Source organism: Cryptomeria japonica, chromosome 4 (assembly GCF_030272615.1).
Source record: "Cryptomeria japonica chromosome 4, Sugi_1.0, whole genome shotgun sequence".
Taxonomy (NCBI): Eukaryota; Viridiplantae; Streptophyta; class Pinopsida; order Cupressales; family Cupressaceae; genus Cryptomeria; species Cryptomeria japonica.
This window is the reverse complement of record NC_081408.1, coordinates 420,553,626-420,625,714: the sequence shown is the minus strand read 5'-3', so window position 1 is coordinate 420,625,714 and position 72,089 is coordinate 420,553,626.

The window sequence follows — 72,089 nt, the reverse complement described above, 5'->3', positions numbered from 1 at the left end:
TATGCGCTAGCCAAACACCGCTATGTGCTACCAATTTTACCCTCTGTGCTAGACTTTTCCTATGTGCTATCCTATTCCACATACGCACTGCCAACTTTACCCTACGCGCTACCCTTTTCTCCCATTGTGCTACCCTACTAACCCTATGCGCTAGGTTTGACCTACTCGCTACCCTTTCCCCGCTCTGCGATAGCATGTTCGCCATATGCACTATTCCTACCTAATGCACTAGCCTAAACCTACAATGCGCTATGAAACCTCCCCCAATGATACCCTAATTCAAAAACTTGACGCGCTAGGGATTTTATCGTATGCACTACGAAACATACCCTACGCAAATCTGACACAAAAGATAAAAAACATGCTCAAAATTGGCAAAACAAAAAGCAGAAAGGGCCAAAATTAGATGACTTATAGGTGGACCATACGTGGCGAACCTCCGGTATCGACGAATGTGCTTGAATTAGTGAGAAGCATAGGGAACCAACATTTTGTCTCTCTCTTCAAATGTCACTTTCTCCAAAGTTAACAAGCACAAATGATACAAATGAAATCACTTTTTACCTTTTTATAAGGTAAAAGGCAATTAAGGTTCGTAGGTGGGGCATGTATTTTGCTCATGCTCTCGCTTGTAACCCTAACAAGCATCATTATCAGGAGATGAATCAATTGGCGTGCATCAAACAAAAATGAAATTTTAAAATGCGCTAAAAAATACAACAATTATCAACAACAACCAAATTTTCAATTTTTTTGATTCATCTCCCGAGGGGGCATTATCAATACCATTTATCAAATCTGGGGCATGACATTGACATCTCGATACATGACATCATGCTCATCAAATTTTGATGACACATCAATTTTCTTTGAATCAACATGTGCACACACGTCACTTCAAAGAGGGGCAAAACGTAGACATATAAAAATGACCACATTCCTAAATGAATATTTAATATTCACTTTATTCTGATTCCTCTATTTAGTTAAATCTAATTTAATTAAATCATCCACATTTCTCTATTTGATTAAATAAATTATTCAATTTATTTATTTAAATTCACCTAAGCCTTTCATGTCATTTAATTGAATAAATCATTTTATTTAATTAAATCCCTTCTCTCTCCTTTTAATAAAATTAACATTTAATTAAATTATTCACTCCAAATAAATAAATCTAATTTATTTATGTCCTCCACTTGCAAACCACAATTGAAATAAAGTAATTTATTTTAATTAAATTCTATTTTCCCCACCCACTTGCAAAATCCTACATCTCCCACTTGTCTCCTAAACCCCCTTTCTAAATTCTTCTAGAACCCATCTTATCCTAATCAATTAGCCTAAAACATCTCAATTATCCCCTTTCCCTAAATTTGAGGATGTCACTTCTCAAATTTGGAGTAAAGTCTTCCAAAGGCATTAAAGCCTTTATGCCTTCAACAATCTAACTTGTTGAATACCCCCAAATTTGAAAAGACTCTTACAAATTTGTCCCCAAAGTCTTCCAAACCATTAATGGTTAACTAACCTTTTGTGGCATAGTTAGAGACTTTTCTCTAACTCAACCCTCATCTAACCATACGGTCTCATCAATCATTCATTGCTTTGACCATGGTTATTCCTTTAACCCTTGCATAAGAGTTTATCCTTTGGGTAAAAGCTTTATCCAATGGGTAATCTTAACCTAACCTTAACCCTTACCTCCTAAGGTAACCATGAGGTCTTATCAAGCATTTAATGCTTCTTACATCTCCTCTCAAGCATTCTTATGTTGACAATTGTCACCATTTCATTGGTGAGAATTGTAAACATGGATTGATAACTTTCAATCCGAACCCTTGATAAGCTCATCCAATCTTAACCATCCATTGCCCTATTTTTCCTATAAATAGAGCCCTCATTTTCTCATTCTCATCATCCAAGTATTTGGCATCTCACTTATACTCATTTTTAGCAAGCATTTAATCTCTCTTTGAAATAGAAATAGTCTAATAAACATTTTTGAAGCATTTCTATCATCATAATTAATCATATAAACTAGTATATCATGTTAGGATAGTCTTTTACTAATCTCTTCATCTTATCATCACTATTTTAGTTCATATTTGTTAAAATCATGCATAGTTAGGATTGCATTCAAGTTAGATTGATCAAAAACATCCCTCATTCTCATGATTGTCATCCCTAAGTCACTTTTCTCAGTGATCTGAGAGAAAAGGCATTGGCTTGAGGGGTCTTGTGAGATAGAGAACAATGGAACACCTCTTGGAAAGTTGAGCTATTCCTTATAGCTCCATAACTTGCACCAAGAGTCCCATTGTAATTTCCATTTCATTGCACCGGTTTTCTCGCATACAAAAACAATTTGCATCACTTTTTCTTCTATTGCTTCAATCTCTTCATGTACCTCCTCTATAATTAGATTGTCTATTGTCACCAGGATAACTTTGTTGTTAATTATTTAACATGCAGTAGGAATTTTGGTTATCTCGTGAGTGTGGGATTTAGTATCCAACATTTCTTTTCTTATCCACATCATAGTTGTGATTATGACAATATTGATTTCCTCCATTTTAGATTGGAGGTTTTTCTTCAAACAATCTTCTATTAGATATATATTTCATTCTTGATAAATAACATAGCACATAGAATTGGGTCATACTAATTTCATTGTAGCTAGTGTCTCCTTTGTTCTGTCCTTGGGGTATTTGTTTTGTATATGCCCTTACCTATTACAGTATGTATACCAAATTTTCTTAGGCTTTTTAGGTTGATCAATCTTGTTTACTTGTTGTACTACTAATTTATGTACTTTTAGTTGTAAATATTCAAGGATTTTAGCATTACTATATTTCTTCAGTCTTCTCCATGTTTGAGCTTCAATCTGGTATGCCATGGCAATCAAATAAGCATATTTGTTAGGTACTTCCATCCAATATTGCTCAAATATCTCTATGTAATACATGTATGAACTATTCTATTTTCTATCTTTCACTTAAAGGTTCCTCTAGTTTTCTATATACTTCCTTAAATTTCTTGTTATACCCTTTAATTGATTAATTGTCTCCTTTTGTTAAGTTTTGCATCCTACTAACACTTTCAGTTAGAATTTCTAGGGTGCCAAAGTTTGCTAAAAATTCTCTTTTTTTACTACATCCCAAGTGACTGAGTGTTGAGGATAGTTCTTCATGTACCACTCCAATTCTTTTTTTCTCAATTACCTAATGAAGTCCAATGGTCTATTGTTATTTGCATATTTGCCCAATCTCTCTCATATAAACTCCAAAAGAAATACATTCTCTAAATCTTCAGTAGTATCGAATCAAGATATGAAAAAGAAGAAATCATTCATGAGGTACAGAGTGCAGAGCTCTTAAGGATAGTAAGAAGCAATAAGGATCATGCAAATCAAAACTTTAGAGCAAGAATAGGTTAAAAAATGTGAAATTTTACCTCAGTTTGTACTAAGGATCTCGATAAAACAATCTCGATAGGAGAGAAGGATGAGTATGAGCAATACAACAAATGGAGGTACATAGCTGGCACTGTAGAAAGATTATGCACATATTGTAAGAAGATATCGAGGACAATATTCAATTGAGAGGAATCAGACTAGTCTGATCAATTCCAGAATTGCAGCCCAATAGTTTCATGATTGATCATTATAAAAAGGCCATTGTGTTTGTAGAGAGGAGGCATGCAATATTAAACTAAGTCTCACAGAAGTGGTTCATCATTTCGGTCTGAGTTGCATGTGTAGAGAGGAAAGTTTTTAAATGTAGTGTAGGAGGTTGTTTTATACTGATGATAGGGCAAGAGATGCAGTATGGAGATTGGTGACCTCCATCTTGGGCGGTGGTAGATATTGGTGTGATGGTTTTGTCTACAAATTCATGCTCTACCCAATGGTCGATGTTCTATATTGAAAGGAGGCATGTATCCAAAAGATAGATGGGTTTATTCACTCTGTGGATGGGCAGGTCATTGATAACAAAATCTTGAACCTGGATTTAAGCAGCTTGGTAGGCCTATTGGGTCTATATTTCAACTCAAGCATTTACATCTCATCAGATTCAGAAGAGGACCAGGACGATGAGGAAGAGGAGCACATCCAAAAAAAGGTGGAGAAGGAAATAAAGAAAACCCTAATAGAAGATGCATGGGAGGTGTACTGAATTGGGATCATCAACATAAATTTAGCCCCCTTCCAAAGGATTCTAGATGCGGAAGATGGCTGGCTCTCAGCGGCTTCTATGGTGAAAGTAGTAGAAATTGGCATTTATGTGGCTATCATTCTTGAAGCACTTGCGAATGAATGCTATATTTTAGAGGAATTATGCATGCTAGTATGTCTATTAGGTCTAATATACTGATGATGGGAATGTAAGGAAAGAGGTCCTTTTTAGGATTATTCTTGATATGATGTGTGGGAGCTTCAACAAGACTTAAGGGTTTTCTTCAACATTCTATTGTTAAGGTTCAACTTCCATATTTTGTTAGCATGATCAAGGTTAATCTAGCTGACGATAATCATGATCTTCATAGATAATCTAGTTGTCGATAGCATGGCATAAAGCTCCTTTGTAGTAGGTCCAAAATTCATATGCAAAATTCAATATTATCAATGTTAAATTGATAATGTGCAACCCCAAAATGAAAATTCATATGAAGTAGAGGGCCCTAACCTTTTAGTTGTTAAATTGTGTGAAATATTGTCAAAGTTGGAATGTGCCACCATAGTGAAGCTCGAATGTTGGGCTCAGTGGGAGTGATAGAGCTCTTCTTTTCATAGGAAGTTAGATTGATTTAGGGTTGGGTGGAGGAGATCACACACAGGGAGTGATAGAGCTCAACTGCTTGTGCGAGATTGCAGCTTTGGGTTAAAATGAATTGCGATGTTTCTTTTTTTTGAAGTAATGCTCGTTGTCATTAAAATTTTGACAAAGGTGGTTACTTTTAAAATAAAATAAAAAATCAATCATAATACCTTCTCTGTTGAAACCAAATGTGAAATTATCGTCGGAATTCTGACAAATTCGGGCATTTTTATCAAAAAAAAAATCAAATTTGGTCACAATATACCTTCTCCATCGGAATTCTAGACCAAATGTATTAGTGAATGAGTTAGCATATAATGTCACAATTTCTAAGTTGTGAATACAATTGCTAGGCATGTCTTCTCAAATGATGTATAGTTAAATTCAGAGCCTACAAGTGTTCTACTGATGTAATACACTGCGCTTTCTTTCCCTTATTCATCATGATGTGCTAAGAGAGCTCCTAGTGATACATTTGTTGTTGAGATGTAAAGTAACAATGGTTTCCCTTTGATTGGTGATATAAGGACTAGAGGGTTCATCAAATATTCTTTGATTTTCATAAAAGATTCTTCACACTTCTGATCCCATTTGAATGGAGCAGTCTTGTGTAAAAGATGAGTGAATGGATGAAATCTATCTGCTAATTGAGAGACAAATCTTTTGATTGATTGCAATCTCCCTTGTAGAGAATGCAATTGACTTATGTTCCTAGGAGACTCCATTTCCATGATGGCTTTGACCTTTTATGGATCTACTTTAATTCCACGAGCCGATATAATGTACCCAAGAAGTTTTCTAGAAGTTACTCCAAATGCACATTTTTTTGGATTCAATCTTAACTGATATTGTTCAAGCCTACCAAAGATCTTGCCCAAGATTTTTAAATTTTCTTTCCTTGTATGATATTTTGCAAGTATGTCATCTACATAATCTTCCATAAATGTATGCATCATATCATGGAAAATTGTTGTCATGGCTCTTTGATCATTCGCTCCTGCATTCTTAAGCCCAAATGGCATAACATTCCAGCAGTAAGTACCCCATGCACAGGTGAATGTTGTCTTTTCTTGATCTTTAGGGTTGACTCTTAATTGATTGTACCCTGAGAATCCATCCATTAATAAAAACATCTCATGTCTTGTTGATAAGTCTATAATTGTATCAATGTTGGGTAGTGGGAAATCATCTTTAGGACATACTTTGTTCAAATCCCTAAAGTCGATGCAAACTCTTATACTTTTATCTGACTTTGACACTGGCATAATACTTGAGACCCATTCTGGATAGGCAACAGGTCTTATGAAACCCCACATCTAATAGCTTCTTTAGCTCAACTTTTACAAGGAGAGCGATGTGTGGATGCATCTTCCTTAGCTTTTGTTTAACTGGTTTTTCTTTTGGATCCACATTGAGATTATGCATGATAAGATTTGGATCATGTTCAACCCAATAATAAGAATAATAACTCTAATTGAAGTCTCAACCCGAAGTTTGGGCATTCACTCTGTGAAGTTACTATCTCCATAGCTGGTGTTCATTTGATTGTCAACCTAGGGACATGATACTTGAAATGGGTCTACATTATATATGCACTATGTCTTGCGATAGCTACCCTATACTAATGCAAGAACTAACATCTATGCGGGAAAGGTAGTAAGAATTGAAGCAATTGAAAGGCTACAAGAAAAACCCTGCATTAACATAAATTCATTCAAGAAATACTAGCTAAGTCCAATGCTACCAAACATGAATTACTCTATTTGATTTGGCTATAGGAACAGTCAATGGATCTATTTCCAATGGCTGCAAGAACAGTCAATGCAAGAACGTCTACTGTAGCTAAAGAAGAAAGCTAAGTCTAACATAGGCACAGGAACACTCACCAAGTGGGCCCCCTTGGATGAGTGCTTCTAGGCTTCCAAAACCATTCTAAGTGCTCAGAATAACATATCTTTATTCATTGTTCCTCAAAAGTCATTAGATGATTCAAAATCAAAATAAAATCAAAACACTTGTAACTTTATTTCTATCCTTTGCTCTGTTTTCTCTCCTTTCTTTTCTAACCTACAAAAAGAGATAAAGACCCTTATTTAAAAGAAAACAACTACTTCCTACAACATAGATCATGTCGATGAGAAGAGGTGGATAATTATTCAAGAAAGGAAATAGCCAGATTTAAGTCACTGATAATGTGGATCTAAACCGAACCACAGTCATAACATAACATGGCGGTATTTACAACACTAATGCCCACTTGAGTAAGACATCATTAAGTATTGTACGCCTTTTTTCCCTTTGTCATCCCTTATGCTCATCAACTTTTTCACTGATTCGATCTTTCAGTCACCTCCTTGAATATCTCTTTCTGCAATTGGCGTGACAGGAGAGCTTTCACAGTGGCATCACTTTTATTCCTGCAATACAAAAGAAAGAACATACAAGCACATACACATCTATTTTAATTAATTAAAACATCTATTAATTTCACACATGATATTTCCTAAGACAATCCACATGGCAACATGAATGAATAACATGGCTGCAGGAACAACTGGCAATGACAAAACATGATTTAATAGGTTCAGGTTAACATCTAAAATGCACATAGTCAACTTTTAATACATCATCACTATCCCATCATATAAATCAAAATATGAGAAAAACTTAAGTGTTATGGGGATTAAATATGCTAATGTATCAACTCATCATGCCCCCCAACTTAAGGTCTTGTTGATCCTCCAGCAAGAGGAAAATTCCTGATTCTGGCACTAACCCTTAAGTCACCAACGGTTCCTTGACCTGTTCCTCCTGAAGCTAAACTCCAATAAAATCCCTTCATCTTTTCTAGCCTAGACCATCTAGTCTCTTTTGTAACTACTTCATAGGGCTTATTTGTAACCATACATCCCAATAATGGCCACATAAGGATAGGGGGATGAAAGATCAAAGGTAATTAGTTATTGTTTTTCATCCTACCGAGTTGGATATATTTAGGGACTCTTTGCATAGCTGCATGAAAATTTGGCAGTGAATGAGGTTCTCCCTATTTTAATTCCTCTGGAAAATTGTTCCAATACTAAATTAGGCAGTCAATTACAGTTGTACTCTCATTCTGAATTAAGTATTCATATGCTTGAAATATTAATTCCCTCATTGGAAATACTTATCCCCTTACATCTGGTCTTGCCAATAGCTTCTGCCAATCATAATAAAGAACCCTTGGGTCTTTTGCTTCCTTCCTCAGTGATAATGGACAATCAAATTCAATATTCTTATGATTTTTGTCCTATGTTCCCATGTTGATCTCATTCTAAATCCATGACATTAAGGCTTTTATGTGGATATCACCAATGTATAGCAAGGGATTCCACTCATTGTTAGAAGTTACAACATAGTTATGGAAGTAAAATTCACAAAATAAATTTTTCACAGGTGTTGGGGAAGTCTGACAGGCATCATAAAATTCCTCAGGGGTTTCTAAAGAAGGGCTAAGGTCCCTGATAATGTTGTTTAATTTAAAATTTAAATATCGCTCCTCCAAATGCAGAGCATAAACTCTTGGCAGTGCCCTACATTGCATTAACTCAGGGACCATACTAGTGATTGTATCAACTTTGGCTTCTAATTATCCCTTTTATCTATTTCCCTTTGTTGCTTATCAATAATCCCCTATAATATAGCCCTCTCTTTCTCCCACTGCCTATAGAATGTTAATGCAATAGATAAATTGGTGAGAGATGATGGAGGTCTAATAGTTGTTACCTTAAGACGTGGGATTTCTTCAACTATTTCCTCAAGTTATTCCACCACATATGCTAGACTTGAAATTCTGCCAACATCATCCTCCTTCTAAATTTCAACATATGCTGGGCTCTCTTCTTTTGATGCTTCCATTGAAATAACCTCTGTTGCATCACTTGCTGGACAAAATTTTTGGGTACTACTCCGAGTCTTTCTTGCATAAACCTCTGGAGTGGTTGCAGGAAGGGTTTCTACCTGTGGCTTTGTTGCAGGGGTGTTTCTCTTCGGCCTACACCTCTTGGTTGCAGGGGAAACTTGAGTTGCCTACAGCTGAACCATAGGTTCATCGTCTGCATTAATTACTTCTAATTCTTTTCCTTTTCTTTTAGAAGATGTTGCTTCTCTTTGAAAATAAATGGAGGGCTACTCAATGTTTGTTTCTACTGTCTCTTCCTTTGTAATAGTCAAAGTTCCTTCGGCGATAAGAGATTCATTCCCTGCAGAGTTTATAGGAGAAGAGGGTTCTCCCTTATCCTCATTTTCAACTAATAACTCATCTACAATAGGAGCATCTTCAACCCTAAACTGCAGTATGTCTTCAAATACCCCCATTCCATCTGTGAAACATCCCTAAGAGAACTTTCTACTAGCAATTTTATCAAATCATGATGGCTGACAGAACAATTTCCATTCTTCTATGTTTCTTTGGCACTTGTGTAAATGAGGTGGTATAAAAAATTTGGAACATTCACCCTCCAGCCATGTCGTAAATGACTAAGAAATTTGAAGTGGGCTGAATGTAAATTTGAATACCTCCCATCACAGGTAATATACTTCATTATATACAAGGCCACCTGGGGCCATTCTGCTGGAAGGGATACACTTCTAGTTCCCTTCTTGTCCACTATTAGAGGTCCATCTGTGGGGCGTGTAAATTCTTCTCTGGTGCTTCTAGCATCCTTTGATTCAAGAAATAGTTTTCCCTCCTGCAGCAACCCTGTAACCTCAGCTATTTGCTGCTCTGTAGCAATGACCCTTAATCCTTTAATAGTAGCCTCCCCTTGGTTGAATGAATGCATAAAATCAGAGGCAATCTCTTCATTATAATCTGTTATTTTTAGAAAGTAGACAATCCAACTATGCAGCTGGAAATAATGCTCACAAAGAGCATCCTATAGCAACACATCATGGATTATTGGTTCATGGTGGATAGGATCTCCACCCATGTCTCACTCTATTAATGTAACAATTTTTGTAGCTGATAACAAAGAACTGAAATACTCTACAAACTGAAAAATATTTGATTGAAACTTCCTTAGCTACTTCCAGTTTTGGCGGCATAATTCATTACTTTCTTATGCCAAAGAATATCTCATTAAAAGAATGATGGCAGGCAATCAAATCAAGGTACCGAAAAGGATGAATAATTACTAATTTTGAAAATTGGACCATAAAACACCCCCTTAACTTATTTTGGCATGTGTCCACAAATGTAGAAGGGATTTAGGGAAGTGTACATGGATTGAGCAAAGGCAATAATAACAATAAAATCATAAATGCCTAATTAAAAAAAAATATGTACATACCTGCAGTCATGTGAAAAGAATGGCGAAATGAAATGATTTGACATGAATGAAATGATAGATAAAGAAATGAGATGGGAGGACGTGGATGGAAAAATTATTTATAGAGAATAATATTTCAATAAGACATGGAAATATCATTATGAAATGACATGTGGAGAATTATGAAGTGGTAGGTATGTTCGCTGTAGTGGCTGCAGGAACTGTACCCCGAATACTTTGTTCTATTGTAGTAGGAACTTGCCTAGTTGCTGTAGGAACCTGTGTTTGATCTTTCTTAGAGAATTGTTGTAGGAACTACTCTTTGGTAGTAGGCTTATGATAAAGATGCAATCTGTGACCATTTACTAAAAGCTTAAACCAAACTAGGTCAATTATGGTCAAACAAACAACTCCATTGTTGAAAACTTCCTCTATCTCATAGGGGCCTAAACATCTGGTTTGAAGCTTTCACATTGTATCTTTTTATCTTGAGTCATATAATAGTGCCTAGTCACCTACTTTGAACTTTTTGTCCTTGATGTATTTATCATGCTACTTGGCTCTCTAATTTTGAATCAATTCTGTTTGTTGGACAGCCATTTTTCTCCACTCATCAAAAGCATTCAATTATTGAATACAGTCTCTTTGTGCTTCAGAAAGTGTCATATTTAATTGTAAATTTCTCCTTAGATTTTTATGTTCAAACTCAATAGGCATCATTGTTTCTTTTCCATATACCATCTCAAAAGGTGTAACACCAATTGGTGTCTTCCAGGTTGTTCTACATGACCAAATTGCCTCTGAAAGTTTGTGAGACCAGTATTTTTTATGAACAGCTCCTGTCTTGGTAAGAATAGCCTCTAACTCTCTATTTGTGACCTCTACTTGTCCATTGTCTTGTGGATGATATGGGGTAGATTTTTTGTGCCTTACATTGTATTCATTGACCAAGGCTGCAATCAATGTAGAAGTAAATTGTGGTCCTTGGTCTGATACAATTTCCCTTGGTACTCCATATCTTGTAAATATCTCCTCATAAAGGAACTCAACCACCTTATTATCTCTTGCATGTGTCATGGCTCGAGCTTCCACCCATTTGGTTACATAATTAGTACAACTAGAATGTAATATTTTCCATTAGAAGGGGGATCAATTGGGCCAACAAAATCTAATCCCCATTTATCAAATGGTGCAACTAATTTTTGTGGGTATAATGGAATCTCATCATATTTAGTAGGTCTTTGCATGCACTGGCATCTGTCATATTTCCTTATATATTGTGCTACATCTTTATATAACATTGGCCAATAATATCTTGTGTTTAGTATTTTGAGTGTTGTTCTCTTAGCAGCAAAATGTCATCCACATGGTTCATCATGACATGCATGTGGGATATCATATGTTTCATCTTCTCTTACACATCTTCTCATGACCTAGTCAGGTCTAGCATAAAACAAATAATCAACAATCCATGAGAAGTTAAAGCTTTTCTCAACTACAAACCTTCTTTCTTTAGGAGAGAAATGAACTGGCATTTTAGCAGCAGCTAAATAATTGGCAATATCAACATACCAGCGAGTGTTTGCTTTTATAAGGAATAAATGTTCATCCAAAAAAGCATCATCTATAGCTATAGAATCTTCCTGTAATTGAAGCCTTGAAAGATAATCTACAACCACATTAGAATTTCCTAGTTTATCAATAATTGTGATATCAAATTCCTGCATCAACAGTAACCAACGAGCTAATCTACCAGTAATTGAAGGCTTATTCATGAGATATCTAATTGTAGTATGATTAGTGTGCACAAAAATGGGATATCCTATTATATAGTGCCTGAATTTGTTGAGTGCATATATAACTGCTAACATTTCTTTTTCAGTGACTATGTAATTTAACTTAGGCCCCTGCAAGTTCTTGCTGATATAATATATTCCACTCTCCAAGGTATCAGCCTTATATCCTAAGACTACTTCTATTGCATAATCAGATGCATCTGTATGAATTTTAAATAGAAAGGACCAATTCGGACCTTTAAGAATTGGTGCTTGGGTCAAAGCTTGCTTGAGCTTTAAGAAAGCTTCATTGCATGAAGAAGTCCATTTAAATTCCATATCCTTGGTCAGAAGAGAATATAAGGGACTTACAATTTTGTTGAAATCTTTGATAAACCTTCTATAATATCTAGTATAACCAAGAAAACTTCTGACATCTTTCTGCTTTACCGGTGCAGTGATATTTTGAATAACTTCATTTTTTGTTGGGTCAACCTATATTCCTTTTTTAGAGATATGATGACCAAGGCCTATTCCTTCCTGCATCATCATGAAGCAATTTTCACTATTCAATGACAAATTATAGTCTTCACACCGTTGCAAAACTTTCTTTAGGTTCTCTAATGCTTCTTCAAATTTTGAACCATAAGTTGTAAAATCATCCATATAAATTTCCATGTTGCCTTGGGAAATATCTGAAAAATATGCTTATCACTGCTCTTTGAAAAGTACCTGGAGCATTACATAATCCAAAAGGAAGAACAAAATATGCATATGTTCCCCAAGGACAAGTAAATGTAGTCTTTTCTTGATCCTTTGGGGCAATTTGAATCTGGTTGTAGCCACTGAATCCATCAAGAAATGAGAAGTATCTCTTGTTGGCCAAAGAGTCTAATACCTAATCCACAAATGGCAATGGAAAATGATCTTTTCTAGTTGCTAAGTTCAAGGCTCTGTAATCAACACATACCTTCAATTTTCCTCCTTTCTTAGGAACTATTACCAAAGGTGATACCCATTGACTGTCAAAAATAGGATAGATAAATCCAGCATTCAACAACTTCTACAATTCCTCCTTAACTATTTCTCTTAATGCAGGATTGATTCTTCTTTGTGGTTGTCTATGTAGTCTACAGTCTTCTTTTATGTAGATATAGTGGGTACAAATTGTTGTATCAATTCCATGCATATCCTTTTAATCCCATGAAAAAGCATGTTTATGACATTTGAGAAAATCCACAAGTGCCACTCTTTGAGCTTCAACAAGATTACTATTGATATTCAAATATTTATTTGAATCAAATTCTATTTTGACAATAAGGTCAATCTGAAATATATCAGAAAAATGAGAAGCACAGACTTCCTGCAGCAATAGAGTATGCAATATATTAGTGGTTGCAGGAAAGTCTGAATTTGCAGTATTTGGTACTAACTCTTGCAATTGTTGATCTTGTCTTAACTCATTTGTCAGAATTTTATAAAAAATTGAGTCTTCATCATGAAATTGCATGAATGGTCCTCTATTAATCATCATAAGGTGATTGATAGAGTCAATGCCTTCTTCAAATTCTTCTCCCAGATTAGGCCAAACGACCTGTTGTTGATCAAATTGGGGCTAAGTAGGAGAATAAAAAGCTAATATTTTGGTAGAGTTCCCCTCTGAAATAGTCATATCCCTTGATCAACATCCAATATATGCATCAACCGTAGCAAGTCAAGGTCTTCCTAAAATCACCAGATATCCTTCCAATGTGGCCTTTGGAGACAAGTTCATAAAATCTGCAGGGTATTCCCAAGAATCCAAAGCAACAACCACATCTTCAATCATACCATCATGTCGAACTGTAGAACTATCAGCAAGTTGTAGGACTATAGGTGTAGGTCTCAGACTAGTGATTTCAAGCCACTGCATTATTTCCCTTGTCATAACATTATTGGTTGCCCCTAAATCAACCAAAACATTCTTTATCTGAGTGCCATTAATGACTATATTCACAACAAGACTACCAGGATCAACATACTTAGGAATTGAAACTTTTCCTAGCATGATATCTGCCAGTTGACCCATTACATGCAATGTTTGCAAATATTTCTTCTTTTTGCCAAGATTTTTTAAACATGCTTCCCTAAGTGCCTTATTGCATATAGGAACTGTAGACGTATTTTTTAAAGGCAAGACACCAGCTTAGATATCTATCCTGGAATTATTGAAACTATCACCAAAGCACAAAGACATATTGGAGCAAGCACTATTGGAAACAAATGTACCTCAAAATCTAGATACAGACAGATTTCAAGCCATGGTCGCCCATATGATAGGACCTCATAACCTCACCTTCTCAGAGCATGACAATACTTCCTTGAGTCATCTGCATAATACTCCTCTCCATATTGAAGTCATTGTTTGCAACCACCGAGTAAAAAGAGTCTTAATAGATGGAGGAGCCGGACTTAATATATGTACTTTAAAGCTTATCCATGCATTAGGCTTCTTAGAAGAATCTATTGATCCTTGCAAGAAGATTACCATAAAAGCATATGATGATGAGGAAAGGTCCTCTAAAGGAACAATGATATTACCTATTCAAGTAGGACCAGTACAAAAGGATACTATATGTCAAGTCTTAGACATAGATCTAACCTACAATATCTTGTTAGGATGACCCTGGATACATGAAATGCAAGTAGTACCTTCTACGTATCACCAGTGCATCAAGTTTCCTTATGATGGACAAGAAATCTCCATATCAGCTGATCATAATCCATTTCAACATTGCAATGCAATGGGGGCAGCCCAAGACTTTTTGGTTCCTCATAAGAGAGAAAAGCAGCAATCCTTGACATCAGATCTACAAACAGCAAAATCCAACTCCTTATTGGGAGACTTCACGCAAAAGATGCAAATCAAAGCCCAGGGCATGGGAGAATACTCTTTGGAGCCTTTATGTTTGGCCAAATTGCCAACATCACCTAGATCACATGGTTTTCCTACTACATCAACACATCTGGCCACTCAGCCCATCACTAAATTTGATGGTACCTTCATCCAATTGGGTACTCTAGCACATGAATCAGAAGACAAGGACATTCTTAGCTAGTTATACAAAGATGAGGAAGAAGATCATAGAGCAGCCACTCTGGACATTGTTCTACCAACACACCTGTATGGAAAAGGCTACTTAATCATGAAGCAAATGGGATATGGTAGTAAAGGACCTATTGGGAAATGCAAAGAAGGAGTCACTGAACCTATAGATCTTCCTTCACAACCTAGTAGAAACAAAGTAGGATTGGGTTCTCAACTCACGTTCCTATTGAAACGGCCGCCACACACAACTACCAAACCTCAATGGAAGGTGAAGGAGAAGTACAAAGAAGAATCCTAGTAGGAAGCACTCTTTGAATCAGCAAAAACAATTCGCAAGGCATGAGAATGTCAAGATCAGAAGTTGCATCAGGGAAAGCTTCTAAGTCATAAGAAGGCCCTATCTGCAGCAGTAGCTCATATTCAAACACTAATGTCTCAAAAACAAATCATGTCATCTCCAGATACCCCTATTCCTCCACAAGGAAGCACAGTCTATGAACAAATTCAGAAAGTAGAAGACGGATCTGATACAGAATCAACAAAAACCATCAAAATGGTATCCATCATCAAAGATTTGTTTTCACCATACAACATACCTGTTTGCAGCATAGATAGAATCTGGGATGATGCCTATGAGACAGATTCCAATGAATATGAATGGGGTACCTGCTCCAATGCTACTACAAATGTCCTGGATGATACTGATTCTATATCATTTTCTCAAGAAGAACATAACACAGAGGATAGACCTCTTGAATTTGGACCACAAAATATCTATGATGCCAAGGAAAGCGAACAAGAACATTATGAACAAGTCTATGTAGAAGATAATACCATCGAAGACCTTGACAAAATCTTGAACTTCTTTAAAACCAAGAACAAACATGATGAAAACTCTGTCCTAACACTCACAGTAGCTGAACTTGATCCACCTAATGATTCCATACCGCTTGTCTTTCCTGACCTCATTGACTGGGATGAACCTAAAATCCATGATATACCAATCTTCCCAGATGATGAATCTATTATCCATTACCTATGTACTGTAAATCCGGAAACAGGCTCTACCAGTGAACCAAATAACGATGTCTACAAACCAAGGAGTGCCAAGTCTCTCAGTCACAAAAATGAACCAAATAAAGGATCTGATGCTGAAAACCAGTCAATGGCAGCTCTAGATCACAAAAAAGTAAAAATAAAGGATGCATCTAAAGGTGAAAACCTTTTTAAGGAAACTAATGATGGGAGACTTGACACTCTTCCTAAACACTTTCATGAGCGATCACCCATTTTGATTGAGCCCACTCAATCAATCAACATTGGTACCATAGAGGCAGCCATAAACATACACCTTGCAGAATCTCTGATAGAGGAAGAAAGATCAGCATTCATCATTTTTTTAAAAGAACAGCAAATTAACTTTGCTTGGTCATATGCTGATATGCCCAGAGTAGATCCACACTTAATCATGCATCACTTGTCCATTTCTACAGGAGTTAAGCCAATCAAGCAAAAGCAACGAAAGATGAATCCACAGGTGGCACTCATGGTCAAAACTGAACTGAGGAAACTATTAGATGTCGGATTCATCCGACCCATTGACTATGCGGAATGGATTTCCAACATCGTTCCAGTATCAAAACCAGATGGTAGTATCAGAATTTGCACTGACTTCAGAGACGTCAACAAAGCTTGTCCAAAAGATGACTTTCCTCTACCTAGTATCGACATAATTGTAGATCTTACAGCAGGTGATGCAATGCTCTCACTAATGGATGGTTTCTCAGGCTATAATCAAATCAAAATAGCCCCAAAAGATCAAGATAAAACTACGTTCACCTATCCTTGGGGAACATACTATTAGAATGTTATGCCTTTTGGCTTGAAGAATGCAGGGGCCACTTATCAAAGAGCAATGACAACAATATTCCATGACATGATGCACACATTTATGGAAGACTATGTGGATGATTTACTCGCTAAATCCTTCACTAGAGCAGAACATCTTAGCATCCTAACATAGATCTTTGATCGATTAGAGAAATTCCAAGTCAGGCTCAACCCTAAGAAGTGTGTCTTCGGGGTTACATCAGGCAAGTTACTAGGCTACATTGTCTCAGCTAAAGGTATTGAAGTAGATCCAGCAAAGGTACAAGCCATTATGGACATGCCACCACCAAAGAATATCAATCAACTTAGATCTCTACAAGGATGACTTCAATCCATCAGGCGATTCATCACTCAGCTAGCAGATAAAAGTCTACCATTTAACCATTTACTACACAAAAATGTACCATTCAAATGGGAGGCTAAGTGTGCCGAATCTTTTTACCAAATCAAATAGTACCTGATGAATCCACCTGTTCTGGTACCACCAGTCGTAGGAAAGCCTCTTATCTTATATATCTCAACAATAAATATATCGCTAGGGGCACTATTAGCACAAGAAGATCAACAAGGGAAGGAACATGCCATATATTACATTAGTAGGACATTGAATGGCTATGAACTCAACTATACATTCATTGAAAAGGCTTGCCTAACAGTGGTCTTCGCATCTCAGAAGTTCTGACATTATATGCTAGCACACACCATCAAACTAGTCGCAAAAATTGATCCTCTCAAATATCTACTCAGCAAGGCAGCTCTTACAGGCCGATTGGCTAAATGGGTCATGATTCTCAGTGAGTTTGACATCCAATACACAGAAAGACGAGCCATCAAGGGACAAGCAATTGCAGATCAGTTGGCTGAAGCACCACTACCAGGCAAACACATCATGGAGATTGAATTTCCAGACAGGGACGTTCTTGCTCTTTCTACCCAAAAATGGACCCTATACTTTGATGGATCCTATACACAACATGGTTCAGGGGCTAGCATTCTGTTCATCACTCCTAAAGGACACACTATACCAAGATCATATAGGCTTATGTTTCCATGCACAAATAATGTGGCTAAATATGAGGCATTGGTTATAGGCATCAAAATGGTCGTCGAATGGAAAATCACAGAGTTAAAAGTCTATGGGGACTCGCAACTGGTCATCCATCAAATCAACAATGACTATCAGACAAAGGATGACAAGTTACTACCCTACAAGCGAATGGTGGATGATTTCAAACAATATTTTGTGCACATCACCTTTGAACAAATACCAAGATTAAACAACAAAGCAGCTGATGCAATGGCTACTATCGCTTCACTACTACAAATTCCAAAGCAACAGAGTCGTTATGAGTTCCTGGTAGAGCAACTGTTCTCCCCCGCCTATGACCACTCTAAATCCTAGGTTATCTATGCCTTGACTGGTTCAGATTCTCCGTTATATGGACCAATATATGACTACCTCAAGCACAATATCTTACCAATTGACCAATCCCATAACCAAAAACGTAACTTTATCCGACAAGCTGCCCGTTACACCCTTACCGCTGATACTTTGTATTGTCGAGGTCTAGATGGTACTCTTCTTCGTTGTCTTGATCGTAATGATTTCGATTCTGCTTTACATGAGCTTCATGAAGGTATTTGTGGCACACATTCAAGTGGTACTACTCTTGCTAAAAAACTTCTAAGAATGGGATACTACTGGCCTACAATGGAGAAAGACTCATATCACTTCACTAAGAAATGTCCTAAATGCCAGATCCATGGTAATCTGATACATGCACCAGCACAGGAACTGCAGCCATTTACAACATCCTGGCCCTTTTGTTAGTGGGGACTAGACCTGGTTGGCAAAATCCATCCTTCATCTTCAAATGGACACAAGTTCATTATAACTACCATAGAATACTTTACCAAATGGATTGAAGCAGTTCCCATGACCACTGTGACTGGGAAACAAATTGTCTCTTTTATCCTAAATTATCTGATCTGCAGATATGGTATTCCAAGTTCAATCATCACAGATAATGGATGACCTTTCAAAAACCAAGATGTACAGGAACTATGTGAAAAATTCAAAATCCAACATCGGTTTTCTACACCATATTACCCATAGGGCAATGGTCAAGCAGAAGCATCTAACAAGACAATACTGAAAATCCTCAAGAAAATAGTAAATGATGCAGGCAAAGATTGGCACGTACAACTCAATCTAGCACTTTGGGCATACAGAACCAGCATCCGCACACCTACAGGAGCAACACCATACTCATTGGTATATGGATCAGAAGCCATTTTACCCCTGGAGGTAGAAATCCCATCTCTAAGAGTCTCTTTGAAAGGTTTAATCCCAGATGAAGAGTATCGAGTTAACCGACTACAAGAACTTGAACTATTAGATGAAAGACACCAACATTCTTATACTCATCTCAAAGCATATCAACAACGCATGTGCAGAAGCTACAATCACAAGGTCATTCCTAGAAACTTCAAAGTTGGCGACCTAGTCCTCAAAGAAAATCCAAGAAATCAACAAGATAGAGAAAAGAAAGGGAAATTTGAACCTAACTGGTTGGGTCCCTATGTTATCATATCAGTCTATGGATTAGGTGCCTATCAGCTAACAAATTCAGAAGGAGATGTGCTCGACGAACCAACTAACAACATCCATCTGAAGAAGTACTACACTTAAGTAGCCTAGTGCACGGAAAAAGCCAAAAAAAAAAAAATTCTAGAAAAAGCAAAAACAAAGTACAATAAAAACAAATGGTGAAAACCTGGTAAACAGGCGCTCTTGTGAAAGAATGGCTCCTCTATCTCCATGCCATTTTATCCATACAAACACTATCAGCCATCACCCAACACTTAGCACATATCCATTCAGGTCATAATTAGCGTAGTCACTATCCTGGTTTGTTTATACATATCCTCTTACCACTAATCCACCATGGCTTGGAAATCACTGTACATGATCATATCAAGAGGCACACTCAGCTAGGGGCATTAACTTGTTCAAAAACTTGCAAACATTCAAGACATCACAACTATTGCAAAACTCAGAAGCATGACATCCAACAAACAAAACTACGCTTCATCGCAAAAATCAAAATAAAACAATTCACAAAAATACCAAGAATGGATGATTTTTTGACGTACTGAATGTTGCATTCTTGCATAAAAATCTTGACTATTTTTGCATTTTGAGCTTTTTCAAAATTGGATTTTCTTTCTTATGTCACGAAATGCTTCAAAAGCTGGAGATCAAGGGGAACTTCCAATATTTTCTTAGTCTTCTGTCTGGGAGGCAATCACTTGTACTGTGTGAATACATGCCTCAAGACATGATACATCGAATATCACTGAAGGCCTGATTCCACTTCACGCATACAAATGATCTAATCTTGTCTGTTTATGCAATGCGCACTCAGGTCGTCTTGGTTCAATTATACCTTAACGCTTGTGCTATCTTGCAAAATCAAAAATCATGTAAATTTTTCTCAGGTCATTATGGTTCAATTATACCATAATGCTTGTAAAAATTTTCAACATATCCTAAATAAATCAATGCTCAATGATGATATCTACAAAGAAAGCAAACAAATGGCTATATCGGATGGCAAATACAGAACGAGGATGCTACCAAAAACATAGTTGCATATCATTTTACAATTAGTTGCATATCATTTTACAATTAATTGCATATCATTTTATATTAATTGCATATCATTTAACCATAGTTGAATATCAAATCATACATCTCATTTTCAAGATACATCTCACAGTATATAAAAGCATACATCCTGCATCATACATTATATCATCTATTTAAAAGCATTGCATCACATAAACTAAATAACCCAAATAAATGCATCCATATAAACACATCACATGATCAAAGCAAATGGTGCCGTATATATATATCTCAAAAATGATCCAAATGTACAAAATGTGTCAAAACTATGTCCAGTACAACAAATAACAATGATCCAAAACTACAATAGAGACCACATCTCTCAAGTATGACTATCCCTTGATGGAGATGGTCTAGCTCCAGATGTCCCTGGTCTTGGATCTCCAGGAGGGTCCTGTCTCGGTGGCCCCGTAACACCTCGACTCTCAGATCGTGACCTAGAAGCTCGAGATCGACTAGATCTCGACTGTGCAAAGCTCTATACTTGGCGATCCCTAGGTACTGCAGCCTCATAATGCCGCCGATAGTACTCTGCCTACTGAGCTCTCAACGCCAACTCTCTCAAGGTGTCTCTCATCGGACCACCCGTCGCTACTCTTTGCATACTCGACACCACCTCCTCTGCTCGCCCTCTCTGCTCTATCTCGGTGTCCCGCTCAGTGGTCAACTAAGAAATCTACTGCTGATAGGTCAAAATCTGCGCCTGCAACTGCTGAACAGTCACCTGTAGGGTCTGAATTTGTGCATCCTCAATATGACTTAGGATCTGAACCTGTAGCGGTACCTGTGCTGGGGAAACCCCTCCCACTCTGCCTGTCCTCAGTGCTAGAGGTGGAAGTACATCTATCCTCCTCCTCTGCACTGGTCGCCTCACCTCATCATCACCCCCTACCATAGCTAGCACCTCCCTCACTCTCCCCTCTCCACTAGCTCTGATAGTCAATCCACCTCTCCCCCTATCTATCCTCCCCTATCTCACCGCTCTATCCACACCTCTATCCCCTCTCCTCCCTCTATCTCCCCACCTCCCTCTGGCTCCTCTCCCTCGTCCTCCTCCTCCATCATCCCCATCATCTTCATCATCTCCCCCGTCTCCCTCCTCCTCATCAGAATCAAAAGCTGGCCTCATCTCATCAGGATCAGATATCTTGGCCACTGGCCACGCAGCAAACAATCGAGTAAACTCATCTGTCATGCCCACATCCTGAATCTCAAGGGCATAATCCCATATCTGCCCGGCCAACCCCACAAACTCCTCCACCGCCACTGCACTATCAATGTTCGGCCCCCAATCAGCCACATCTTGCCTCCGTCGTGCATACAGGCAAGCTCCCTACGGTATACCCTGCTGGCGCCCAAATTGCCTTAAAACTCGGGTCACCACAAACCTCTCAATCATGAACGGGGTCCTCCTGATTAGGTATCTGGTCATGAATACAAAGGGTATCTCCAGGCCATCATCGGCCCACACCTCACATCTTGTGTACGGTCGCCAAGTGACCGTATCTATATCATCCAGCACTCTCCTCCAATGCTCTAGTTTGCCTAGCTTACATTGGACAACTAGCCCCTATATCCATAGGCATATGCCGCACCTACAGGCCTGTCTCTATCTGCTAGTGGCCTCGCCGCTAGAATATGCTCCCAGCACCATACCTATAATAAAGTCACGCCAGCTGACAAACGACCGTAACCGAGGTATACTACCTCATGCAGACCCCTGTATAGATGGGCTAGCATAGCTGACCCCCATGAAAATCTCCAGCCCTGTGTAACCATCTCCTCCAAAACCAGCCCCCATCCCACCGAAAATCCCTTTGACTTGCGATCAGGACAAAGGAATCCACCAATGAACCCTGCTAGTACGGATGGTAGCAGTGCATAATCTAGGTCCAAAAACTCCTGCCATGGGATCTCATAACCGCAGACTGTATCATCCTGGAATATGTGGTGTAGTGCCTCTGTACCACCCTCCTCCGACTGCTCGTAGGGTAGTAGTGCACCTACTATAGGAATGCGCAAGATCCTGTAACAGTCCTCTGGTGTGACTTTCATCTCTCCAGTGGCAAAATGGAAGGTGTTGGTGTCGCTATGCCACCTCTCTGCCAAAGCTGTCAGTAGCCCCCGGTTCATAGTGAACCGAGGCATATCCAAGAGGGAAGTCAACCCACATCTCTCAATGATATCAAGATCGGCCTACGACAACCACGATATCAATGTCCATGGTCTCGAAAATCTCTCCCGCGACTGAACCACACCCAATCACTCCTGTCAAACAAGCAAAACAAATCCAATATCAGTTTCCACATCAAAACAATGATATCAAAATCAAACTTACATCAACAACATGAAACAATTTGCTCATCTACATCAAGTTCAAAATCCTATCATTTCATATCAACTTGTAAAACAACTCAAGTTCTCAAAAACCATATCAAAACTTGTAAAACAACTCAAGTTTCCCACCCATATCAGCTTGTAAAACAACTCAAGTTTCTAGCCCATATCAGCTTGTAACACAAATCAGGCTTCACACATTGAACTTGAAACACGGTAAGCAAAACAAATCATATTTTGATCAAAACACCACATTGATATCTATACATAACTTGACAAAATCTCAAATCAAAACAAGTTATACAGACACTCATATTGGACAAATCCCTAAAAATCATGACAAACAGGCACAACAAATTTACAAATCGGCTCATCTCGCAAAATTTTTTCCAGATGCGCTAAAACAGACTCCCGCTGCGCTAAAACTCCCCCATGCGCTAGGCTATTTTTCCTACGCGCTAATCTATTTACCCTATGCGCTAGCTTGACTCTACACATTAAAATATTTCCCCCATGTGCCACTTACCCCACCCCATGCGCTAAACCCTACCCACGCACTAACCTACACTTCCTAGGCGCTACCCGTTTGACCCTATGCGCTAGGTTAACCCTACTTGCTAAACCCCCTTTCCTATGCGAACCGCTATGACCTCTATGCACTAGGTCTACCCTACACGCTAACCTGTTGACCTGACACGCTACTCGATGGTTGCCCTACGCTATTCTACATATATGTGCTAACCTATTTCTTTTATGTGCTATCTTATCTATTTCGGATGTGATCCCTAATATTCGACTTGATGCACTACTTAAAACTTCGTATGCGCTAATTTATGCCCTATACGCGCTAAACCGTTAAACCCAAACTTTGAAAATCAAAAAATGACTAAAAATGACCAAATGAAAAGTCAAAAGAGGGTCAACAATGTTGACTTACTGGTGGTCCATACGCTGCAGGTCTCCGGTACCTCCAAACGTGCTCGAAATGATGTCTATGATAAGGAATAGGCATTTTCTCTGTAGACCAAATTCTCTTTCTCCAAAGTCAACAAAGCACAAATGAATCTAATTCAAGCCCTTTTCCCCTTTTATAGGAGGAAAATGAAATTAGGGTTTGCCGAATGGACCTGTAATATGGTCGCGGTCTCCCCTATACCATAACATTTGTAACTTATTGGGAGATGAATCAATTTCGCCACATTTCACATGAACGAAATCCTACACATCATACGCAACTCATCAAATTAAATCAAATTTTTTTTAAATATTGATTCATCTCCTGAGGGGGCATCACCATCAAATATCGAATTTGGGGCATCACACATCAAATCGAATCTGGGGCACAACTTGCAAATCAAAAGAGCAACACAAAAATTGCATTTGATCATAAATCACAAAAACACATCATTTTCTTTGAAATAACATGTGCATACACGCCACTTCAAAGAGGGGCAAAATGTAGACGTATAAAAATGACCATATTCCTAAATGAATATTTTATGTTCATTTCTCTATTTAATTAAATCCAATTTAATTAAATTATCCACATTCCTCTATTTAATTAAATAAATTACTCAATTTATTTAAATTAAATTCACTATACCCATTTAATGAATAAATCATTTTATTCAATTAAATTCCCCCTATCCACTTTTAATTAAATTCAAATTTAATTAAATAGTTATCCTAAATTGAATAAATCTAATTTATTTAATTGCAACCAAATTAAATGAAATTCCTTATTTCAATTAAATCCTATTATCCCTCCATCCACTTGCAAAATCCCAAACCCCTTTCTAATCCCTTCTAGAATCTTCTAATCGCTTCTAATTAACCTAACCCCTTCTCTAAACTTTGTCACATCCCTAAGCAAAGGGAAGTCACTTCTCAAAACCTCAAAGTCTTTGATAGCCATTAAAAACTTTCAACCTTCAACCACTTAATTCCTCAAAGTCTTTGATAACCATTAAAGCCTTCCAACCTTCAACCACTTAATCCCCCAAAGTCTCTAATAACCATTAATGGTTAACTCAAACCCTCCTACATGGTTAAAGAATTTGTTTTAACTCAACCTTCACCTAACCCAAAGGTCTCATCAGGCCTTTAATGCTTTGACCATGATTATCTCTTAATCATTTGCACAAAGGTTTATCCTTGGATTAACTCTTAATCCAATGGGTAATCTTAATTTAGACTTGACTCTTACCCTCTAGATAACCATAAGGTCTCCTTAGGCATTTAATGTCTCCAACCCCTTCTCTCAACCCAACCCTATGTTGACACTTGTCGCCATTTCATTGGTGCCAATTACAAACATGGATCCCCAACTTTCAAACTCAACCCTTGATCAACTCTTTCAATCCTGACCATCCATTGCCCTGTTTTTGCTATAAATAGAGCTCTCATTCCTCCATTTTGAATCATCCTCCAAATTTGTAGTATCACACTTATGCTCAAATACATTTAATCTCTCATATATCATTTTATGCTCATCATTTAGCCTCTCTTTAGAATAGAAATTAGTCTAAATATGCATGTTTAGAATACTTTATTTATCATTTAGATCAATCATAGACTAAATATATCATGTTAGGATAGTACTCATACTAACCTTGTCATCTTATCATCTAGTCTATTGTATTTCTAGAATCATACATAGCTTAACATACCTTTCATTCTCAAATCTATCAAAACATCCCTCATTCTTGCATTTGCCATCCCTAAACTATTTTGCTCAGTGATCTGAGAGCAAAAACATTGGTTTAAGGGACATTGTGAGATAGAGAACCATGGGACCAACCTTGGGAAGCTGAGTAATATTTCATTACTCCATAGCTTGCACCAAGAAGTCCTGTGTGTGTGTGTGGACTAGTATTTAGCAATATTTTCACATATTGAGTTTTATCAGCCCACTTTTCCCGCATACAGGAACATCCTTTAATTCTTGTAACAATGGGATTTTAATACATACGTGTTTCAATTGATCTATATCAAAACTTTGCTCTAGTTCTTTAAGAACCTCTTTTTCTTGCAATCTCTGGGGAAATGGGGGTAGTTGCTATCTTTGAGGTATTGTGACTATTGGACTAGAAATTTCTTTTTCTTTGGGTATTTCAGTTATAACTGGAGGGTATGGATTAGGCAGAGTTGTCCCAGATCTGAGGTGAATATCACTTATAGATAAATAATAGGTTGGGTATTGATTGGGATTAGTTGAATAAACTTATTGTTGTTGCTGAGATTTACTATTAGGATTTGGCATTGGCTGAGTGGGAAACTGTGTAGGTTTAGGTGGAACAATAGTGGCTGTAGGGGGGGCATTATTGCAGGCAGTTGTGGTTGTTGACTAGGCTGTTGATATCCAAAAGACTGATTAGTCCATGGTTGACACCCCCTCCATTGAGGAGCAGGTTGTCAATTTCCTTGAAATTTCTGCCATTGTGCCTAAGGTGGAGACCAATTTCTTTGTTGTTTCTGCCACTGTGGAGTTTCACTAGCAAAATGTTGGCCTTGGTCTTAAGGACCATACCAATTTGGATTACTACCAAAATTTTGAGCATATGGAGATTTCCATTGATTATTTGGTGCAAAAGAATTCCTACTATAACCAAAATTAGAAAGTGGATCCGGAGGCATACCTTGTCTTTGAAAATTTGGCCTTCTTTGAGCAACATAGAAAACTTGTTCATCATCACCTTGTATTGGCTTGAAGTTAGGAACCTCAAGATTTGCAACCATTTTACATGTGCAATCTCTTTTCCTTTGTCTACAATGAGGGCAGAATTCCACAAGAACTGCATCAACTTCTTAATGCTTCTTCTTAGCTAAGAGTGTATCTAATTGAGTAGCCATATTTTTTATGATATCCTCCTTTTAGTCCTTCAACAAATGGCTAAGTTTCATTCTAGAAACTCCAGTACTAGATGTTGATGAAGAAACTCCTAGCTTGAAATGTCTATTTTTTTTAGAAGTAGATCTGGAATACTTCTTACAAATTTGTCGTATGTCATTCCATGTGGATTGTGTAATATCACCTCCTCCCATAAGATCCAAAGCATTAGTGCATTCATCACTCATTCTCCCTAAAAATATAAGCTTAAGTGAATCTTCATTTAGAGCGATATGCTTGGACTTTCTAACACTAAACAAAAACCTTTCTAGATAATCTTCAAGACTCTCATCTTCTTTCTGTGTCATTCTAAAAATGTCATCCCCATGGTGATCAGTGCCTCTATAATAATCCTTTTAATTTGCAAGAAACAATCATTTCATCTCTTCCCATGTAGTAATTGTGCTACTCCCCAAGCTCATAAACCATCTTAAAGATGATTCTTTCAAAGTGGAAGGAAATATTTTGAGTCTATGGGCATCTGTAGTATAATCAAAACTCCTACAAAGAACATCAAACTCAAACAGGATTGTGTCCAGATCCTCTGTCACTAATCCATAGAATTTAAGGAGGGAAGAAGTCGAAATGTTCTTGAGATTAGCATTATCATGATGATCAAAGATAGGAAACTCAAATGTTGGATCCAAAGGTATGGGTGGATTTCCTTGCATTGGACTTGTAGGGGGGGTTACTAGATGAAATTCTTCTTCTGGAGATCCAAAAAGGAAATGGAGGCTATTCTCAGGAAATTCAAATTCAGGGTGGTTCAAATTCTCTGGGGTTTGATAAAGTTCAACAAAAGGATTTATACCTAGGGAATCAATTTTTGCATGATTAAGATGATTGGGTAGAAATCTACATAGAACATCTCTTCTTTGCCTATGCATGCAGGTTCGTAATTATTTTGTTTGAACAATCAGGTCTATCAAAAAGAACAATTAACTAAAAACTAAATAGATAATAACCATAACAAGTTCTTAGTTTGACACCATCCCCGACAACGGTGCCAAAAATGTTCAACCCAACAATAAAAATAATAACTCTAGTTGAAGTCTCAACCCGAAGTTTGTACATTCACTCTATGAATTTACTATCTCCACAGCTGGTGTTCATTTCATTGTCAACCCAAGGACATGATACTTGAAATGGGTCTGCACTATATATGCACTAAGTTCCTGCGATAGCTACCCTACACTAATGCAACAACTAACATCTATGCGGGAAAGTTAAGTAAGAATTGAAACAATTGAAAGGCTACAGGAAAAACTCTGCATTAACATTCATTCAAGAAATACTAGCTAAGTCTAATGCTACCAAACAAGAATTCCTCTGTTTGATTTGGCTACAGGAATAGTCAATGCAAGAACATCTACTGCAGCTAAAGAAGAAAGCTAAGTTTAACAAAGGAACATGAACACTCACCAAGTGAGCCCCCTTGGATGAGTGATTCCAGGCTTCCAAAACCATTCTAAGTGCTCAGAATAACATATCTTTATTCATTGTTCCTCAAAAGTCATTATATGATTCAGAATCAAAATAAACTCAAAACACTTGTAACTTTATTTCTAAAATCCTCTGCTCTATTTTCTCTCCTTTCTTTTCTAACCTACGAAAAGAAATAAAGACCCTTATTTAAAGAAAATAACTACTTCCTACAACACAGATCACGCCGATGAGAAGAGGCAGATAATTATTCAAGAAAAGAAATAGCTAGAGTTAAGTCACTGATAATGTGGATCTAAACCGAACTACAGTCATAACATAGTGTGGCGGTATTTACAACACTAATGCCCACTTGAGTAAGACATCAGTAAGTATTGCGCACCTAGTTTCCCTTTGCCCTTCCTTATGCTCATCAACTTTTCTGCTGATTCGATCTTTCAGTCACCTCCTTGAATATCTCTTTTTGCAATTGGCATGATAGGAGAGCTTTCACAGTGACATCACTTTTATTCTTGCAATACAAAAGAACTAACATACAAGCACATATACATCTATTTTAATTAATCAAAACATCTATTAATTTCACACATGATATTTCCTAAGACAATCCGCATGGCAATAGGAATGAATAACATGGCTGCAAGAACAACTGGCAACGACAAAACATGATTTAATAGGTTCAGGTTAACATCTGAAATGCACATAGTTAACTTTTAATACATCATCACTATCCCATCATATAAATCAAATTATGAGAAAAACTTAAGATTTCTGTGGATAAAAATATGCTAATGTCTCAACTAATCAGATCAAGTCCTGGCATGTCTGTATCGGACCAAGCAAAATTTATCTGTATTTGTTTGAAGAATTCTATGTATTATTTCCTCTCTTCATCTGATAATGGTGTAGCAGGATGAAGGACCTTGGGATCCTTTGTTGTGCCAATGTTTATTGCTTTCATTGGCTCTATTAAAGTAGCATATCTCTCTTGGAAATATGCAGGGATGATGTCAAAATTTCCATCTTCTGGCACCTCAAAGAGGTTTTCACCATCAGATACGTCCCCTTTTTTTCCTCTCGATTGATCTAGTGTTGCCATGAAATGGTTTTTAGCACTAGGTCTTTTTCCTTATTTTATTTCAATTTTGTGACTAGAAAGTTTGGCATTCTCCTGGCTGCAAGAAGTATTACTCGATTCTGCGGTGGAAGATATCTTAGGTGTTATGGGTTTGACAATATTAAGATATATGACTAAATCATGATCATTGGAAAAGACATCCAATTTAGGGTTTTTTAGTTTATCCTAATCAATCAATTCTGGATGAAGTAGGGGTAACTCATAGTCATCGTCATTGTTAGGTGTTTCAATATTCATGACATAATAGTCATAGTTTGGCGTAGAGTAGGTAATGTCATAGATAGAACTCTCTTGAGGATACTCTCTCCCAAGTTCTCTCCAATCAGCTCTAATGAAATTAGGATTGGTATTATGTGATTCACAATAAAGTGATTCATCATGTGACGTTTTTCCCTCAAATGAATGAATTATATCAACACATACATCTTTCATACTACAAGTTCCTTCTTGATTGATTTCAGTATCTTAAAGTTGGCATACTCGTGCACATGACATAGAGGATTATTTTGTTATCTTATGTCTTCTCTCGAACTTAGCTTCTTCTGGACTAATAGTCAGTCCTACTTGAATATCTATTAGTTCTTCCATGGTTCTTCCATATCTTGGTATTTCTTTCTCAATATTTGATAGAGATCCATTATTTTGTTGATCTTTTGATGATTGATCAATAACTATTTGTGTTTCTTGTGGTGTTACTTCTTGTTCTTTTTATTCCTCTTGTTCACAATTGACACTCATTGGAATCATATGTTGTCATTGATGGAAACAAGATCCTATTGAAGGCATATATTGGCATATACTAGCATTTGAAGGCATACACCGATGGATACCAGCATTGAGTATTCAGGGTCATCACCGACACCGACACCGGCATCCAGCACTTCAGTGAAGCTGACATCAGTCAAGATCCAAAAGGTTTTATTGTAAAATCATTTTGTAATTATTATATTGGGTCGAGATTGAATATCTTTTTTATTGAAAGCCGACATACTTGGCATATTGTCTGTAAAGGTATATAAGTTAGTCTATTAGGTCATTTTGATATAGGACAAGTGAAGAGGACAATGTATATGACATGGTAGTAGAACTATGTGATGTGAAGGATATGTATGTAGATCATTTGTATACGAATGTAATATCATGCTATGATCAGTAGATAGTTTATAAATCATTCTTGGAGGAAGAGGAGATACCGATAGAAGGCTCAGGGTTTATGAACAGGTACAAAACAAAGCTTTAACCAGAACGCTTTTAGGCATTGCAAATGCATTTTGTGAGTTCACCAGTACTATTTTATTTCAGTAGAAGCTTGTAGTCAATGAGACTCCTTTGTGTTGAGCAGTGTGCCTTCTGGCATGTGCAGGCCCCCATGCTATGTAATATCTTTCATATGGCCAGTAAATTGATATTTTGGGTCACAAATCGCACTATGGTTTTTCCTCTTTGAGGTTTTCCATGTATAAATTCTATGTGTTATGGTGGTCATTCATGTGGCCGGTTTATTTGGTTCATGTTATATGTTTCTTCATTTACCGGTTTATATGTGTATGTTATAAAAGGTTAAAATCTTTTTGTTCTTGGAAGAACACTAATTCACTCCCCCCTCTCAATGTTCTTGGGTTAATTGTATTCCAACAATTGGTATCAGAGCTTGGTACCTTGGAGGAATTTTAAGAGCTTGAGGAAGATTCTGAAACCGGAATCATTGAACATGGCTATGGAGAAGCAACTTGAGATGGCACTTGAGGACTATGATGCTGAAAGAATGAAGAACTTTAAATTGCAAGATGAATTGAATTCTACTAATGAATTCATTCTTATTTGAATTCTGCTAATGAATTCATTCTTATTTGAATTCTACTAATGAATTCATTCTTATTTGAAGCTAACATGCTCATTAAGAATGAAATGCAAGACCTGACTATGAGGTTATCAAAAGATATTGAGGACATAAAGAAGAAGGAAGAAAATCTTGTTATATCTTTGAAATGTTTTTTTGATGAATGTGGTAGATTGACTCATGAGAATAATCTGTTGAGAATTGATTTGGTACACTCTTGGAATAATGAACAAGAGATTGAAAGACAAATAACAACTCTGAGAGATGATCTTACTACTGCAAGTGAGTATACAAAAAAATTCAAGACTAGTGTTGCACAATTGATGACTTATTGAAAAGACAAAGGCATAGTGAAGATTCTATAGGACTTGGATTTGTACAAGGTGAAATCTCTGGTACTACAAATGAAGATCAGACAATCGGTATGCAAAAATCATTAGACTAGAGGAAACCACTAAGGAAATCTAATGCTTACAAATTCAATGCTAGATGTTTTGTTTGTAATAAATTTGGGCATATGGCTAGACAATGTAGAAATAGAGGAAATCAGAACTACAATTCAATTCTCGGTCAATGCACAAATTGCAAGAAATATGGTCATTAGTCAGAAGATTAAAGAATGAATGTCAAATGTCGTGCATGTGGAAAGTTTGGTCATTTGGCTAATCAATGTAGGTCAAGAAATGACATCAGATATGTCAAAGCAATTCAAAAGAACAATGTTACATGTTATGCATGCAACAAAATAAGTCATATTGCTAAGTATTGTAGAGGCAAGTCTACACTGGTTAGCAATGATAAAACAAATGAGAAAGGAAAGAAGAAGGTAGATGAAGTAAATAAGATCACACCAAGAGATGGGTTAGAAAATCTGAAGAACCATGTGGAGGTGCAACTATACTGGTAATTGCACCTATAACTCCACTGGTAGACTAGAGGATTCCTGCACTAGCAGGAAATTCAACTGGTAACTGAGGCATATGCCTTAGGGGTTGCAAAATTCATTGAAAATCTTGCATATTCCTTGGAAGAGATTTGGAGACTGGTATTGATCATTGATGGAGGTTCACCAGGCATAAAATTGTGAAACCGACATCTGGTGAGGCACATCGCTAAGCATTTATGACAGTGATGAATTAGGGTTTACTCGCTGATAAAAAGGGAAAATGGACTCATTTTCACTCACCCAAAACCTGAGCAAACCAAAGCGAAGCAAAGGCGAATCATAGGCAATCAAGAGCAAGTAAAGGCATTCCAAAGAGTTTCTAGCAGTCATCTGAGAAGTAATCAAAACCCTTCAACCGGTGACTATTATCCAGGTAGTTCTTTGAAATGGCATCTAGATCATCACCTTCTCCTACTTTCATTGCAAATCCCACTATTATTGAGGTCAAGGATAGGCTTAGGCTTGTTTTCAAGGAAGTTCCCCAAATTACTATGAAGGAAGATTCTACTGCCGCACTTTTGAGGGCTCTTGATGGCGTGGTTTATGTAGAAGATGTCAGGGTATATATTCATTGAACCTTGGAGGACTTAGGCACTGATAAAATCAAGGGGATGTATCAATCCGTGATACTAGGCATCTCTGGTACTATCAAACTAGAATATCAAATTATTGAGGGTCTAGTGTTAACCGAAATACTATACATTCCAGAATTCAAGGATGAAGTGATCAGATATGTTCTAAGAAGGGTCCACAATGAATTCATCTAGATGGACCGGCCCCACATGATTACCAAAGAAGATATTCAAGTGGTTACCGGCTTACCTAAAGTTGGACAAGAACTAGGAAAGAAGATTTCCACCACTTCGGTTGAGAAGCTCACCAACGCAACTCATGATGGAAGATCTATGAGGGTCAACACAATCAAAGACACTAATGTAAAATTTGCCAGCATGATAATCGGCTACAAGGTAACTCAATCAAGTTGATTGAACTTTGTTTCCAGTTCCTGCATCCATGCTTCTTATCAGATGATAAAGAATAATGAGAAGTATGATTTGTGTGAATGGTTGAGAAGCGAGTTAATGATAAATCTTGGCAAGATCAAAGGGGTTAAGAAAGGAACATTCAGGTTTGGCAATATTTTTGTTTGCTTGATGTCATACTTCATGAATGAGCTACCAGATTTGGGAAAGAAGTGTTGGGCACATGACATATTGGTAGGTATCCAGATCAAAGAAGCAATCACTGGTCTTGGTAGTAATAGGGATGAGAAGCTATGGGGCTATTTCAAAACTTTTTAGGAGAATATGAGACTGGGGGAAATAATTTCCAAGCACATTATGGAGAAATACTCCACTGATATTTGCTTTATAGTAAATACAGATGAGACACTAATGGAAGCAATGGAACCTAGAACTGTATGGATCACTGAATTAGGTTATGAGGTAGATGACAATATTTTGGAGTTATATGCTAAAATGTTGATTGATGCTACTTTGGATGATAAGGCTGAACACTTTGGCACTACACATGAGAAGGTTCTTGAGGTTAAGACTACTTTCAACCGAAAAAGAACATAAAAGAAGATAGACAAAATGTTTGAATTTGTTCAGGATGTAATGTACAGGATATATACAGAACTAGGTTTTGGATCTAAACTGGTAGATCAAATGTTAGCAGCTAGTGCTCTTAAGGTGAAGAAGCCTGAGACTTTCATTTCTTCTATCACTTTTGATTCTGATCTAAAGGATAATCAACCTCTTGAATTTAGAAGGGCATAGAGGAAGAAAGATGACAAGCCTCAGGTAGAGGAGAAGAAGGTGAAACCTAGGAGGAAGCTAGTTAGAAAAGTAACAACTACACCCCACCTCCGACAAAGAAGAGGCAGCCTACTCCATCCGCTCCTACAACCCCTAGAAAGAAGAAAAAGAGTGCAATTGATGAAACAATTGAATCTAGTAATGTTACCATCATACCCCCAATGACTTGTGCAAAATTGATTAATGAGATAACTAATTATGGAATATTGAAGAATGTGTCAAATTTCTATGAAGATTTGGAAGGTAATGAACAAGATGAAATAGAAGAAGAAAATTTGTTATATCTAGACATATATAAGAAGGATTTGGTAGAGATTTTGAAGGAATTCCTTTATCAATGTACAATAAGTTAGATGCAAGAAGATTAGATGCAATTAGGAGGGATAGAGAGATCAAAGAAGTTGAACTTTTGAATATGTGTGGCTCTATAAATAATAAGGAAATGAAAAGATGTATAGATTTTGCTAATAGAACAGTCTTTAGTAGCAAAACCCAACAAATAGGCCTAATGATGGGTAGAGTCAATGAGATAGTAAATGAGACTAGAGATGGTTAGACTAGATTCTTCCAAAAGAATCCTGATTTTCTCACCTCTCAAGAATAATTTGCTAAGGCAACTTCTCCCACCATTTGGGACAAATCTAAAGGGAAAAGGAAATTTGGAAAGTTCAGTTCAAATTTTTAGTGAACCGACAATTAAACCCAAAACTAATGAGAGTGTACAGACTAAACTGGCAGAGACTACATTTGTATAGTCTGGGCAAGATAATATAGATAATGTACAGGTTACAGATAATATTGTGGATAATACTCCACCAATAGTAACTGATACTACACCAAGTGGTGAAGCCACCAGTACATTAGAGGAGGAGAAAAGAGATTCACTGACAGAGGATAAGGAGGATGAACCGACAGTAGTTTCCCTAGCAAAACCTTTGTCAATTGACACTTCTCAAGTTGAGAAGAAATCAATTACAGAGATGAGTCCCACAGAGCTAATGATGATGGCCACTCAAAAGCTAATGAAGGAGGGATCTATAGACAAAGGAATAATAGATCAATCAATAATAGTTTTGCATAGATTGATTCCTAATTGTATGATTGAAAATGAAGCAAGCCCTTCCAGAAAGCTTAAGGTATTAACAGAACACATATCTAAAAAATTTCATTCATAATAGCAAATTTTAGAGAAGAGGGCACTTGAAATATTTACTCTAGCTAAGAAAGAAACTTTTGACCAGATTATTGAGATAGAGAAGAGGAAGGTTGAAGAGAAACTTGTACTCATTGAAAATTATTTGAAATGGTGTACTAACATCTACAAGGTTGGTTGTAATATACAAATTCTTATAGCTAATGTAGATCCAAGGTTAAAGGAATTACATGAAAAGATAGCTAATATTGTTAATTATCTTGATGGACTAACTTCACTTACAACTTCCATAGATGGGAAATTTTTTACTTTGGAGAACCAAGTTTTTTCTTTTGAAAAGGAAAGAAACAAAATCATTTGGAGAGCAAGGAGTCTTAGAGGATTGGTGAGTCCAAGATTGGATTCACTTGGTGTACATAAGAGGGAATGTATGGATATGCTTGCAAAACCCACATCGACAAAAGTCACTAAGAAAGAAACACTAGAACATTTAATGAGTGGACTTGTATCCATATATGAAACATTCAAAACCAGTTGGGATACCTATGTACGGTTGCTAGAGAAAGTTGACTCGAAAATTTTGAGATTGGTCAAGCTCCGATAATCTATAATTATTCTTTAATTCTTTCACCAATCTTTGGAATTGATGCCAAAGAGGGAGTATATATTATGTAAAAAATATATATTTAATCCTAAGGGGAGAGTAGGCAAAGTATATTGTTGACAGGGTCAATCAACTTAGGGGGAGCATAATTCATTTTTCAGTTGAATCGACAAGGAATCCATTTTTCACATGAGTGTTGCCATCAATGCCAAAGGGGGAGATTGTTGGAAATTAACACTCATTGGAATCATATGTTGTCATTGATGAAAACAACATCCTATTGAAGGCATATACTAGCATATACTAGAATTTGGAGGCATACACCGACGGATACCGACATTGAGTATTCAGGGTCATCACTGACATCGGCACCGACATCCAACACTTCAGTGAAGTCAAAATCAATCTGGATCCAAAAGGTTTTATTTTAAAATCATTTTGTAATTGGCCAACATTGAATATCTTTTGTATTGTAAGATGACATAAGTCTTATTGTTTGTAAGGGTATATAAGTCAATCTGTTAGGTCATTTTGATATAGGACAGGTGAAGAGGACAATGTATATGACATGGTAGCAACACTGTGTGATGCGAAGGGTATGTATGCAGATCATTTGTATGTGAATGTAATATCATTCTATGATCAATACATAATTTATAAATCATTCTTGGAGGAAGAGGAGATACCGATAGAAGGTTTGGGGTTTACAAACTCATACAGAATAGAGCTTTAACCAGAACTCTTTTAGGCATTGCAGATGCATTTTGTGAGTTCACGAGTACTATTTTATTTCAGCAGAATCTTGTTTTCAGTGAGACTCCTTTGTGTTGAGAAGTGTGCTCTAGGCAGTGTGCCTTCTTGCATGTGTAGGCCCCCATGCTATGTAATATCTTTCATATGGCTAGTGAATTGATATTATGGGTCACAAATCCCACCATGGTTTTTCCTCTTTGAGGTTTTCCATGTATAAAGTTTGTGTTATGGTGTTCATTCATGTGGCTAGTTTATTTGGTTCATCTTATATGTTTCTTCATTTATCGGTTTATATGTGTATGTTATAAAAGGTTAAAATATTGTGTTACTAACAGAACACTGATTCACCCCCCACTCTCAGTGTTCTTAGGTTAATTATATTCCAACACCTCTTTCTTTTGTCATTTTGCATATGCCTCTTTCATTTGAATTCTGATTTCTTCTTGTCTTCTTTCGAATTCTATTCTTTGTTTTGTGAAAGATGAGTCTTCATTTGTAATAGTTGCATGTTCTTCATCCTTCTCTTTACTTGATACACCGGATGATAGATTTGGACCGCATTCATATTCATTTGAATCTATCTTTGAACCATTGTCTAGAATTACACCACTATATCTAACACGAATATTATATGGCGAGAAAAGTTCTCTAATTTAGGCCATCTATTCTTTCACTGCTTCTGGAATATCTTGATCAGGTTCAACACTTGTTTGTATTCTTTGAATTTTTTTACAAGATTATTCTTCTATTTTGATTGCAAGGTCTTCCTATTGTTTCTCATATTATTCTTGTTTTTGTTTGTTAGGTACTATTTTTGTTGCTTGGTGTATTCTTTCTTGCCATGGTTCTTCTTGAGGGACTGCTTTCTTTCTCCACCTTGGATGATGATAATTGTGTGATTTTTGCTTTGATTTAGGATATCCAAGTCCTAATTTATCTTCTTTAGATTGTGTGTGAGGACAAATAGGTTCTGAAATACCTTCTTGCCGATTACCAATTTGTCATTTTCCTTCATATCCCATTTTTTGCAGGATCTTATAACCATTGCCATATTGTTCTATGGGAATATTAAATTTTGTAGTTGTTGCTATAGTTTCATTTCATCTTTGTACAACCAACTAAGAATGTCTTTATCGTTGGTTTCTTATGCAAGTGTTCTATCTCTAACAAATGCTCCATCAAACATTTCTACTAATTTTTCTAAGATCCATGGTTGAACATTTGTAGGCTTTCCATATGATTTCGGTGAAATGGCAAGCTATGTAAAGAATACTTTCCCATTCCTTCATCATTTAGTTTGATCTTTTTATCAAAGGTTTCCCGTAATTTTCCTTGAATTTCTTTGGTGGGATAGACTAATTCTTTGTTATGTGGAACTCTTGCATCTTGTGTTGGTTTCAAATTATTGCAATATTGACTAAAATCTGTGACTATAATGACTTCTTGTCCATTATGAGGAAACTTTACACATTGGTGATATGTAGAAGGAACTGATTGCATGTCATGAATCCATGGTCTTACCAGAAGAATGTTATAAGACATATTCAAGTCTAAAACCTGGCATAATGTATTCCTTTCCATGGGTCATATTTTGATTGGTAACACCACAATTCCCTTAGAATAACGCTCTTCTTCATCATAAGCCTTAATGGTTATTTTCTTCTTTGGATCTACTGCATTTTCTGAATATCCCAAAGCCTTTATTAAACTTAAATCACAAATGTTTAAGCCAACTCCACCATCTATGAGTATGTGTTTGACACGGATTTTATGAATGGTGACTTCTACATGTAAGGGAGCATTATGAGGGTGTTGCAAGGATGCATTATCATTTTCAAAAAACGATAAGCAATGAGGGGCTATAAGGTATCCCACCATGTTTTGGAATTGATCCACATCTAGATCTTTTGAAACTATTGTTTCCGTTAGAGCTTTCTCCAATATTTCCTTATGCATAGGTGAAACTTTTAGGAGCTCTAAAATTAATATTTGAACGTGTATCCTTTGCAATTATTCCACTAAGTTGTATTATCTTGAAGTGGATGTTGATTCATTTGTTATACTCAGAAATGTAACCTTCGCTTTGCTTCTTGTAATGGTGTTGATTGGTTTTGAAGGTGTGTTATCTTTAACGATGGTGACAACTACCACATCATCATACATATAATTGTAATTCACTTTAGCTTGGCCTTTGTCATATTTTTATTTAGATTTTTCACCCTTTTCATAGTTTGGAAGTGGAGTTTTGAATGCTATATGTGATTTGTTTGTCTTATGACCGTCCACTATGATGGTTTCGTTATCAATGAAGTCTTGAACAATATGTTTCAATCTTTGACAATCATTAGTTTGGTATCCATTGTTTAGATGGTAATTGCAAAAATGATTGTCACTCCACCAATTAGGTTTGACTTGAGGTTCATAATTTCTTACTTCTGGTAAAGTAATCAATTTATTTGCAAGAAGAGTTTTCAAAGCTGATTCCAAGGGTTCAAATTTTTTTGTGAATTTCTTGCGAGGATTGGAGAAGAAAGACTTGGATTTATTATTCTCTTTATTGTTGTTGTTTGGTACTTGACTTGATAAGTTGAAGATTGGTTGTTGTTTGGTAGCATTGCTGTCGTCATTTCCTCCATTGGTAACATTCCTATTCTTTGACCAAAATTTATGTTTGTCATTGTTATGATTATTGTTGTTGTTGTTGTTGTAGGAATTGTTGTAAAATTTCAACTCTCCTTTCTTTACCATTTCATCTTCTATCTTTAGACCATTTTCAATCATCTTAGCAAAAGAAGGACATTGCATTTTAAGATGGTAACTCATTTCATTGATAAGGTTGTCAATGAATATGTCTATTTTCTCTTGATCAAGTACATCTCTTGGATATCTATTGAACATTCATTTCCTTTGTTCTAAAAAAACCAGGAAAGATTCACCATTCTTTTACTTGACATTACATAAATCTAGCATTGTTATCTCATTTCTTACGTTGTAGGAGTATTGTGAGATAAATTTGTTCACAGGTTCTTCAAAAGATTTAATTCTAGATGGTATTCTTGAGAACCATTCCATTGATTGTCCATTTAAGATCCTAGAGAATAGATGCATCAGGTAAGTTTCATCATGTGCAAATTTCATACTCATGGTGCAAAATTCCCTAATGTGATCTTGAGGATCAGATTTCCCATCGTATTTATTATATTTAGGGATTTCACAATGTTATGGGAATGGTATCATGTTTAATTTTTTTTCAAAAGGATATGGGCAGATGTACTCCAATTAATATTTCTTGGAACTCGTTCCATTCTGCATATCATGTATTTGTTGATGTAAGGTTTGCATTTGTTGAGCGAGAGTTAACAAAGGATTATCCATACGAGTTTTCCTTGTATCCTCATAAGTTCTTCTGTAACCATGCTCTCTTCTTGTATCATCATGGTCTTTTCTTGTTTTATCTCCTCTTGTTTCCTCATGATTTACTCAATTTACATCCTCGTTATTTGGATCATCTATGTTTTGATTGTTACTTGACTCTACATCTTGTTTCAAACTTTCTATGTTAAAGTCTTGTGGAAATTTAGCTCCTGATTTTGCCAACATTAGAAGGTATTTTTCCTTTTGTTTCTCCAATAACTTTTCCATTAGTTTTTGAAATTTATCATCTTGTTCAAGGTCTCTAATGGTCTTATTGACCTCTTCTTCATCAACATCTGTGTATCCAAAAGTTGGAAACATTGAATTATCTTCTTCCATTTGTTTTTGTTGTTTTATGAATTGCTTGTATTGAGCTCTAATCTAAACTGGTATGTGATTGATTCAAAAACTTCTCAAGTTTTTACCCTCTAAATATAACTCAATAAGTGATTATTGGTTTAGGAAGATAATATTTGTTGATTTTACAACTATTATTGGTGCATTGTGAGAAAGCATCTTGTTGTTGAAAGGCACGTGCTTGAAAAAGTTCTCCATCAAATTTTATCCTGTAAACATGTAAATAGTGATGAAAACAGTGTAGGAATGTCCTATGTTTTAACAAGATCTTGTGATTGATATACAAGAATCTTATCCTCTTCTGAGTAGCCTTATAGCTAGGTTTTCTTTTCTTAAGGTGATACTTAAAAGTCATATAAGCATATGATGGTCTACAAGTTTGATTGATTACAATGTGAGTGCAATTCTAATTTTGATATAGCCTAGGTTTAAAATAGGAAAATGTATCCAAGATAATGAACAAAGGTTGATATGATCAAGTTTCATGATAGAGGATTTTTTTATCCTGATGAGAAACTGATAATGATGTTGATTTTTGCACTTAAGATGGTTGAATCACTAACTTGTTGTGAATTGTATGCTTATTAAGCCTTTGGAAGTAGCCTATTTGATTGATAAACCTGATTATCAAACTCATTTGAAGGTCTGCGATAGTTTAAGGACAACTCTACTTGAAAAGGGGATCTGAAACTAGTTTTGAAATTTTGGTCTGATATGCAGAAATGCCCTCTGTCTCAAATGCGAAAAAATGTTTGCGCTAACCTATGGGTCAACTACGTTGTTTTGTTGCTTGAAAGCGATGCTCTGTGGGACTAAAAGCGGAAAACTATGGTACAAAAGTGCATTTTTATGCTTAAAAGTGCCAATCTATTGATCAAATGTGTGAACCTATGATATAAAAGCATTGTACTATTTTTAAAATGTGTTGTCTTGCACAACAAATGCATGGTTTTGTGCAAAAAAAAGCATTTTTCTAACTGTATTACAAGGATTTTCAATTTTTCTAGCAAGTTGTCAGATTTTTGCTCATTTCTAGATGATGAATTTTTCAAGTTTTTGACCATACTGAGCATGTTATAGACATAAAAGACACAATGTTTGAAAAACAAAATGCACAAGCAAGCACGAATCCTATGGTAGGTTGAGACAATAATTGTTGAATCTCACATGGGGTTTCCCCCAAGGCTATGCTATTCAGAGCAGATATTTAGATGCTTGACCCCACTAGCTCCACCCTTGGCACTCACTTCTCTAGGGAAGACAAGCACCAGTTTCCATGAAAACTCCCCATGGAAAAATTCACATCTCTACTAAGAACCGTATGTGTATGAGCCACTTCAAAGGTTCAACCTTCTGCACCAACAATTAGATGGATTTTGGCATCTAGTACAAGTGGTTTTTAGAAAAGGGTTTTGGTCATGTGGCCATACATGCGACAGTCTACACTCTATAAATATAGAAGGTTCCCAACCTATAGAGGTTATGCTCCATAGGGTTTATGGGCAAACATAGTGTTGGTATGAACTAATTAGCACATGTTGTTTATGACTTTGGTCACAAACACAATTTATTTAGAGTGGATTGAAAGGACTCGATATTAGCTCATTTCCACTTGGGTCATTTTCCTCTCATTGGCCCCCTCAAGGAAGCTCGGGAAGGCGGGCCCTCTAAAGATTACACATAAAAGAAAGTAGGTTTGGTTTTCTGATCACCGTATGAGGGTGAGAGAATAATTTCCTACTACTTCAACAAGCACAAAAGACAAAGGTTTATTTTAATCCTTTTAAGAATCTATCTGCAATTACTTTAAGGAAAACACTCAAATGCAAGTTGCATATTGTTGATTTATCCTCCTAGTTAAACTAGATGAGCAAGATATGATGTTTTACTTTCCAGAATACTCCTAATTAACTATGTGAGGAAATGCATGAAATTTGCTTCAAAATAACCCTGCACATAGATATGTTAGTAGTTTGCAAAATTTTAAGTCTTGGACATTCGGACCTGCAAAGATTGTTAGCTTCTAGATTGTAAAAAATCAAAGGTTTATTTTAATCCTTTTAAGAATCTATCTGCAATTACTTTAAGGAAAACACTCAAATGCAAGTTGCATATTGTTGATTTATCCTCCTAGTTAAACTAGATGAGCAAGATATGATGTTTTACTTTCCAGAATACTCCTAATTAACTATGTGAGGAAATGCATGAAATTTGCTTCAAAATAACCCTGCACATAGATATGTTAGTAGTTTGCAAAATTTTAAGTCTTGGACATTCGGACCTGCAAAGATTGTTAGCTTCTAGATTGTAAAAAATCAAATTTGAGCACTGATAGGATAGAAGCACTAAAACAACAAAAGCGCTATCTTGATAAGAAAAAGCACTACCATAAAAGGCAAAAGCACTATCCTAGACAACAAAAGCGCTAACCTATGTGACGAAAGTGCTAGCCTAATACTTTATTGTGTGAATTCATGTTTAAAAGCATTGTTTTATTTAACACAAGCATTAATCTAAGCAATAAAAGTGCTAACATATCTAACAAAAGCGCTGTCAAATTTCATAGATGCATGAAACTAATAAATACAAAAGTTTTAAACTAGTTCTATGAGAATAAGATAGGATATTAGAAAGATAAGTTCGATGCTTGAGCCCCACGGTGGGCGCCAAATATGTGTATATAATTTCTATCAAGGAAAATGATCTAATACCTACTAATTCCACTACCTACATCAATGAGGAAAAAGCTTTGGTTGCACAAGTTGAAGGAAAATATGAATGGGTGATTGACAGTGGATCCTCTCATCATATTACAGGTAATAAGAAAAAAATTTTGAGCTTGGAAAAGTATGATGGTGGTGTTGTTAGGTTTGGTGATGACAAATTTGGTATAATCCATGGTAGAGGTTCTATTTCTCTTGATGGTAAGCATAGTATTGATGATGTCTTGTATGTAGAATGTCTAAAGCATAATCTTTTGAGTGTTGGATAGATGGTTGACAAGGGATATGAACTTCAATTCAAGAATGGGAAGTGTAGAATCTTGAGTAGTTCCAGAAATGAGATTGCATCAGGTACAAAGACAAAAGGTAATATCTTTCACTTGAATGTTGCTGGAAAAAGTTAATTGATTGCTCAGATTGATGAAAGTTGGTTATGGCATAGAAGGATGATTTCAACTTTGATAGCATGATTAAGATAAGTTCTACTCAGGAAGTAAGAGATCTTCCTAAATTGATGAAACCTAGTAACTCTATATGTAAAGAATGTCAATTGGGGAAGCAAACCAGAGTTTCTTTCAAAAGTAAAAAGAATTTTTCTAATGGATTGTTGGATCTTGTGCATATTGATTTGTGTGGTCCCTCTAGAGTCACAATTTAGTAAGGAGATAGATATTTCATGTTGTTGATTGATGATTATCCAAGGATGATGTGGGTTAATTTCTTAAGGGAAAATTCTAAAGCTTTAGATAAATTAATGATTTTCAAAGCTAAGGTTGAGACAGAGACAAGATTGAAGCTAAATTGTCTGAGATCTGACAGAGGTGGTGAATTCATCTCCAGTGTTAAATTCATTTTGTGAAGAGAATGGAATAATGAGATAGTTATCTGCTCCAAGAACCCCTTAGCAAAATGGAGTTGTGGAAAGGAAGAACAAAATCATTCAGGAAGCTACTAGAAAAATGGTGATTGAAGGAAATGTTCCACGTGTCTATTGGAAAGAAGTTGTGAGTATTGTTGTTTATACTCTTAACTGGGTGCATATCAAAGGTGGTGTTGGTAAGACTCCTTATGAATTATGGTTTGGTCATACTCCTACTATTAGATATTTTAGAATTTTGGGAAGTAAATGCTATGTGAAAAGGGATGAAGATATCGGGAAGTTTGATGCTAGATGTGATGAAGGAATATTTCTTGGTTATTCTACTAAAAGCATGGCCTACTAGTGCTATAATAAGATATTGAGGAAGATAGTTGAGCGTGCTAATGTCAAAGTTGATGAAGGTAAAGAGTATCAGCCCAGATGCTCTAGATATGACTCAAATGATCAGAATGATAGTTTTGATAAAGGAAAGAAAGATCAAAATTAGAACCAAGTCTATATTGCTATGGTTAATCTAGTGACTCAAGGAGAAGGTAATAGTGCAAGTGCAAAAGAAAGAAAACAAGAGTCTAAAAATCAATAAAATCCTAAGACTCCTAGGTATGTGAGATTAAATCATTCAGAAAATCATATTATAGGAGATAAAAATAAAGGAGTTCAGACTAGGAGAAGAATTGCAGGAGAGTATTGTTTGATTTCTAAGATTGAACCTAAGGATGTGAGTGAAGCATGTAAAGATGAACATTAGGTAAAAGCAATGGAAGAAGAATTGAATCAGATTGAAAAGAATAATACATGGATTCTTATTCCTAGACCGAAAGATAAAAAAGTAATTCGAACTAAATGGGTCTTGTAGAATAAATTGAATGAGAAAGGTGAAGTTGTTAGGAATAAAGAAAGACTTGTTTGTAAAGGTTATTCATAGATGGAAGGAATTGATTTTGAGGAGACTTTTTCTCTAGTGACAAGAATTGAAGCTATAAGATTATTTCTTGCTTATGTTGATTACAGGAATTTCAAGGTATATCAGATGGATGTTAAGTCAGCCTTTCTAAATGGTGAATTGGAAGAGTAAGTGTAAATAGAGCAACCAGATGGATTTCAGTTGATTGATGAAAAAGATATGGCTTATCAATTTAAGAAAACATTGTATGGATTGAAGCAAACCTCCAGAGCTCGGTATGCCAGATTGGATAAGTATATACTAAAGCTTGGATTCAATAAAGGTACTATTGATAGTAATTTGTATGCCAATATTGTTGAAGTTTTTGTTGATGACATTATTTTTGGAGGAAATGACAATTTGTGCAAGAAGTTTGCTAATGAAATCCAGAATGAATTTGAGATGTCTATGATTGGTGAGATGAAATTATTTTTGGGATTACAAATTACTTAGATAAAGGTATCTTCATATCTCAGTCAAAGTATGTGAAGGAATTGTTGAAGAAGTTTGGATTAGATGATTCAAAGCCAGTTGGTACCCCTATGGTGACTAGATGCAAGTTGACTAAGGATGATGATTCCCCTAAAGTAAATCAGACTAGATATAGATCTATCATTGTCGGATTGTTATATTTGACTCAGAATAGACTGAATATCATGAATGTTGTTTATGTTGTTGCTAGATTTCAAGCTAATCCTAAGGAATCTCATATTGTTGTTGTTAAAAGAATCTTTAGATATCTAAAAGGAATTGTTGATTTTGTCTTATGGCACCTTAAGGATAATGATTTTAATTTGAGTTCTTTTATTGATGTCAATTGGGTAGGAGATGTTGATGACCAGAAGAGTACTAGTGGTGGTGCATTTTTCTTGGGTAAGAGATTGGTTTCATGGTTGAGTAAGAAGTAGGATTTCATTTCTTTATCTACTGCAGAAGCAGAATATATTGTTGTTGCTAACAATTGTACTCAAATTGTGTGGATGAAGCAAATGTTGAAGGATATCAAAGTAGTGTATGATGAGCCTATTGCCATTTACTATGATAATTCAAGTTCTATTAATATTTCTAAGAATCCGGTGTTGCATTCAAAGACTAAAAATATATCTATCAAGTTTCATTTTTTGAGAGAGAAAGTAAATGAGAAAGAAATCAAATTGGCATATGTATCCACAAAGGAAAAAATTGCAAATATTTTCACAAAGTCTTTTCCTAAGGATAATTTTGAGTATCTCAAAGAGAAGCTAGGGGTGATTTCCCCTCTTGATCATAACTAAGGTGCATTCGTATGCATCATTCTGGTGCATTTCACAGTCATATTTTGTGATCCAAATTGATGAGGTGGCAGCTACTTAGGGGGAGTAGTCAGATGTTCAAATTTGTGAGATTTTGTGGTGCAAATATGTGTCTTTTCCATTGATGTCAAAGGGAAAGAGATCCATGCAAAAAATTGAGTAGTAATCTAAGGGGGAGAAAGTATCTTTAGAGTTATGAGATTTTGGAGAAGAGATTTTTTGTTTCTTTGTCATTGATTTTTTTTCACATCATATGTTGCCATCAATGCCAAATGGGGAGATTGTTGGATATTGTTGTTGGTATGCTGCAAATATGTGCTCTAATGATATATGAGAACTGTGTTGCCATTGATGCCAACATATTTCTTGTTAAGTGCAGTGATATAATGGAGTTCAATTAATTGGTTTATGTTGTATATTGATGATTAGTTTTTGTCAATTAAAGGGTTTGTAGAGTGATATCTCTAGTTGATTTAGTGCAAGTGTCAAAGGTCTGCATGAGAATTTGAGTGAGTTATGAGTATCTATGTTGTGGCCATTTTTTCTATTGTTCAATATTGCCAGTATTAAATATTTTTATCTACATTGCTCTGCATTGTGATATCTTGGTTTGCAGATTTGGAATTATGTTTGGTATGTTGGTGTGTGTCCTCAATTCAAGTGATTCATGGTTTGGATATTTTCAAGTGATATTTCTAGGTTGATAGTCAGTTCAGTTATTGTTCTTGAGGTTCGGTATGATAATGATGATTCTAGTAATTTGAGTTGGTGTGGATGTTGTTGTAATACCCTAAAAATGGTCATCTAAACCATGGGCCCCTAATCTCGACAACATCACCAAGGTCCTAACCAAAGGCAATTAAATCAACTTTGAGCACATTATAAATTCTTTAAACATCAAATATTACATGACAAGTCAATTACTCAATATTAATTAAATATTTATTTAATTAATTGAATCATTCCAAGAATATCATTTTAATCAATAATCCTATTTTAATTTATTAAATATCCTTGCATATTTAATTAATTAATAAATTTTCCATTTAATCATGCAAAAAAGGAATTAATATAATATAAAAGAAGAATTAATTACAAAACAAGAGTTGAATTGAAAATAAAATAAAAGAATTGAATTAAGAGAGAAATCAAACTTGAGATATTATTTCTTTTTCTAAATTTAGAATTTGAAATTGGAAAAGCAATTAATGAATTATTGACCATTCTCTAAAATTGGAACTCAAAGCTTTTTAGAAAAAGAAGTTCAGTTGCATTGAAAAGACTCTTTTCTTGAATAAATAAAAGAATCATCTATTTTTATCACAAATGCATGGAATTAATTTAATATTATTTTCCAATGCAACTTGAAATTCTTATTTAAATGCATTTCAATTAAACTATAATTGAAATCTATCTCAAGGTTAACTGAACCTGATTTCTCAATTATTTCAATTAATCCTAAATTGAGCTTTTTCATCATCTCTCTTGTAATTCTCTATAAATTCAGCCTTCAACTCGCATCCAATTTACCCCCGAGATTTTAGAGAACACGCTTGGAGATTATTATTACATTGATTTTTGCTCTAGAGTCATTGAATACATTGTGCTTTTTTAGATTATTGCATCCATATTTAGTTTACTCATATTGCTTTAATCCATATTGCTTGAACTATTCATCCATCTTGCATCCATTTTAGCTTAATATCATGCTCATGTAGATTAAATCCTTCATCTTGGTGTAGTCTAGTCACTGGTATTGCTTATAAAAATCTGAGAGCAATCTTATACTCGCATATTTTAGAAGGCAATTAGTCGCTTTGTTATGGTTTATTATTTATTGATTACTGATTCACTAACCATACATGTAATGACTTAATTGAAGTGTTGTGCTTGCAGATACAGACCCTTTTCCACACACACCAGAGATGTGTGTGTGGAAAAGGGTCTGTATCTGCAAGCACAACACTCCAATTAATTCATTACATGTATGGTTAGACAGATATGAACATGAATAATAAAACCATAACAAAGCGACTAATTACCTTCTAAAAGATGCGAGTATAAGATTGCTCTCAGATTTTTATAAGCAATACCAATGACTAGACTACACCAAGACAAAGGATTTAATCTATATGAGCATATTAGGTTGAAATGGATGCAAGATGGATGAATAATTCAAGCAATAACGAATTCAAGCAATATGGATTTAAGCAATATGAGTAAACTAAATATGGATGCAAATAATCTAGAAAAGCACAATGTACTCAATGACTCCAGAGAAAAAATCAGTGTAATAATAATCTCCAAGCGTGTTCTCAAAAATCTCTAGGGTAAATTGGATGAGAGTTGAAGGTTGAATTTATAGAAAATTACAAGAGAGATGATGAAAAAGCTCAATTTAAGATTAATTGAAATAATTGAGAAATCAGGTTTAGTTAACCTTGAGATAGATTCCAATTATAGTTTAATTGAAATGCATTTAAATAAGAAGTTCAAGTTACATTGGAAAATAATATTAAATTAATTCCATGCATTTGTGATAAAAATAGATAATTATTTTATTTATTCAAGAAAAGAGTCTTTTCAATGCAACTGAACTTCTTTTTCTGGAAAGCTTTGAGTTCCAATTTTAGAGAATGATCAAATTCCATTTAATTGCTTTTCTAATTTCAAATTCTAAATTTAGAAAAAGAAATAATATCTCAAGTTTGATTTCTCTCTCAGTTCAACTCTTGCTTTGTAATTAATTTTTCTTTTATAATAAATTAATTCCTTTTTTGCATGATTAAATCGCAATTTTATTAATTAATTAAATCTGCTAGGATATTTAATAAATTAAAATAGGATAATTTATTAAAATGATATTCTTGGAATGATTCAATTAATTAAATAAATGTTTAATTAATATTGAGTAATTGACTTGCCATGTAATAATTGATGATTAAAGAATTAATAATGTACTCAAAGTTGATTTAATTGCCTTTGGTTAGGACCTTGGTAATGTTGTTGAGATTAGGGGCCCATGGTTTAGATGACCATTTTTAGGGTATTACATTTGCCCCTCTTTGAATTAATGTGCGAGCAGCGCGTTGGTTCAAAGAATATGTGATGTCTAGGAGATACTAGTTCTGAACTTGATTGATCACAAACCAAATAAAGAGCAAGGTGTTTAGCTTGAGTCGAAGCGATGAAGCTGAATGAATTCTAATTAAAGTGATACCAATCCCGAACTTGATTGAACTAGGAACGATAGAGAACAAAGATACCAAACTTGAACTTGATTGATCAAGAAGCAGATCTTACTGATATAGAACTTGATTGAACTAGACATAGTGAGCGAAGATAAAATCGATCTTGAACTTGATGGATTAAGATACAATGAGTGAAGATAAATTGTCCAGCTTGATTTGATGCGATGAAACTGAACACCTGTTTAGATTGAGCGTGTAATCAAAGATACTCTTTAAAACCCTTGATTGAGTTTAAATGAATAATCAACTTGATGAAAAGCGATGAAACTAATTAACATTAAGAGATTGATTCAGATGAAGACAAATATCAACTTGATATGAAGTGATGAAACTGATATGCCCCTAGTGATTGATTCGATTTAGATGATCGAGAGATCTCAACTTGATGTGAAGCGATAAAGGTGAGATGCCCCATAGCAATAAGATTTGATTGATTTTCTTTAGTTGAAAATATTTTTGTTCGACTTTTGATAAAGATTTGAAAAATTTCTCGACTTTGAAGATGTCATGAGTATGCCCCCTTGGGAGCGAAATCGAAAAATAGCGAGGGTACATAATGATTATAGGCAATTTTTAGCAATGATAAGTTGTTTGAGCACAAATGATAGACAAATTTTTTAAAGATTTGGTATTGATTGATAAGAAATTGAGCGCAAAGTTGAATTGTAGATTAAAAATTGAATTGAGATTCAATGTTGATTCATGAGAAATTGAGCGCAATTAGAAGAAAGAATGAGTATTTCATGAAAAAGCACTAAGTGGTTCAAATTTTATAAAATTTACTAGCCAAATGATCTCGAATTTTGATTTCGATCCTAAAAATGGAATCAGAATGGGCAAATTAGCTAAGGGTAAAATTTTCATGTCCATTGGAGCAAGTTGAAAAATTACGGTTTTGGCTATATAAGGGGTAAATAGTGTCATTTTCAATTCATTTTAACCCTCCAAGTTTGAAAATTCAAAAATCCTTATGTGAAGAAAATGGTGGTCCCTACTCGTGAGCATCGGTTCAAGTGCCAAAGATGACATAATCGACCTTGACACTATGAGTCAGTGGTAAGTGCTCAATCTTAAGCCTCTTTATGTTCTCAATTTTGAATTTTTTTGTTGATTTTTCAATTTTTTGGCACGTTGGAAGTTAGCTTTCTTGTTTTGTCATGCGAGACAGGATCCTATCTCGTATGACAAATTGTTGAAATTTTTTTTGTCATTTGAGGCCATTAGTTTTGTCGTTCTAACCCCACCCTTCTATCGTATGACAACATTCATAAAAGACCATTTTGTCGTCCGGGGTCTAATCTTTTGTTGTATGGGGATCTTTTGTCATATGGGGCTCAATCCTGACTCGTACTGGTTGCTGCCCTTCTGGGTTTTGTCATTTGGGAAACAATGAGCATTTTTGAAGATCTAAACTTGAAATTTTGATTTTGCAATTGACGTAGTTTGATTTGCGTGATGATTTACTTCTCTTGTAGGCTTATTTGGAATGTTTTATGCTGCTTCGTTGTTGGATTTTTGCAAGTTTGATTACCTCATTTGCTTTTCAAATGCATGTATCCACCCACCATGACATTAGTTTGATAGTTATCAGAGGTTGAGCAAGCTCATATTGATTTGTGCGGTTTGATGCACCTTCTTGGTTTACCAAATATCTGTGTGAATCACGGTATGCTCACAGAATTAGTTGAGCGATTCCATTCAAAGCATAATACCTTCCATTTACCAATTGGGGAGATGACCATCACTCCCAAGGATGTATATAGGATTATTTGTATCCCTTTTGCTAAGGATAAGGTGGATTACGATGTAGCGCTACTACCTGGATTATACGCGGTCAGGCATGTCTTCAGGGATCCTGATATATTGACACATTCATTCAGTTGGGACATCATGATGAGTAGGTATAGTGAGGAGTTTCCTCTAGCTTGTGTTTTAGCAGGTTTTATCGGCTACTTTTTGATGCCGGATAGAGGATAGCAAGGATTCCAGTGTGGATGGGGCAGGATGCTAGAGAGGTTGATTGAAATGCCTCAGAGGCTTGGCTGGGGTTCCTGCATATTAGCCCAAATGTATTGCGAGATGCATGAGATTGTGTAAGGGAGGGCAAGAGCATGGCTGCAAGTGTTTTGATTTTATAGGTTTGGGCTTGGGAGCACCTCCCAGTTTGTTGGTCAATTGTAGATGATAGGAGAGATCCTAGGCAGCCGATTGTATATAGGTATGCAGGTTATGTTACGCAACCCCATCTAGGCAAGACTAATTTTTGGCAATGGTAGTTGGATGACCTGATAGTCATGGTATGGAGACCTTATAGGGGCTTAGAGCCATAGGATGACTGGCAGATAGTACGCAGGGATCTTTTTTTATGCGCCCACTTATTGGCAAATCACAGACTGTGGTGGAGCGATTTCTAGTATCTTGAGTGATGAGGTAGTATGGTAGGCCTCAGGGGATCTCGTAGGAGTACACAACATACATGAGATATGCTGATGGGGAGAGGTGGGGATGGTCACTGAGGTTATCCTATGCCTTGAGTATGCAAGAGCTAACTGGTTTACAGCGTCTTAGATGGGATTACATGGATGATGTTGCGAATGCGAGGGTATTGCCCCAGTACAGGGATTGGTTCTAGCAGCATCCATTCCCCAGATTCATAGATCTAGTTGAGCAGGCTCCTCATATTGAGGAGATTGAGGATGATGCCCCCGCACAGGGACAAGGATAGAGAGTCGAGGCTCCAAGGCGGGCAGGTGACAATCCTGGTGCTAGTAGCAATAGGGTTCTAGCTGGGGTTGGACAGCAAAGGGGTGAGGGCGGATCCCTAGGGAGTATAGGCATGAGACTGGGTGGAGCTGAGGAGGAGCGAGTAGCACCGAGATAGGTCCAGCAGTGGCAAGAGGAGCAGGCTGGAGCTAGAGGTGGAGATAGGGGTGGAGAGCTTGCGGGAGAGCAGGGGACTGATACGGGATGGTCGATGAGAGCACCTCTAGTGGAGCTATAGTCATAGTTGATAGTGGCTCAGACTCAATTGGTGAAGCGGGACCGACAGCTAGTAGAGGTGAGAGCTGAGAGAGACCATCAGGTCATAGCTATGAGGGTAGAGTGAGACTCCTTGCAGCAGGAGGTTCTTCACTAGATGAGTAGGGCAGCGTACTATGTTGCAGCTTACAACGTAGTAGTTCCAGTTGCACAACAGGTTGTCCCCTACTTGTCATACATGGCATAGTTGGAGGGATCTCAGGCACCTCATCAGGATCTTGGTCAGTAGGTTCCTCCTCCTCCACCAGGTGATGAGGAAGAGGCCGAGAGCTAGATATTCTTTTTGTAGCTCTAAGATTTTTTTCTCTCAGATGGGAGTTTGTATATGTCATTTGACACCACTTTGTACTCTAAGACTTTATATGATATATATATATATAAGATTTGTTTTGACTTCATCATACTTGTGCTAATTTGATTATGAGATTATTTCTATATGTTTTATTCTACATGTATGCATTTCTTTTAGTATGGATGTATGCAATGCAAATGATTATGGATGTCTATTTTTCTTTCTTTTCATATGCAAATAAATGAATGTGAATGAGTAATGAGTAATGCAATGTTTTCATTTTTTCTATGCAATAATATGAATGCAAATGAGTAAATAATGAAATGTATGAATCTATATAAGATGCTTATGTATGCAGCTAACATCTCAATACACAAGTACTCGATTGGAGAAATGATGAAAAGAGACCACTTAGCTAAGAAATGATGATGCATCCAACTCTCATAAAATAAAGAGATCATTATTATCACACCGAAATCACTTTAAATTCACAAAATATAGAATGAAATGCAAAATGAAATACAGAATGCAACCTAAACCTAGTCACTGGATTTAAAATGCTTAAGATTCATCACCGATCATAACAAATATAACAGGTAGATTAGAGTTCCATTCTTTTCAATGTGCAATTTTAATTATCTTGACCACAATGACCCTTTTTTCGTTCATATCCTTGGACAGATTTTGTAAGGACCCGAATTGCATCATAAAGAAATTCCCTCAAAACAAACAAAGAAATGATGTGGACCTCCCTGTAGTATTCTAATAAGCAGAGTCAAGGTATGTGAGGCAATTTCACCTTGATGAGAAGGCTCTTATCATAGACACCCAACTAATTTTATGTTTCCAGATCATTGGGATTCATTCCTACAAGCAAAAAACAAAGAAAATATTATGCCCCCAATCCATTCTCCTCTTAGTCAAGATAGACTTCCTTGAGTTACTCAAAGGGATAATAATTGAAAACCAATATAAAAGACAGCACACAAAGAAAATTTCATGCATAGCTCAAACTATTTAGTGATTGTTTTCCGTTATGTTGTTTTTCTTGTTTACTCAGTGATAAAAGTCTTTAGCTGTCGGGAGGCAGGTGAGTGACTCAAAGTGGATGACCAGGTTTCATTGATAGAAAGATGACTTGGTTGATATTGCTTAGGATATGTAATGTGCTTTGTTAATTAACCTAAGAATAGGACATTGATTAGTTTCAAGCCATAAGGGTTCCAACAAACCAGGATGTCACAAAAAATGACTGAAATATATGTACAAGCGAAAGCAAAGATGCAGGAAAGCGAGAATTCCAATGTTGCGTTGATAGATGGAGTGCTTGAGTACAAGAGGTGCCTGTTTACCAGGTTTTCACCTGCTTGGTAGAGATTTTTTTTTTTTTTACCAAGGTGCCTGTTTACTAGGTTTTCACCAAGGCATTTTCTCTCTTTATATTTTATTTTTATTTTTTTTAGGACTTTTTCAGCTGTACATGTTGTTGGAGTAGAGAATGCTAAGTGAAGAATTTCTTCAAGTGGATGGTGTTAATTGATTCATGGAGTTGTTCTCCTTCTAAGTTTGAGATTTGATAGGCACCATAGCCAAAGACTAGAGTAATGATGTAGGGACCTAGCCAGTTGGGTTCAAACTTCCCTTTGTTGTCTCGAAACTGCTGATTTTTAGGATTTTCTCTCAGAACTAGGTCACCAACCTAAAATTCTCTTTGTCTAACTTTCTTTTTATATCCTCTAGACATTCTCTTCTGATATACTCTGAGATGATCAAAAGCCACTTGCTGACGCTCATCCAACAATTCGATTTCTTGCAATCTAGATATTCTATGGTCTTCATCAGTAACAATACCTTCCAAAGAAACTCTTAGAGATGGTATTTCTACTTCAATAGGTAATACTGCTTTGGACCCATACACAAAAGAAAAATGTGTAGCCCCAATAGGTGTTCTGATACTTGTCTTATAAGCCCATAATGCAGGATTGAGCTGTAGATGCCAATCCTTCCCAAATTTGTTCACTATTCTGTGCAAGATAGTCAATAGGTTTTTGTTAGATGCCTCAGCTTGTCCATTAACTTGAGGATAATATACTAATGACCAATGCTGTTTTATTTTGAATTTCTCACAGAGCTCATCCAGGTATTTATTCTTGAACTGTCCTCCATTATCAGTCACGATGGACAAAGGTATCCCATACATGTAGATGATATAGTTTAAGATGAACAAGGCGACTTGTTTACTACTTGCTTTGATGAGCAGAACTTCTTCTACCCACTTGGTGAAATACTTAGTGGCAGTTATGATGAATTTATGTCCATTAGATGAAGTAGGATATATCTGACCAATGAGATCAAAGGCCCATTGCTAAAAAGGCTAATGTGTAGTGAAGGGTATGAGATCCCTTGCTGGAGCATGTATGAGATTCCCATGTAGCTGACATTTCTCACAAGTCTTAGCAAATTTAATAGCATCTTTCTCCATGTCTGGCCAGTAGTAGCCAGCTCATAGTAGTTTTTGAGCTAAAGTAAGACCATTCGAATGAGATCCACAAATACCTTCATGAACTTCTGATAACGCATGTTTAGACTCTTCACTTTCTAGACACCTAAGCAATGTACCATCCAAACCTAGTCTAAATAAATCATTAGCAATGATAATATATCGTGAAGCATTTTAGGTCAAGTTACTTTTCTCATTATGGGTAAGATTTTTAGGTATAATTTGGTCTCGTATATAAGAGTAGATGTGGCTGTATCGGGATGAGTCATATCTAATAATAGAACAAACTATTTGGGATTTGGGTGAATCATAGGTTGGGTAATGTAACTCTTCCACCAAGAATTCAAAGCAAAAATTGGATTCTTGCAACTCAGGTATAGACGCCAAGGTGGCCATAGCATCTGCTACTCTGTTTGTGGATCTAGGAGTCTGTTGGAATGATACAAAAGCAAAATATTTCTTGAGATCATCCACCATCCTCTTATAAGGCATTAGTTTCTCATCTCGAGTCTGATATATATCATTGATTTGATTGATGATCAGCTGAGAATCTCCATAGATGTGTAATTCTGCAACCTTCCATTCAATAGCTAGCTTTATCCCATTCACCAAAGCTTCATATTCTACAATGTTATTGTGCAAGGGAACATAATCTTATAAGACTTTGGGATTATATACTTCTGAGGAGTAATAAATAGTATTCCATCACCAGAACCATTTTGAGTAAAAGATCCATCGAAGAACATCTTCCAAGGTTGTTGAGTAAGATGCATTATTGATTCATCTGGAAACTCTATATGCTATGGTTGAGTGTCTTCAAGTAGAGCTTCCGCAAGTTGATCAGCAATTACCTCTCCTTTTATGGCCTCGCATTCCACATACTCAATATCAAATTATGTAAGTATCATGACCCATTTTGCCAACATTCCTGTAAGTGTTTCTTTGCTGAGAAGATATTTGAGCAGATCAATTTTAGCCACCAACTTGACTGAATGTGCTAACATGTAGTGTCTTAGGTTTTGTGATGCAAAGACTAATGCCAAGCATGCTTTTTCTATTATAGTGTAGTTCATTTCATAAGACACCAATGTTCTGCTGATGTAATAGATAGCTCATTCCTTTTTATTTTCATCCTGTTGTGATAGAAGTGCCCCAAGTGATGAATCAGTTGCTGATATGTATAAGATCAATGGTTTACCCTGAATAGGTGGCATCAATATTGGTGGATTCGATAGGTACTCTTTGATTTGCCGAAGAAGTTGTTCACATTCCTGATCCCAATTGTATATTACTCCTTTCCTCAATACTTTTGTGAAAGGTTGAGCTTTGTTTGCTAGCTGAGAAATGAAGCGCCTGATTGATTAGAGACGTCCCTGTAGACTTCTCATTTGACTGATATTCTTTGGAGGTGGCATTTCCATTATGGCTTGGACCTTCTCAGGATCAACCTCGATTCCCTTCTTTGAAATTATGTAGCCAAGTAGTTTCCCATATGTTACTCCAAATGCACACTTTTTTGGATTTAACCAGAGTTTGAACTTTTCCATTCTGTCTAGTATAGGACCTAGCTCTTGAATATGTGTTGATCTCTTCATAGTCTTCACTAAAGTGTCATCAACATAATCTTCCATATTCTTGTGCATCATGTCATGAAAAATAGCAGTGACTTCTCTTTGATAGGTTTCTCCTGTGTTCTTTAGCCCAAATGGCATGACATTCCAGCACAAGGTTCCCCATGCACAGGTGAAAGTTGTCTTTTCTTGATCTCCAAGAACTGATTATATCTGGAGAATCCGTCCATTAGTGAGTACATCTCATACCCAGTAGTCATGTCGACTATCATATCAATGTTTGGTAATGGAAAGTCATCCTTTGGACAAGCTTTGTTGAGATCTATGAAGTCAGTGCAAACTCTGATAGATTTGTTTGCCTTTGACATAGGTACTATGTTTTAAATCCATTCGGCATAATCTATAGCTCTAATGAATCCATCTTTTGCTAGTTTTTCTATCTCATCCTTGACTAGCAGTGCCACATGAGGGTGCATCTTACAAAGTTTTTTCTTGACTGGTTTAATTCTTGGTGTGATAGAAAGATGGTGCATGATGAGATCAGGATCCAGGCCTGGCATATCAGAGTACGTCCATGCAAATTTTATTTTCTTTTCTGAGAATAGATGAGTGAAATCCTTCAATTATTCTATTGATAGTGATTGAGCTACATGAATGATGTGTGGTGTCTCTTGACTCCCAATGTTCACTGGTGAGTTGGCTCAATCAATATGGAAGATCTCTCCTAGAAGTGACTTGGCAGCATTTCAAGTATCTCACCTTCAGGTGCCTCAGAGAGGTTTTCACCTTTAGGTATGTCCTTTATTTTCTCTTTTTTAGATTCTGACACTGCCACAATGTGGTTTTCGCCATCAGATCTCTTATTTTTATTTTTCTTGTTTTTGTGACTAAGATACTTGATATCCGCTTTAGTCATGTTTTCACTTTGCTCACTAGTGGAAGAGTCCACAGGTTCAACTACATTGAGATAATAGGCTAACATAGAGTCATTGGAAAAAGTAGGTATATTCATGGGTTGGTTTTGTAAAGTACAGTCAATTAGTTCTAGATGTAGTAAGGATAAATGTTGGATAGGTTCAAGAGCATTCACGGTATTGTCATCACAACTATGGATCAAAAAGTCGAGTTCTAGAAGGATACCTTGTGTAAATGTCTCTAGACTAGGAAGAGTCAGAACATGATTATTACAGTTCATGTTAATATTTAGTTTACCTGATCCAATAGACATACTTGTAGTGTCATTCTCTATGCCAAGCTAGACTTCACATCGTGGTTCGACAACAATAAGATCAGTAGATAGATTTTCATTATTTTCATCAGATGATTCAGAATTTGATGTTGAGTAGATATTGTCATGAATAGGACTGTTGTCAGAGTCATCAGAGTCATCGGATGAAGTTTTCAAGTCTTCTTTAAGTGATTTAGTGAGTATATGTATGGTATCAACACCAATAGCTTTAATGCTACAAGTTCCTTCATGCTCTAGCTCATTTGTCATTTGTATCTGACACACCTGTTGACATGATCTTGATGTTTCTGTGATTTTTTATCATCTACTCCATTCAACTTCCTCTAGACTGATGACCGGTTCTGCTTCTATAGCTTCCAATTCTTCTTGTGTAAACCCATACCTGATTTGTTCTATCTTAGTATAGGGGTACATAGATGAAAAGCTTTTTGGTATTCTTCCTTCCTTTATTCCTTGTTCATAGTCTTCTTGTCTTCTTAGTCTGATTTCCTATATTTCCTTCTCTAGTTTTATGCGCATCAGTTCTTGAGTATCATCTATGATACTGCTAGACTCTTCTAGAGTTTCTGTACTGGATGTATCTGATAGGTGGTCAGGACCCCATTCATACTCATTTGAGTCAGTCTTTGAATTGTCTACTTGCTTCCTACCAGTGTATGTGACTAGAACTTTCAGTGGTGCAAACAATTCTCTAATTCTTTCTACTTTGTCTCTTATATCCTCTGGGACCTCAACTGCTTGTATTATTGTAGCTGATACCATCGAAGATTGAGTGCTGACTGTTTCTTCTTTCTTGACTGTTGATTCCTCTTTCTCTTTTACACACTCTGCTTGAGTTTGTTGAGTGTTTGTTTCCTGTAATGTTGAAGGTGATATCCTTTTCTGCCACTTAGATTTAGAAGCATGTTTTTGGTCTGATGTTTTTTTCGGATTGTACCCCAGTCTAGCCTTATCATTTGTTGATTTTGTTTGTAGCTAAATTGGCTCAATAATACCCTCTTGATGTTTACCCAGGGGACCAGTACCTGAATATCCCATGTGTTGAATCATCTTGTAGCCAGGACCATATTGGGTTGAGGAAATCTCACAATGTCGTACCTCCTCGTTTTGACTATCTTCCTTGAAAAGCCATCTAAGAAATGTATCCTCTTCTATTTCATCTGCCAGGGAAGTAGAAGACTGTATAAAAAGACCATCATATATGATATTTGAAGTTGAAGTTTGTGTTCTCATAGCTTTTGATGGTTTTCCCAACTATTTTGGTGATGGAGGGAGAGAAACTAATGAAAGTACTAGTTCTATCTTGTAGCCATCCATGCCGGTATTTGTAATATTCAATTTCTTTTCTAATTCTTTCATCAAAGCTTCTGGATTTCATTTGTAGAGGCTGCCCTATTATGAGGCACAAAATTATCAATACCTTTTATTAATGCATTACAGGTCACATTTGTATCAGCAGGAATACTGACTTATGTTCCATTATAAGGAAATTTTAAGCATTGATGGTATGTTGATGGAACTACCTTCATATCATGAATCCATGGCCTGCCCAGTAAGATATTGTATGATAGAGGAAGATCAAGTACCTCGGAAAGAACATCTCTTTCTATAGGTCCCACTCTTATGGGTAATGATACCAGACCTTTAGAGGTCCTTTCTTCTTCATCATAGGCTTTAATTATTATTTTCTTGGTGGGATCAACAAATTTTTTAGAGAATCCTAGTTGTGTAAGCAGACTGTAAGTACATATATTCAACTCTGTGCCTCCATCTATCAAAACACATTTGACTCTATTTTTATGGATCATGGCTTCAATATGCAATGGCTGGTTATGTGGATGATTTAGCGAGTTGTCATCTTCTTCAGAGAAGGTCGGATAGTGAGGTGAGGTTAGATGACCCACCATAGACTGAAACTAATCAATGTCTAAACCCTTTAGAACATTAGTGGTGAGCAATGATTTGTCTAGGATCTCTTTATGAGCAGACGATAGTTATAGCAATTCAAAGATTGAGATTTGAGCATTTGTCCTTTTTAATTGTTCCACAATGCTATATCTAGAGGATGATGTTGAAGTTGGCCTTTTAAATTTATCCAAGGTTGATTCTTTTTGTTTGTTTGGCAAGGCTAGTGGGTTCGATGTTTCTTGAGCCAGGTTGGAAGAACTAGCTCCTTGGAGAGTAACTTTCTTCTGAGAATGGGTCAGAGCTATTGCATATCATGATTCATTTGGTTTGTCTTGGAATATAATCACATTGAAATATTCAGATTGGGAAGGCTCAATCATGTTAATGGCGTTATCATTTCTAGTATAAGTATAATTTACTTTGGCACCTCCTTTGGTCTTTGAAGAATCACCTTGTTTGTAAATAGGTAAATGGTCCTTAAATGCTTTGTGATCAGCATTGGTCGGGTGATTCCCGACAACAATTTTACCAGCGTCTATGAGATCTTGAATCTAATGTTTGAGCTTCATGCAATTGTTTGTAATATGACCTTTATTCTGATGGAATTCATAGTATTCATTTTCTCTCCATCATTTTGGTTTGATTTCTGGATCATATAGTCTAGAGTTATCTGGTAGCATTATTAGATTGTTTGCCAATAGAGTTTTGAAAGCGGATTCATATGATTCTTCGAGAGGAGTAAAATCACGCTTAGGTTTGGAAAGCCAAGGTTTCTCTTTGAACCATTCTTTTGTTTTCCTCAGAGGATTTTTTGCTACAGCTTCAACAGCTTTGAGCACTTGTGTGCCACTAGCCAAGTTGAATATCATAGGCTTTGAGTTGGTTTTAACAGTGTCTACTACTCCGTCATTAACAACATTCTTATTGTTGTCTTTTCCATACTTCCAATACTTGTTTTTCTCTTTAGAGCTAGATCCTAGTTGTGTTTCTTTCCAAGGTGAGATATCCCCCTTCTTTATGAGCACATCTTCTATTCGAATGACATTATGTACAATTTTGTTAAATGATGGGTGTACTTGCATTTGTATACTATATTTTAATTATGGGACCAAATTGTTGACGAATATGTCCATTTTTTCAGAATGTGGGATAGGTCTTGAATACCTAGAGAATATCTTTCTCCAACGTTGGAGGAAAGTAAGGAAAGGCTCCCCTATTTTCTGTTTAGTATTGCAAAGCTCGATCATAGTCACAGTATGTCAAATTTTGTATGAGTATTGTTGTTAAAATAGTTGGATTAGTTCTTCAAACATTTTTATTCCTTTGGGTAGACTTGAGAACCATTCCATAACTTGTCCTCCCAAACTCCTTGGAAAAAGGTGCATGAGCTACGTTTGATCGTGCATTAACTCCATACAAGGAGCACAAAATTCCCTGACATGATCTTGAGGATCTGAGGTACCATCATATTTGTCAAATTTTGGGATCTCAACTCGTGAAGGAAATGGAGGCATGTATAGATTCTTGTCAAATGGAAAGGGGCATATTTTCTCCAGAGAATATTGTTTTGGGGACTTATCCTTATTCTTCAGTTTAGTGATCTCAGTCTATAAGGCTAGTAATTGTTTGTGTACCATGAGTATAGGATATTCTTCCTTTTTAGTAACGAGTGTCTGAACATCATATCCAGTAGGAAGTTTGGCACCTTGTTTTGCTAGTTCTAAGAAATAGTCTTCCTTTTCTCGAGCCAAGATAGCTTTCATCATTTTTCGGAAGTCTTTATCCTTTTGACAGTCATGAATTTCTTTTTCTGGAGGTTCGGTGTCTTCTTTAGCTTCACTTGATGAGGAATCATTATTGGATTCATGAACATTAAGGTTGTCATTGTCATTGTATTCTATCTCATGTATAGTGAGAGATTCAGGTTCATCAAAAACTGGTACTCTTGATGATGAAGGTTTGTTAGTGAGCAGGCCCTCCATGTAATATGGGTTATCTTGGTATGTGAAGGGTTGTCCTTTGCCTTTGGCTTCTTTCTTACAAGAACTCCTGGTTTGAATAGGAATTTTTATGGATTAGTGTGACCTAAAGTTGTTTATGATGTAGAGGTCAAGATCAATTTCAGAGCTAGTTGTTTGGTTAACGTATTGTTTGAGAGAAGCAACTGAGATTTAGTCTGGTTTCAGGAAAGTTCTATCCTATATAAGATGTTTATCTAAGTTGATTCGAGAGTAGTGACTAAGATTCAGTCTGGTTTCAGGAACGATCTATCCTATATAAGATGTTATCTAAGTGACTTAGGTCTGATAGGTAGTTGATTGAACTAGTTGAAAGATGATCTACCAAATTGTGAACACAAATGGCAGAGGTACACTGTCTTAATCTATTTATGCTTAGGATGATGATAACTAGTATTATGTTCGTTGTAGACTATTTGAGGCAAGTTTGACTGCTCTCTACTGACAAAACTAGAGATTCGTACGACAGGATTTATTAAGCCAGATGATAATTTAATAGTTCCAGGATGACAATAGTTCTATTTTGTATGAGTTGCTGCCTAGTACTGTACGACAAATGGGTATGTCCAGAATGACAAAAGATTCAGTGTAGTTATGTTTCATATGACATAGGATTTAGATTCAGATGATAGACTACTAGGTTTTGTATGATAGAGGATTGAGCTCAGACAACAAATTTTTAGGCTCGTACAACACAGGATATGGTGCAGGACGATAAATGATTAGATTCGTACAACTACTCTTAGGGCAGAGACGAAAATTTTGAGTTTTTGGATAGCTGAGTATGACAACTGAGTATGACCAATTCTGAGATGGACTGATTTTTTTGACCAGGATAGACTAGTTTTGGATAGAAGTTTGACTTAGGATGGATTAGTTCTGACACGGACAAAGTTTTTGATCACTGAGTTGTTTCCTGTTTTCTCCAGTTTTTGTTTCAGGGATGAAAACACAGAAAAGATGTAGTATGAATAGTAACTCTAATCATAGCATGCAAGCCCTACAGAATTTGGTGAGAGAAGAAAACCTTTGCTTGTAGACTCAGGTACACACCCAATAGCTAATCAGAATATGGTCCCTGAGTCTCATGCAATGGATTCTCAACACCGTATTATTCAACTCCAAATGCTAATGGGGGCACAAAATGACAAGTATCTTGGGAGAGTTACTATCTCTCTTGCACAAAGATTTATCCCCCTTTCGGAGGTGAACCGGGTAGCTTCTAATTTTAATTGGATCTAGTAAGGGGTTCGTTCGGTGCGTCAAGGTATAAACTCAATTAAGAGGTCTCCCAGCCTTGAAAACCAAGGTTTAATATACTCTAAGGTACGGAGGAGAGCTATTCCCGAGCACTATAGTTGACTTGATTTTCATCAATTCATGTTTATTTTATAGTGGGTTGGAGTACTTGGTGTTTAGTCATTCCCACTTAGGTTGTTCCCCTCACATCGGCTGAAAAGGCTTTAGGAGTTTTCAAGCTCCTCGGGAGGGTAGGCTTGCTAAAGATGTACAAATCTCAAACAAACAAAAAACCTCAAGGGTCTGGATTTCTTATTGTCTAGAAAAAGACAAGAGCATACTCTCCTACCTCTCAAAATCTTCTAAAAAAACAAAAGACAGATTTTTTCTTTAACCAGATAGCAATTTAGGTGCCTAAAAATGAATTGAAAGAATACACAATGTTTAGTTGATTCTCCTTAGGCAACCTACAAAGACAACGAATCAGTAGTCATATTGTCTTTGTGCGATAAGCATATTCTTCGACAAGCGTTCTGCAAAAAACTGGTTAGGTTGTGAAAAATTCTAAGATAGGCAGAGAAACTACTAGGGTCAGTCGTCAGAATAATCAATTTGAACAGAAAACCAAAATCATGAAATTTGTTTTTTTGTCTTTTTAACCAGAAAAACACAGAATCATACGACAAAGGTTAAGTTCATACGATATAGGATTCCAGATCGTACGATACAGGATTCCAGATCATACGACACTTGCAGTTTGTCATTTCAGCCTGTGGGAAATGTCGTACGATATGACACAGAGACTGTACGGACAAAAATCCAAAAAGTTAACAATCTGAAAAATAACAAAAATAAAAATAAGTCAGTCTTGGAGATTGAAAAATGTAGTCTTCTGCCCCATGGTGGGTGCTAGAGATGTGCGTGTGGAAAAGGGTCTCTATCTGCAAGCACAACACTTCAATTAAGTCATTACATGTATGGTTAGACAAATATAAGCATGAATAATAAAACCATAACAAAGCGAGTAATTGCCTTCTAAAAGATGCAAGTATAAGATTGCTCTCAGTTTTTTATAAGCAATACCAGTGACTAGAATACACTAAGACAAAGGATTTAATCTATATGAGCATGATATTAAGCTAAAATAGATGCAAGATGGATGAATAATTCAAGCAATAACGAATTCAAGCAATATGAGTAAACTAAATATGGATGCAAATAATCTAAAAAAAACACAATGTATTCAATGACTCCAGAGCAAAAATCAGTGTAATAATAATTTCCAAGCATGTTCTCAAAAATCTCTGGGGTAAATTGAATGACAGCTGAAGGCTGAATTTATAGAGAATTACAAGAGAGATGATGAAAAAGCTCAATTTAGAATTAATTGAAATAATTGAGAAATTAGGTTCAGTTAACCTCGAGATAGATTCCAATTATAGTTTAATTGAAATGCATTTAAATGAGAAGTTCAAGTTGCATCGGAAAATAATATTAAATTAATTCCATGCATTTGTGATAAAAATAGATAATTCTTTTATTTATTCAAGAAAAGAGTCTTTTCAATGCAACTGAACTTCTTTTTCTGAAAAGATTTGATTTCCAATTTTAGAGAATGATCAAATTCCTTTTAATTGCTTTTCTAATTTCAAATTCTAAATTTAGAAAAAGAAATAATATCTCAAGCTTGATTTCTCTCTCAATTCAATTCTTTTATTTTATTTTCAATTCAACTCTTGCTTTGTAATTAATTCTTCTTTTATAATAAATTAATTCCTTTTTTGAATGATTAAATGACAAATTTATTAATTAATTAAATATGCTAGGATATATAATAAATTAAAATAGGATAATTGATTAAAATGATATTCTTGGAATGATTCAATTAATTAAATAAATATTTAATTAATATTGAGTAATTGACTTGCCATGTAATATTTGATGATTAAAGAATTAATAATGTGCTCAAAGTTGATTTAATTGCCTTTGGTTAGGACCTTGGTGATGTTTTCGAGATTAGGGGCCCATGGTTTAGATGGTCATTTTTAGGGTATTACATTTATCCTTACTACATCCAGAACTAATTGACTATACTTTACAAAACCAACCCATGAATATACCTACTTTAACCAATGACTCTACGTTAGCCTATTATCTCAATGCAGTTGAACCTATGGACTCTTCCAGCACTGAACAGAGTGAAAACATGACTAAAGTGGATATCAAGTATCTTAGTCGCAAAAACAAAAAAACAAAAAAAAGAGATCTGATGGCGAAAATCACATTGTGGCGGTGTCAAAATCTAAAAAAGAGAAAATAAAGGACATACCTAAAGGTGAAAACCTCTTTGAGGCGCCTGAAGGTGAGATACTTGATATACTACCAAGTCACTTCCAGGAGAGATCTTCCATATTGATTGAGCCAACTCAAGCAGTGAACATTGGGAGTCAAGAGACACCACACATCATTCATGTAGCTCAATCACTATCAGCAAAAGAATTGAAGGATTTCACTCGTCTATTCTCAAAAAAGAAAATAAACTTTGCATGGACATACTCTGATATGCCAGGCCATGGATTCATGAAATGAAGGCAGTTCCATCAACATACCATCAATGCTTAAAATTTCCTTATAATGGAACAAAAGTCAGTATTCCTACTGACACAAATGTGACTTGTTATGCATTAATAAAAGGTGTTGATACTTTTGTGCCTCATAATAGGGCAGCCTCTACAAATGAAAATCTGGAAGCTTTGATGAAAGAATTACAAAAGAAATTGAAGATTACAAATACTGGCATGGATGGCTACAAGATAGAACTGGTACATTCATTAGTCTCTCTCCACCCCCATCTATTTTTGAGTGTGTGGAAAAGGGTCTGTATTTGCAAGCACTGCACTTCAATTAAGTCATTACATGTATGGCTAGACAGATATAAGCATGAATAATAAAACCATAGCAAAGTGACTAATTTCCTTCAAAAAGATGTGAGTATAAGATTGCTCTCAGACTTTTATAAGTAATACCAGTGACTAGAATACACCAAGATGAAGGATTTAATCTATATGAGCATGATATTAAGCTAAAATGGATGCAAGATGAATCAATAATTGAAGCAATAACAAATTCAAGCAATATGAGTAAAGTAAATATGGATGCAAATAATCTAAAAAAGCACAATGTATTCAATGACTCCAGAGCAAAAATCAGTGTAATAATAATCTCCAAGCGTGTTCTCAAAAATCTCTGGGGTAAATTGGATGAGAGCTGAAGGCTGAATTTATAGAAAATTACAAGAGAGATGATGAAAAAGCTCAATTTAGGATTAATTGAAATAATTGAGAAATCAGGTTCAGTTAACCTCGAGATAGATTCCAATTATAGTTTAATTGAAATGCATTTAAATGAGAAGTTCAAGTTGCATTAGAAAATAATATTAAATTAATTCCATGCATTTGTGATAAAAATAGACAATTATTTTATTTATTCAAGAAAAGAGTCTTTTCAATGCAACTAAACTTCTTTTTTTGAAAAGCTTTGAGTTCCAATTTTAGAGAATGATCAATAATTCAATTAATTACTTTTGCAATTTCAAATTCTAAATTTAGAAAAAGAAATGATATCTCAAGTTTGATTTCTCTATTAAAAATTAGGGTTTTGGCTATATAAGGGGTAAAAGTGTCATTTTCAATTCATTTTAACCCTCCAAGTTTGAAAATTCAAAAAGCCTTCTGTGAAGAAAATGATGGTCCCTACTCCTCTCGGCCGCTGTCGGACATGTCACAACACTACTCGCTCCTCCTCAACTCTGCCCAATCTCATGCCTATACTCCCTAGGGATCCGCCCTCACCCCTCTATTGTCCAACCTCAGCTTGAACCCTGTTGCTACTAGCATCAGGATTGCCACCTACCTGCCTCAGAGCCTCGCCTCTCTATCCTTGTCCCTATCCCTGTGCGGGGGAATCATCCTCAATCTCCTCAATACGAGGAGCCTGCTCAACTGGATCTGTGAATCTAGGGAGTGGATGTTGCTGGAACCAATCCCTATACTGGGGAAATACCTCTACATCTGAAACATCATCCATATAATCCCATCTAAGACACTGTAAACTAGTTAGCTCCTGCATACTCAAGGCATAGGATAACCTCGGTGACCATCTCTGCCTCTCCTCATCAGCATATCTCGCATATGTTGTGTACTCTTGTGAGATCCTCTGAGGCCTACCATACTATCTCATCACTCAACATACTAGAAATCACTCCACCACAGTTTGCGATCTGCCAATAAGTGGGCGTGTAACAAAAAGATCCATGCATACTATCCGCTAGTCATCCCATGGCTCTAAGCCCCTATAAGGTCTCCATACCATGGCTATCAGGTCATCCAGCTACCGTCACCAAAAATTGGTCTTGCCCAGATGGGGCTGCGTAACATAACCTACATACCTATATACAATTGGCTGCCCAGTCTCTCTGCTATCATCTACAATCAGCTAACAAACTAGGAGGTGCTCCCAAGCCTAGACCTGTAAAATCAAAACACCTATAGCCATGCTCTTGCCCTCCCTGTATACAATCTCATGCATCTCGTGATACATGTGGCCTAATATGTAGGAATCCCAACCAAGCCTCTGAGGTGTCTCAATTAGCCTCTCTAGCATCTTGCCCCATCCACACTAGAATCCTTGCTGTCCTCTATCTGGCATCAGAAAATAGCTGATAAACCCTGCTAGAACACAAGCTAGAGGAAACTCCTCACTATACCTGCTCATCATGATGTCCCAACTGATGGAACATGTCAATATATTAGGATCCTTGAAGACATGTCTGACCGCCTGTAATCCACCTTATCCCCAGCAAAAGGGATACAAAGAATCCTATATACATCCTTGGGAGTGATGGTCATCTCCCCAATTGGTAAATGGAAGGTATTATGCTCTGAATGGAATCGCTAAACTAATGTTGTGAGCATACTGTGATTCACATGGATATCTGGTAAACCAAGAAGGTGCGTCAAACCGCACAAATCAATATGAGCCTACTCAACCTTTGATAATTGTCGAACTAATGTCATGGTGGGTGGATACATGCATCTAAAGAGCACATGAGGTAATTGAACCTGCAAAAATCCAACAACGAAGCATCAGAAAACATTCCAGATAAGCCTACAAGAGAAGTAAAAGATCACGCAAATCCGGCTACGTCAATTGCAAAATCAAAATTTTAAGTTTTGATCTTCAAAAATGCTCATTGTTTCCCAAATGGTAGAACACAGAAGGGTAGCAACCCATATGAGTCAGGATTGAGCCCCTTACAATGCTCATTGTTTCCCAAATGGCAGAACATAGAAGGGTAGCAACCCATATGAGTCAGGATTGAGCCCCTTACAATAAAAGATTAGACCTCGGATGACAAAATGGTCTTTTATGAATGTTGTCATACGATATAACGGTGGGGTTAGAACGACAAAACTAATGGCCTCAAACGAAAAATAAAAACTTCAACAGTTTGTCGTATGAGACAGGATTCTGTCTTGCACGACAAAACGAGAAAGTCGACTTCCAACCTGCCAAAAATTTGAAAAATCAACAAAAAAATTCAAAATTGAGAACATAAAGAGGCTTAAGATTGACCACTTACCACTGGCTCATAGTGTTGAGGTTGATTATGTCGTCTCTGGCACTCAAACTGATGCTCACGAGTAGGGACCACCATTTTCTTCACATAAGGCTTTTTGAATTTTCAAACTTGGAGGGTTAAAATGAATCGAAAATGACATTTTTACCCCTTATATAGCCAAAACCCTAATTTTTCAACTTGCTCCAATGCACATGAAAATTGTAGCCTTAGCTAATTTTCCCATTCTGATTCCATTTTTGAGATCAAAATTTGAGATTATTTTGCTAGTCAATTTCATAAAATTTGGACCACTTAACGCTTTTTCATCAAATGCTCATTCTTTCTTCTAATTACTCTCAATTTCTCATGAATTAACGCTGAATCTCAATTCAATTTTTATTCTACAAATCAACTTTGTGCTCAATTTCTTATCAATCAATGCCAAATCTTTAAAAAATTTGTCAATCATTTATGCTCAAACAACTTATCATCGCTAAAAATTGTCTATAATCATTATGTACCCTCGCTATCTTTCGATTTCCCTCTCGAGGGGGCATACTCGTGACATCTTCAAAGTTGAGCAAATTTTTCAAATCTTTATCAAAATTCGAGCAAAAATATTTTCAACTATAGAAAATCAATCAAATCTTATTGCTATGGGGCATCTCACCTTTATTGCTTCACATCAAGTTGAGATCTCTTGATCATCTAAATCGAATCAATCACTAGGGGCATATAAGTTTCATCGCTTCATATCAAGCTGATATTTGTCTTCATCTGAATCAATCTCTTAGCGTTAATCAGTTTCATCACTTTTCATCAAGTTGATTATTCATTTAAACTCAATCAAGGGTTGTAAATACTATCTTTGATTACACACTCAATCTAAGGAGGTGTTCAGTTTCATCACATCGAATCAAGCTGGACAGTTTATCTTCACTCATCGTATCTTGATCCATCAAGTTCAAGATTGATTTTGTTTTTGCTCACTGTGTCTAGTTCAATCAAGTTCTAGATCAATAAGATCCACTTCTTGATCAATCAAGTTCAAGTTTGGTATCTTTGTTCTCTATCGTTCCTAGTTCAATCAAGTTCGGGATCGGTATCACTTTAATCAGACTTCATTCAACTTCATCACTTCGAATCAAGCTAAACACCGTGCTCTTTATCTGGTTCATGATCAATCAAGTTCAGAACTAGTATCTCCTAGACATCACATATTCTTTGAACCAACGCGCTACTCGCACATTAATTCAAAGAGGGGCAATTGTAATACCCTAAAAATGGTAATCTAAACCATGGGCCCCTAATCTTGAGAGCATCACCAAGGTCCTAACCAAAGGAAATTAAATCAACTTTGAGTACATTATTAATTCTTTAATCATCAAATATTACATGGCAAGTCAATTACTCAATATTAATTAAATATTTATTTAATTAATTGAATCATTCCAAGAATATCATTTTAATCAATAATCCTATTTTAATTTATTAAATATCCTTGCATATTTAATTAATTAATAAATTTTCCATTTAATAATGCAAAAAAGGAATTAATTTATTATAAAAGAAGAATTAATTACAAAGCAAGAGTTGAATTGAAAATAAAATAAAAGAATTGAATTAAGAGAGAAATCAAACTTGAGATATTATTTCTTTTTATAAATTTAGAATTTGAAATTGGAAAAGCAATTAATTGAATTATTGATCATTCTCTAAAATTGGAACTCAAATCTTTTCAGAAAAAGAAGTTCAGTTGCATTGAAAAGACTCTTTTCTTGAATAAATAAAAGAATTATCTATTTTTATCACAAATTCATGGAATTAATTTAATATTGTTTTCCAATGCAACTTGAACTTCTTATTTAAATGCATTTCAATTAAACTATAATTGGAATCTATCTCAAGGTTAATTGAACTTGATTTCTCAATTATTTCAATTAATCTTAAATTGAGCTTTTTCATCATCTCTCTTGTAATTTTTTATAAATTCAGCCTTCAACTCTCATCCAATTTACCCCAGAGATTTTTGAGAACACGCTTGGAGATTATTATTACACTGATTTTTGCTCTGGAGTCATTGAATACATTGTGCTTTTGTAGATTATTTGCATCCATATTTAGTTTACTCATATTGCTTGAATCCATATTGCTTGAATTCGTTATTGCTTGAATTATTCTTCCATCTTGCATTCATTTTAGCTTAATATCATGCTAGATTAAATCCTTCGTCTTGGTGTAGTCTAGTCACTGGTATTGCTTATAAAAATCTGAGAGCAATCTTATACTCACATCTTTTAGAAGGAAATTAGTCGCTTTGTTATGGTTTATTATTTATTGATTATTGATTTACTAACCATACATGTAATGACTTAATTGAAGTGTTGTGCTTGTAGCTGCAGACCCTTTTCCACACACAGAGTTGCGGTTGTAATTCATAATGCTTGTGGATGTTCTTAGATCATATGCTATTCATGTTGGTGGTCTACATTGATCGATGAGCGCGTTATTGGTGATTTTCTTTTGTCTGGTGGTGTTCTTCATGTTCTTGGCCGACATGATGATTGTAGCTTGTTGTGGATGTTTGAGGCATAATTCTTGGAGGTGTTTCACATTCAAGGTGATGATTTAAGTCCATGTTATGTCTTAACCAACATTGTTTTGGTATGCATATGATATTGTATCATGTATGGTTATATTCTTGTAATTAGGTGGTATGTGTTGAGCCAACCTTGATGATATTGATCCAAGGTTGATGTCATGTATAAATAAATGTAATATCTTTGTAATTGAGTGTATCATGGATGAGTGTATGTGCAAATAATGTATTTATCTTTCAAAGGCTAAGCATAAGTGTGAGAATAAGTTGTATGTGTTTAACCGGAATTGTAACAAGGCCTTACAATATGATATTATCTCAGTTCATGATCTTCTAGATGTAATCTGAATGTGTTTGTAAGATAGTGAGTCTTCCTAGGGTTGTTGCCCTTCATTGTTTTTCAGCAGTGAGCTCTAGGTAGTGTGCCTGAATGCATGTGCATTCCCCATTGTAATATTTCATATACTTCTAACAAGATGTCATCATATTGTGGGTAGGTTCCCACCATGATTTTTCCCTTGACCACATTTTCCACGTCAAAAATATTGGTGCTATGTGTGTTCATGTTGTGTTGCTAATTTATGCATTCACTATTAATTATCAGATTTGAGATTAATGTAAGTTGTTGTAAGATTTGGCGACAACTGATTCACCCCCCCTCTCAATTGTCTGCCCTATTTTAATCAGTCCCCCTCTCC